Source organism: Corvus moneduloides, chromosome W (assembly GCF_009650955.1).
Source record: "Corvus moneduloides isolate bCorMon1 chromosome W, bCorMon1.pri, whole genome shotgun sequence".
Classification (NCBI taxonomy): Eukaryota; Metazoa; Chordata; class Aves; order Passeriformes; family Corvidae; genus Corvus; species Corvus moneduloides.
The window spans coordinates 13,013,649-13,085,737 of NC_045510.1; the positions used below are offsets into that span (position 1 = coordinate 13,013,649).

General features: G+C 47.1%; 1 long non-coding RNA gene across 1 annotated transcript; it reads left to right on the forward strand.

The window, feature by feature from the left end:
• The first annotated feature begins 11,188 nt into the window (after positions 1–11,188).
• Positions 11,189–37,565, forward strand: LOC116437467. The gene is made up of 3 exons (XR_004237314.1): positions 11,189–11,270; positions 30,460–30,464; positions 37,553–37,565. It is a non-coding gene; the product is annotated as an uncharacterized LOC116437467 (long non-coding RNA).
• Positions 37,566–72,089: the final 34,524 nt, after the last annotated feature.

The following is a 72,089-nucleotide window of genomic DNA, read 5'->3' on the forward strand; positions in this document are numbered from 1 at the left end:
CTTTTTGGACATAAACCTCTGGTGTTTGTGGATTAATTTTCCTGACACCCATAATGGGCGAAAAGTCCTTCAAAACAATGTTTAAGCTTGTGATAAATGAGTGAATGATAAATGTTGTCTTTCGCATATAGGATTTTAACATTTATAAGTGATAATGTGCCATGTAGAAATAGTGTTAAGGTAAAATGTAGTTAAGTAAATACGAGATTTAGGTAAATTGTAATTGGTAAATTGTAATATGTTCGGAAATGTAGTTATAAACACATGGTAATAAATGTCTTTTGAGTTGAGAAACTACAGTCAGAAACCAAGACTTCTTAAAGAAACAAAGAAGATAAACCGCATGCATCCCAGGAAGACTGTTATCTCATCAAAACTCACACCTCCCAAGGAAACTGTCAGCTACAAATTAGGTTGGAAACTTAGGAGGCACTGGAGAGAGAATGCCTGTCTTCAATTCTGAAGCTATGCAGAGGACCGGGCCAGCGGCAGTGCTGGCGGAAGGGGGCAGGGATCAGAGAGGGGGGAAGGTTGAGTGAAGTGTAAATTACTTTCTGGGCTTAATGAATATGTAACAGTTTAAGAGAGTACTTAAGTCCACAGTAAAATGAATGGAGGGTGCCTCTGGCAATATTGCCAAGCACCCCAGAGCTGTGATATGCCTTTGCTCTACTAATAAATGTTCAATATTATAGTGCTAAAAATTCAGCTCCTGAATTCATTTTTCTCGAGCCATTAACCATAACATTTCACTCTCACAAAACCACAGCAACTACACTAAATACTCCAGTAGTGAAAAAGAAAAAATGGAAAAGGCGAGTTACAGGTCCATATTATCGATTAGTAAGGGATGGAGGAGGAGGAGGAGGAGGGGTTAGATCAAGAGGCAGGCCCTTCAACAAAGATATAGAAAGGACTGAGGCAAATCAAACAGGAAACCGAAGTTACCCGGTCCCTGACCTCATGAGAACTTTGAGACTTGCAAAAAGATTACAGCCACCAGCCAGGTGAGCAGATTTCTGCCTGGCTGCTTTGATGCTGGGATAAGGGGGCCAACAGTCAGCAGTCAGAAGGTCATGAAGTCAAACAGCTGGGATCCCTTGCTAAAGATTGGGAAATTGAAAGAGGAATTGGAAAAGAAAGAGCAATTTGCAGCCTTTGGAGGCGGCTTCTCTGAAGCATGAGGGCAAGATATCCATTTAAGGAAGATCTTGTGAACTCCCCAGGAAAGTGGACCACTGCATATGAAGGTATCCTGTACTTGAGAGAATTAGCAGTGCTGGAAGTCGTCTATAGTGATCTAAAAAATGACAGAATCTCTAAAGATCCAGAGGAAGACCCTTGCACACTGGTCATGTGGAGGAAGGTGCTTCAAAGCGCCCCTGCATCATATTCCAGCAGCTTGGTAGCACTGTTTTACTCGCAAATGGATACACCAACTGTAGAGATGGCATCATCCTGGCTCAAAAATGTAGAGAAAACTCTGGGTACTTCCTCATCCCTACAAGCCGGCACCCCAGCTTTTAGGGGCAGCCCAAGAGATCACTCCTCTCCTACCCCGGTCAGAGGGAAGGGAAGCCCCAAGCGCAGGCCACATAATGAACTCTGGTTCTTTCTGCATGACCGGGGGAGGACATGAGGAAGCGGGATGGTGAACCCACCTCTAAGATGGAAGCCAGTGTCCATGAACTGAGAGGGAAGAGAGCTGTTAAGGAGGGGTCACCCAAGAAGACTGTCAGTGTAGTTGCCACAGAGAGACAAGAAGACAATCAGCGATCTCCCAGACATAAAACAACTAAAATAATTTCCTTCAACCCCGGAGAGGGAACTTCTGATCTGGCATCACAAAGATCAGATAGTGAATAGTCTGACCAGGAAAAGGAATAGAGGGTCCCTGCCTTCAGCCAGGAGGAGGAAAGGAATGACCAGGTATATTGGACTATGTGGATTCGATGGCCTGGTATTACAGCTGGTGAAGGGGTCAGTGGCTCTGACCCAGGAAGAGGTGACTGGTCCGGGGAGATGGTCCCAAAAGGAATCGCCTTCCTGAGGCCCGGTGTCTTCCCTCAGCTGCTGGCTAGGAGGGCCCTTGCAGAGACTGTCAGCTCTTTAGTGATTATCAGCTTGTGATTCCAGCTCAGCTCTGCAGGGCAGCCTCCAGGCCAAGCCAGACCAGAGAGAGAGACGAGAGGCTCGTGTGGCTGGTTCCACACGGAAGGTAGCTTTATTGTTGGTCCGTACTCTGGCGAAGGGGAAAGCCAGGGACGAGAGCTCTTCATCTCACAGGGGCAGAGGGCTTGCTTTTATAGGGATACAGGGGATGGGTAAAGGCCAATGGGTTACAAAGGATCTGCATAGGGTCTCCTAAAGGATTCTGAGTCTGACTTTTCTCGAAGTGACTAAAGAAGTGGTTGCCTTTCCAGGGAGTCCTGCTGGGCGATTACCCAATCTCCTTATCTCAGCAGGCATCCCTCCAGGGCAGGGGCTGGGCATACCCCACAACTCCCCCTTCTGTATTTATTAAAAAGGCATTCTCAGCAGCCTTTCTGCAGCAACGTAGGAGGCAAGAGAACATAAGTAACACAGTAATAATTACAATGAATACCCACAAAGCTCCCTTAAGCAAAGATGGAATCCATCCCATTATTCCCCATCGTCCAAAAAGGTCATTGACCCAGTCTAGGCTCTTATCTACTTTTAGGTCATCGAGGAAGCGGTGAGGACAGCATCAAGGTAGATAAATTTCATCTTTGGACAGGGATGGGGCTTCTGAGAGGGAATATAAGCGAGATTTGTTAGCTTTGTGGTGAGAGGGGAAGTTTTGGGGTTTAGGGAGGTTTGACAAGGGTTGAGGGAAGGGGATATTTTGGGGTAAAAGAGGTGATAACATATAAACTAAGGATCAGTTTTCTAGGCTGTGTCTGGCCTATGGCTTGACTTTTGCCATAGCTTCTTGTTCAGCTTTCTGTTTTGTCTGCTGCCGTGTGGTGGGACGATCTTTTTCTTGGTTGGTGGGCATTCGGCGACGTCTTCGTCTCCATGCAGAGCTGGTCTCGTTTTGGGGAGGTCCTGTGTAGGAACCCAGAGTGCCGAGAATATTTCTCTGCCTGTTTTTAAGGGTTCTAACCCCTCTGAACAACACTGTTTTAGCTTCAAACCTTGGAAAAAATTACCAACAGTCAGACAACAACTAGAAAATACAGTGGTGTGAATTAGGTGATAGACTACTATGTAAGATTGTCATAGGGTGAAAAATTTAGAGGTTTTAGGCTTCTCTTTATAGTAAATGGATAAGAGTAAAAAATATCAAAATGGAGGATTGTTGTTGTTCTCTAGACCTTCTTCTCCTTCTTCTACTACTCCATATTCTGCAGTAAAAGTAGTTTGGATTGATTGGATAGAAAATTCCGCAGTTCCTAGTCGTGTTACTGAATAATTGGTAAGAAAGTGAAAATAATGTATGTTTTTAGTAACTATTGGTTAAAATATCTTTAAAAGGCTGTGTAAATCTTGATAATTGCTCTCACTCCTACATTTCCTCCTTCTGTGCTGTACCTGGGTCACGCTAGTGGCTCAGTTCCTCTGATAAGACTTAATAAACAACTATCTGGAAGCATTGAAACTACAGAAGACGTCTCGCTTTATCTTTTAAACACCTTGCAAGGACTTTCAGAAAATTCTCTCCCATCAGGAGAGACTCGATTTATGGCACGGTAAAGTGTGAAATGGTGCCCCGTGTTCGGCCTCGTCGGAACGGAACGACCCAGACCCTTTTGGACACCAGCGCACAACCAAGACCAGACGAAAAGAAAACCCCGCGGGGTCGGCCTTGAAATTCCAGGATCTCCGAACCTCGGTGCACAGGGGGGAGGAGGAGCCGTGAACTGCTGGACGGAACTCGGACTGGGATTTCCCGAGCCCATAACATCTATCAAAAACAAGGTAAGCTGTCCAAAACTAGACCACGAAACAAAATATGGGTGCAGTTCCTTCTCAACTGGAGGCAAACTTAGTTCGAAACCACCCCTTACCAGCATTTCTACAAGAAATACGATGCTTGGTATCCTGGATAAAGAGAGAGTTTCCTGATACAGTGATTGGAGATTTGTATTTACCATCCTTTTGGGAGAATATTAGTTCTATTCTATCTCATTACGCCAGTCTCAGAGATGAAACGGCTCAGAAATTAATACCATTAGCTACAATAATTTCTGAAACGCTTTTGGAGGTGGCACCTCCTGCTTCTGACGAAGAGGGGATGTTTAACACTCCCGCGGAAACTTTGCTGACACCCGTAAGTGCAGCGGGAGATTTTAAACCCCCGCTCGAACCCTTCCCTCCCTCAGAGACGGGCGAAAAACGCGATGTTCGTGCAGAAGTCCCCGAGGCTCTTGGCACAAGCGGTTATGACTCCCTTCAGGCACCGCAGGCGGGGGGGGGGGGGGGAGCGCGGCCATTCCAAAGGCGGAACGGGAATTTTTGCCGGAACCGAAGTTAAACCTTCTGATCGGTCCGACGGAGGAGCATGATACTGCAATTTTAGAGTTCCCTTCGCGCGCGCATGCCCGGGGGGGAAACGGGGGGTCCCCGACCACCTCCCTAAAAATGGAGCCTGCCTCGGAGGGCGTGGTTTCCATCTCGCCCGAATCACCCGTTACGGCGCAACGCAGGGGCAGGTCCGTACCTCCCGGGTTTGGGGTCCTCCCATCAGATGAACCATGCGCGTGGCCAGGGGCGGTCCCGGAGCTTCCATCCCGCCCTCCCACTACCCCCACGCGGCATGGATTCGCGGCCGCTTTCGCGTTTGAACGGCCCGCCGGGGCGGTGCCTGCTCCTGACGTCATCAGTCCCACCGCTGCCGACCCAGCTTTACTTCCGCGTTCAGGAGACCTCTCTTCCACGCCTGCGCGGCGCGGCATTAGCCACCCGTCCTCAGACACCGCGGTTCCCCCGGCAACGCCGCTTGTGACTCGAGCCGCTCCTGGCCCCACCCCCAGCCCTGGCCAGGCCGTCAGCCACGTCTCCGGCTCCAGCCAAGCCACGCCCCCACTGCCCGGCACCAGCGCTTCTCGGACCAGCCCCGCCCCATTCCCGGTCCCGGCCGCCCGCCTCGCACGCCAGCCAGGCACGGACGCAGCAGCTGCTACGCCGATACAGCCGGTACGCACAGTACCTCCAGCCAGCACTGCAATTCTTTCGGCTACTGCAGTTCCATCCTACAAGCTTTCGGCAGCTACACCTCCTACCAGCTCTGTGTCAACACAGCCCCCGTCTGCACCGCAGCCACAGCCGTGGATACACAGCAGAGACATTTCAACAACTACCGTGTCACCATCACATGTGCCCCCTATCATCACTCTGACAACACCATTCACAGGATTATCACAACAATCACACGATGTTGAATCACATCTCCCATACAATTTCAATGAAACAAAGACGATTTTATCTCCAGAAGGGACATTGGACTTTCTCAACTATATGTGGACACCTCTTCCATCACAACAGGACCAAGCACGTGTTATTCAAAAGCTGCAAGAACTTGGAAAACTGCTTAGAGAGCAAATAGCAATGCTTCACTCAGATCTGCAATGAAATAACTCCACAGAAGTAATGGCAGCTTCCAAATTAGTATGTTTTATGAATGAAAATCATGCAATGATACCCTCAGGGATCACTGGAACATCTTGGAAGAGACAAGATTTTTTAATAGTAGGCAAGGAAAGATCTAGCATCATAGGGCTCATTGCTTTTTTATCAATTGTTTCAGCAGATCACAATGAAGAGCTAACAGTTTTGATTCAGCCTTTACATCCTCCACTAGTTATTCCAGAAAATACTCCAATAGCCAAAGCTATTGCATTACCATCTCATGCCACAGAACAGATCATGCCAGTGACTGATCAACAAGCTTCAGTTGACATTGAAGACGTGGACATTCATGCCAGTTGAATGAAGCAGATAGGCCGTGATCGACCTGTGCTCGTTTGCAGCTTAACATGTGGAGACAAGACAATTTCAATCAAGGGAATATTGGACACTGGTGCAGATGTTACAGTCATCTCTTTTCTCTTTTGGCCCAAAGAATGGCGCTTGAAAGCACCTCTGAACTTGCTTTCAGGTATAGGAGGAAATACCCTATGCTTGCAGAGTGAGTATGCAATTGTTGCTACAGGACCCGGAGGAAAAACAGCAATCATTCGTCCTTTCATTGTGCAGAAGCCCATCACAGTATGGAGAAGAGACATCTTATCACAATGGGGAACAAAGATAGAAGTGAATTTTTAATAGAGGTCACCGCAGCGCTCCATCTCTCTCGATGATTCCGAGAGATTGGCCACTTGTAATCATTGATCTCAAAGATTGTTTCTTCAACATCCCACTTCATCCAGAGGATGCTCCTCGATTTGCATTTTCTGCTCCAAGCATCAACAGACAAGAACCTCTGCAAAGATATCTTTGGGTTGTTCTTCCACAAGGTCTCAAAAATTCTCCAACCATTTGTCAATGGTTTGTGGCATGAGCCTTATATCCAGCGCGAAAGAAACATCCAAAAGCAATGATCATTCATTATATGGATGATCTGCTCATTGCAGCCTCTACACAACAAGAGCTACAAGAAGCTCATGAGAGTGTGATTACAGAAGTCCAAAATACCGGATTAGGAATCTCTACTTCAAAAATTCAAGAAAATTCACCGTGGAGATATTTAGGATGGAGACTTACAGAGCAAGCAATAAGACCACAGAAGATACAACTCAAAAATCTGCGAGATCTAAAACGACTTTTAGAAGAAATCAACTGGATCAGACCAATTTTGGGAATCACAAATTATGAACTTGCACCACTTTTCAACCTCTTGAGGGGAGACTGTAATATCAATTCGTCTAGAACCCTCTCACCTGAAGCTCAAGAAGCTCTTAGAAAGATTACCGAAGCTCTTCAACAGAGACAAGCACATTGTTTTATACTGAGCCAACCGTTTTTCCTTGCAGTGTTAGGAGAAAAGATGCAACTGTATGGTCTCATATTTCAATGGGACTCGTCACAGCAAGATCCTCTATTGATATTAGAGTGGATTTTTCTGCCTTACAGATCCCCTAAAACGATTTTCTCAATTTTAGAAATGGCAGCTCAAATTATAATCAGAGCTAGAGCGAGGTTGCTAACAATGGCAGGCAAGGATTTCACGACAATCTATCTGCCTTTGAAAAAGAAATATTTTGATTGGGCAATGCAAAAATCAGATGATTTGCAGGTTGCATTGTTAGATTACTCAGGCGTTTGCTCAATTCATTTTACAAGCCACAAACTGCTACAAGCGAAAATAAGTTTCAGAGGAAAACCTATGATAAGTGAAATACCATTAGACGCAATAACGTTAATTACATTGTGGTTCAGGGAAAACACATAGGTTAGTGATAGCATGGCAGAATGCAACTACAAAAGAATGGGAATCAGATATTCAGATAGTACAAGGCTCACCTCAGATAGTGGAATTAGCAGCAGTTGTTCGCGCATTTCATTTGTTTCAAGAACCATTCAATCTAATTACAGATTCAGCTTACGTAGTAAATATAATTAAATGAATAGAAGGATCATTTTTGAAAGAAGTTGATAATAAGAATCTGTGTTCTTATCTTTTGTGTTTGAAAAAATTAGTAGAACAGAGAGAACACAAATATTTTATCTCTCACACCAGAGCACACTCTTCTCTCCCGGGATTTTTAGTAGAGGGAAATGCGCAAGCAGACAAATTGACCATGGTCATTTCAAACACTTTGCCAAACATTTTTGAACAAGCAAAACTTAGTCATGCATTTTTTCATCAGAACGCACAAGCACTAACGTGGACATTTCGCATTTCTAAAGATCAAGCCAAGTCCATTATAAGTGCCTGTCTGGACTGTCACTTGTGCAACCCCCTGTATCCACAGGAGCAGTCAATCCAAGAGGATTGCAGAGCCTGCAATTATGGCCGACAGATGTTACAAAATACCCATCTTTTTGGAGATTTAAAAATATTCATATATCTGTGGACACCTTCTCAGGTGCAGTCTTTGCTCCCCTACATATAGCCGAAATAGCGAAACATGCACGTTGACATTTTTTGCAAGCATTTGTAACATTGGGTGTTCCTCAGGAAATTAAAACACACAATGATCCAGCTTACAGAGGGCGAACCCTTGAAACGTTTTGAAAAATTGGGGTGTTCGTTATACATTTGGCATTCCTAATTCTTCTACAGGCCAAGCCATCATTGAGAGAACACACCATATCTTAAAATCCCTTTTAGATAAACAGAGAAGGGGGGAGGCAGAGGCTACGCCTCAGATGTGATCGAACAAAGCTTTGTATGTTTTAAACTTCTTGAATAGCTCCTTTTCAGAACCTACTCCACCAATTATCAGGCATTTTTCAAATAGTACTCTGGCAAAATTGAGAGACAATCCTTTACCCTTGATCAAAGGCTTAGAGACGGGAAAGATCGAGGGTCCATTTCAACTAATAACTTGGGGCAAAGGGTATGCTTGTGTCTCAACAGGTGCAGGACCGAAGTTGATTCCAGCAAAAAATGTGAAACCTTATCAAGTCCAGAAACAAGCAGGAATCGACTCCGGGAACAAGGAGGCGAGCACGCAGACGTGAATCAGTGTCAACACTACTGTCGATGCCGCAGACATCAGATGTCTTTCTGTACAAGAACTGTGGACTGAATCTTATGCAAAAAGTGGGAAAGTTAATGGTGTAAATTTTGTATGTAAGAGTGTGTTAGAAGTTGTGTTACAGATCAGAGATTCCTATGTGGGATAAAGCTGTTGAGAATGAAGTTCAATCAGGTATTACATTTGTGCCTTATCATCTCACTGATTGCCTTAAGCAATGCAGCTTTCCCAGTAAAACAACCAAAAGAAAATGTCTGGGAGACTCTGGCCAATGCATCGGGCCTAGATACCATCTGTCTAACTCATTTAAGGCCAAAGAAGCCATTTTCAACGTTTAGTCGGGCTACCAGCAGACAAATGGCCACCTTCCAAACATGCTAATCTAAAACTTTCACGATTCGGTTCAAATTCAGTGGAAAGTTGGGATGTTTGGACCAAATCCCTTCCGGAGGCTCCTTATGAACCTCAGGAATTGGAAATTCTTGGTTCAATAAAGATCGAGTTTTGTGTAGTATTCAGTTCTCCAGGGTTGAAACAAAATAAAGACAAGATAACAGATGTCACTCCAAATTACGAAATATATAGAAATGCAACATCTTGGTGCAATTCAACAGTAAAGATGAGCATATCGTTCAACCAGGATCCATTGCAATTGCCACGAGGGATGTTTCTCATTTGTGGAGACAGAATTTGGCTTGCAATTCCCTCAAATGTCAAGGGTGGTCCATGCAGCTTTGGAAAGCTTTCTTTGCTAAAGCCTAATGCAAAAATGATAAAAGAACATAAGACAAGGGAGAAAAGATTTATTGAGCAATATAAATCTGATTGTAATGACAAATTTGTAGCTTGGAATATTGGACAAAGATTTTCTGCATCTCTCCTTTTACCTGGTGCTGCTGCAGGAGCAGCCTTGAGACAACTGGATCAATTTGGCTGTTGGCTAAGTAAGAACACTCATGCTGTCTCTCTCGCACTGAGCGGTATGTTAACTGATGTTCAGAGTGTGAGGGACAAGCGACTCTGCAAAATACAGCAGCAATTGATTATCTTCTATTAGTGCATGGACACGGATGTGAAGAATTTGAAGGTATGTCTTTGTACTAGTTTGAAAACAAACCAGTGGGAGGCACCAAGTCAGAATAACAATTTAATGGGGAAAATTAAAGAAAAGGGAAAAAAGTAAAAGAAAACACTGGTTCAAACGGACAGAGTCAAGGTACAACCTGAGTCCCTGTTAGGCAGGGTGGTGGTAGCAGTCTGGTAGAATGGTGGCTGCAGTCCTCTGAAGCGGTGATCCTGCAGTAAAGGGGTCTGTTCTTCCTCGGAAAGTCCAGTGGTGACTATGTAGCTCCTGTCCTCTGGAAATCCAGTGGAAAGGGGTGTCTCTGGTGTTCAGAGTCCCAGATTATATCCACAATGGGATGCTTGGTTACTCCCTCTGGGTGGAGCATCTCACAATGGGGTAATGAGTCATGAGGCAAAGTGTTGATTAGGCTCAGTAACAGAAGATAGTCCGGAGGGAGTTATCTCTGAGTCATGTGGCAGGACAATGATGGGCCATTAACAGAAAGATAGTCTGGGGGGAGGAGGCAAGGAAACACTGCCCCTCCTGATTTCGACAGCTCATGAGGATGGTAATAGAATACACTGCAACCCAGGACAGTGTTGTATGAATTTGTTGGATCATTCAAAATCCATCCATGAAAGTATATGGCAATTAGAGGATGGAATAGCTAAACTTTGAGAAGAAAGTGCATCATTGTTGAATGATTTGTTCAATTGGTTTGACCTTACACCCTTATGGAGAAAAAATTTGTAGACAGGTTTGTATGTTTTAATTATTGTTGTAATTCTTTTAGTATTTGTACCTTGTATACTCCACGGTGCTAGACGAGCCACTGAGAAAGCTGCCAAGGAAGTGTTTTTGGTTCAAACAGGAGGGGGAGATGTAGGAACCCAGAGTGCCGAGAATATTTCTCTGCCTGTTTTTAAGGGTTCTTACCCCCCTGAACAACACTGTTTTAGCTTCAAACCTTGGAAAAAATTACCAACAGTCAGACAACAACTAGAAAATACAGTGGTGTGAATTAGGTGATAGACTACTATGTAAGATTGTCATAGGGTGAAAAATTTAGAGGTTTTAGGCTTCTCTTTATAGTAAATGGATAAGAGTAAAAAATATCAAAATGGAGGATTGTTGTTGTTCTCTAGACCTTCTTCTCCTTCTTCTACTACTCCATATTCTGCAGTAAAAGTAGTTTGGATTGATTGGATAGAAAATTCCACAGTTCCTATTCGTGTTGCTGAATAATTGGTAAGAAAGTGAAAATAATGTACGTTTTTAGTAACTACTGGTTAAAATATCTTTAAAAGGCTGTGTAAATCTTGATAATTGCTCTCACTCCTATTTTTCCTCCTTCTATGCTGTACCTGGGTCAAGCTAGTGGCTCTGTTCCTCTGATAAGACTTAATAAACAACTATCTGGAAGCATTGAAACTAAAAGAGACGTCTCGGTTTATCTCTCAAACTCCTCGCAAGGACTTTCAGAAAATTCTCTCCCATCAGGAGAGACTCGATTTATGGCACGGTAAAGTGTCAGTCCTGTATTTGACTCAGGAGAGTTCTTGTTGGTGTTTGTGGAAGCAGTGTTTGCAGGGCCTAGGTATGGTTTTATACTTTTTCCTGGGAACCACTTTGGGCTAGATTGTAGCTGGACACAGGCGTAGCCTCTCCCCCAGGTAATCAATTGGAAAGGCCCAGAGACCTGGTGTGATTCTGGGTCCTTCACCAGCACTGGTGGCTTCTCTGTGAGCTTAGCTTGAGTTGAATTTGAGAAGTGGCGGAGTACTGGGGGGTCAGGCTCTGATGATGTGCCATTTAGTAAGTTAATAACAGAGAGAGCCTTACAGAGTCTTTCAACAGGAGACAAAATTTCTGTTTCTGTTGCTGATTGCGCACTCTTTTGAGGGTTTGGTGGGTCCTTTCTACGATGGATTGCCCTGTGGGATTGCTAGGTATGCCTGTCTTGTGTTTTATTCCCCATTGGTTGAAGAAATCTTTTAACTTACGAGAGGTGTAGGCAGGCCCATTATCTGTTTTGATTTCTTCAGGGACTCCCAGGGTGGCGAAGGCAAGGAGAAAATGCTTGATGACGTGGACGGCATTTTCCCCTCCATGGGCTGATGCAAACACTGCCCCAGAAAACATGTCGACTGACACATGCACATATTTGGATCTCCCAAAGGATGGGAAGTGGGTTACATCGATTTGCCACAATTGGCAGCTGTTCAGACCGTGGGGGTTGACTCCGGTACCCATAGATGGTATTTGGTAGTTCTGGCAGTTCGGGCACGTTGCAATGATAGCTTTTGCTTGATCTTTTGAAAGCTTGAACATTCTGATGAGGGCAGGAATGTTTTGGTGAAAAAATGCATGTGACAACTTCGCCTGGGCAAAGATGTCAGGGACGTTTGCAGTCTCTGCTGGCATGGGCAGTGCGTCTGCTCTTCTGTTCCCTTCGGCAATGGGACCAGGGAGGTCAGTGTGTGACCTCACATGCATAATATAGGAAGGCTGTTTTCTGTGGGAGATTAAATGAATTAATGTAGAAACTAATTGGTGTAACTTTTGGCTGGAGACCTCCTTTAGAAAAGCATGTTCAGCCCTCATAGCTATGTCAGCGACATAAGCCGAATCTGTAACCAAATTAAAAGGTTCATCTTTAAGCTTCTCAAAGGCTCTGACAACAGCTGCTAACTCGGCAATCTGTGGAGATCCCTCTACTATTCGGATATCAGATTCCCATTTTTGGGTATTGGGTTGCCTCCATGTCAGACCAATGTGACGAACCAGACCCATCGGTAAAGACAGTCAGAGCTTTGAGAGGTGTGGGAGTGTGTCTTGTTTGGTTCAGTCCGGGTCTCCCCTTTGGGTTTTGTATTACTGTACCATCCCAGTTTATACCCTCCTGGTTTCGTGTTCATAACCCTGCTTTCTCTATTTGTCTCCTCCCAGACCCCTGCCAATCTCTCCGGCACCCCTCCCAAGCTTCTAGAAAGTTCTGGCAGGGGCGTCGAGTGATTGGTCTTGGGGGGAGGATCCCTCCCTTCCTTTCCCAAGATAGGTTCCCTTGTGTGTCCCTCATCCCGCAGACCCGTCCTTCTCCTTCCCTGATTCGATGCCTTTGTCATCCCTCCCCTGTCGCCACCCCCCCATAAAACCCCTGGCAGGCACGTTCAGGGTTGCTCATTGCTGGACACCCCCGGGGGGCGAGGTCCCCTGTTCGGAGACACAATAAACCTTCCGGATTTCATCCACAATTGAGCCTGCCTCCTTCTTCCACCACCTGCCTCTATTGCCGCGGTCCTGTGGAAGGACCCACGAGCCAGACCTCTGGTCTCCCGGATTCCGGAGGCTGGTCCCCGCAGCCTGCTGCGTCCAGAGCTGACCAGGCAAAGTGGGAGCTGCTCCAAAAAGGACGCAGAGGCAGCTTGGCGCCCATCGCGGGGCCCCTGCTTCCACCGGACCCCACGGAAGGGACTGATTGGACTTCCAAGTGCGTCCTTGGGACGTCAAGTTACCCCAGTTGCAGCAGGCTCTGTTTTAGTGAGCTGCGCTCCTGGGGAGGAGGATGGTAGCTCCGCCCGCGCCAGCAGAGTCGTCCTCGGTGGAAATCGGGATGCCTGGAGCTTGCCTGGACACCAGCAGGTAAGTATTTCCCCGGGGGGGGAACTTACCGTAAAGCCTTTCGAGGCAGTTCCCGCGTGCGGGCGGAGCCACGCGAGCCGCAGTGCCGGCGACGGAGCGAGGCGCGGCGGGAGCAGCGGGAGCCGGTGGTGCCCGCCCGGCCGCGCGCAGCGCGTGGTGGACGGCTTCGCACGGTCCGTGGCTCGTAGGAGCCCAGGGTAGGCTGCGCAGCCCCGGGGCGACTGTGGTCCGGTCGCCTCCGGTTTCTGGTGGGAGCTAGTGTCCAAGGGTTGGTTTATTTTTAAAGCTCCAGACGTCATGCTGTGGATTATGGGCGCAAAATTGTCCACAGCACAAAAGGGGGTATTTTTCCAAGTTGCGGGACTCCTGGAGGGGGGGGGGGAAACGTTTTTCTAAAGGGTGTTCAAAACGGTTTGTGCGGTGTCTGTTCCACCACTTCCCTCAGTGCTCCCACAGTTCGGTTTTAAGCGATCCCTTTTGGAACGCCGTGGGAGCAAAATTGGCGCAATCTCAATTGGCAAAAGAAAAGGATTTAGATAAGTTTTCTTTGTTATACCTACAAATTCGGTCTGCTTTAAATCAAAAAAGGGAGAGGGAAGCACAGCCTGCCCCCGGTTCCCCAGTTGCTACCCCTAAGCCTTCTCCTAAACCCGTGTCCCCTAAACCGGGCGTCCTGAAGGAAGCAAACCGCGATGCTGCCAGAGAGGAGGTCATCACAGAGATGGCAATGGTCAACGCCAACCCACAGTGCAAGGCGGCCATCCTGAGCCTCCCCCTGGACCCTCCGCCGACGATACAGGCGATGTTAGAGGTTTGCGCTGCGAAGGCGCCGCACCTACAACCTGCCGGCTCGGATAAGCAGCGATCCCGGGGAACGATTTCGGTGGGAACAGCAACACACCATACTGCTGCGGACCAGAAGAGGACCGCGGGCCGAAGCAACAGACCACCTCCGGCAAAGAACAGCCAGAAGCGGCCTCAACAGCAGACCAAGAACACCTGCTTCCTCTGCGACCAGCCCGGGCATTGGACCAAAGATTGTCCACTCAAGAGACAGTTTTATCAATTTAAAAGAGGACAAGGGTCGGGGGGGCTTGAGGGCCAGGAACAAAAAAACTGAATGAGGAGTGCGCGCCCGCCTCGCGTGAAGACAAAAAAGGGACGGGACGTGAGGGGGAGGAGGGACAGGGGAGGGCAGGTAGCGATGACACAAAATCACCGGATATGACACTTCAGCCAAACTTGACTTCCTTTTCCGACGGTTCTTTCAGGTTGCAGCTGTTGACACCGCTCCTCCTGAGGAATAGCGAGTGGCACGCCACACCAGTGAGCACCGGTGGTGAGCTGGAGGCGGGAGATCAGAGCCCTGACAGGTATGTCCTCGTCGGAGATGTTAACTGCACACCACCCGAGATCAAAGTCGCTCCGGGGCTAATGACATCTAGTCCCGAAGGACCCGTTCTCTGGCTGCGCTGTGTCCGTCCACCTCTGTTTCTGCCCAGAGGCCAGATGGTCGCCCAGGCTATCCGTGCAGGAGGGCCACACCCAATGGTGTGTGCCACTCATGTAATAGGGACAGGGAAGCCGAAGGTAGACTGTAAAATCAGCAGAGGGGAAGAAGTCCTTCACCTCAAGGGACTTCTGGACACAGGGGCAGATGTGACGATCATTCCCACACAGGAATGGCCGACACATTGGGAACTGCAAAACGTGGCAGGGCACGTACAAGGTGTTGGGGGCATCCAATTGGCTAAACAGTCTAAAAGCGTCGTACAAATTACGGGGCCGAGCGGACAATTGGCCAATATACGTCTGTTCGTATTGGATTACAAGGAACCCCTCTTGGGGAGAGACCTCATGCAGCAGTGGGGAGTCACCATTGACATTCCTGACCCCCCGAAGAATTTTTGCGCAGCAGTCACTGAGGAGCGCCCTACCCAGAAATTGACATGGAAAACGGACCGCCCAGTGTGGGTAGAACAGTGGCCGCTCTACGGTGAGAAATTAGAGGTGCTCGAGAAGCTCGTGGAGGAGCAGCTCAGGAAGGGGAATATCGTGGAAACCAACAGCCCCTGGAATTCCCCTGTCTTTGTAATTAAAAAACCCAACAAAGACAGATGGCGGCTCCTCCAGGACCTTGGCCAAATTAATGATGAAATTGAGGACATGGGCTCTCTCCAACCAGGGATGCCGTCCCCGACAATGCTTCCCCAAAATTGGAATTTGGCCGTGATTGACATTAAAGATTGTTTTTTCCAAATTCCTCTACACCCTGACAATGCCCCACGTTTCGCCTTCTCGGTTCCGGTCATCAACCGAGGAGCCCCAAGAAAGAGATATCATTGGAAGGTGTTGCCACAGGGCATGAAGAACAGCCCGACCATCTGCCAATGGTATGTCTCTTCCTTGCTTGCCCCAGTTCGCGCAGCCGCAAAGGAGGCCATCATCCTTCATTATATGGATGATGTCCTCGTGTGTGCCCCCGATGATGACATGCTTGCGAGTGTGCTTGACCTGACAATCGGAGCATTGGTTGCTGCAGGGTTCGAGCTCCAAAGTGAAAAAATTCAAAGGATGCCACCTTAGAAATATCTGGGCCTTGAAATTACAAAGCGGACCATTGTGCCGCAAAAATTGGCAATTCAAACGGATATTAAGACATTGGCGGATGTCCACCAACTGTGTGGGTCCTTAAACTGGGTAAGGCCGTGGCTGGGTCTGTCCACTGAAGACCTAGCCCCCCTTTTCGATTTGTTGAAAGGGGGAGAGGAGCTTAGTTCTCCCCGGACATTTACCCCAGAGGCACGGACAGCCTTGGAGAAGGTGCAACACCTGATGTCCACCAGGCAGGCAAGCAGGTACAGGCCTGACTTGCCATTCAGGTTTATCATCCTGGGTAATCTGCCACACCTGCACGGGGTTGTCTTCCAATGGGAGGACAAGAGGAAGAGTAAGGAAGACCAGGACCAGAGGGACCCCTTCTTGATCATAGAGTGGGTCTTTCTCAGTCATCATAGGTCCAAAAGAATGACACGGCCACAAGAGCTGATGGCTGAACTGATCCGGAAGGCTAGAGTCCAGATCAGGGAGTTATCAGGATGTGACTTCGACTGCATCCACATACCAATCAGGACACAAATGGGCCAAATTACCAAGGCAATGTTGGAGAGCCTGCTTCATGATTGTGAAGCTTTGCAGTTCGCTCTGGAGGGCTACACAGGCCAAATTTCCTTACACAGGCCAGCCCACAAAATTTTTAATTCGGAAATCCAATTTGAATTAAATACAAAGAGTGTTAGGAGCAAGGAACCTTTAAAGGCCTTGACCGTTTTCACTGACGCACCTGGGGCGTCCCACAAGTCAGTCATGACTTGGAAAGACCCCCAAACTCAGCGGTGGGAGGCTGATATTAAGGAGGTGGAAGGATCACCTCAAGTTGCTGAGTTAGACGCAGTCGTCAGGGCTTTTGAAAGATTCCCCAAACCCTTTAATTTGATAACTGACTCTGCATATGTAGCAGGGGTAATCTCCAGAGCTGAACATGCCATATTGCGAGAGGTCTCCAACACAGCCTTGTATGAATTGCTCTCAAAATTGGTTAGCCTAGTCTCCCACCGAGAGCAACCATTTTACGTGATGCACGTCAGGTCACACATGGACCTGCCCGGGTTCATCGCGGAAGGCAACAGGAAGGCGGATGCCTTCGCTGCGCCAGCCGTGATGGCCCCGATTCCAAATGTATTTGAGCAGGCCAAAATCAGCCATCAGTTGTTCCATCAGAATGCGCCTGCCCTGGTTCGGCAGTTCAATTTGAAGCACGACCAGGCCAGAGCGATCGTGGCAGCGTGTCCTGAATGTCACCAATTAGCTCTTCCTGCCATTGGCACCGGCGCAAACCCCCGTGGCCTTAATAGTTGTGAGGTGTGGCAGATAGACGTGACACATGTCGCTTCTTTCAGCAGAATGAAGTATGTACATGTGTCAGTAGATACCTTCTCTGGAGCCGTCTTTGCCTCTGCCCACACAGGGGAAAGGGCTAGCGATGTCATAAGGCACCTAGTGCAGGCATTTGCTACCCTGGGCATCCCCAAGGTTATTAAAACCGATAACGGCCCAGCCTACACCTCCAAGGAGTTCAGGAGCTTCCTACAGCAATGGGGAATAGAGCACAAGACAGGCATCCCCTATTCCCCGACAGGTCAAGCGATAGTTGAGAGGGCTCACCAAAATATCAAGAGGATGCTACAAAGGCAAAGGTCCTCAAAGAAATTAGAATCCCCAGCTGTCAGGCTCTCAAGGGCACTGTTCACGCTAAACTTCCTCAACTGTGCCTTTGAGAACCTGAATCCACCGATCGTGCGGCACTTTGGGCGGTCTCAGCAGCTGCAAATGAAAGAAAGGCCTCTGGTGTTGGTTAAAGACCCGGAGACTCGGGAAATACAGGGCCCTCATGAACTAGTTACATGGGGGAAGGGATATGCATGCATATCCACCCCCGAGGGCCCCAGGTGGATCCCATCAAAATGGGTGAAACTGTGTATTTCCCAGCCCACCGGAGGAAGGAGTCAAGCACCCCCTAAAACCGGGGTGGGTTAATCCTATGCCCCTTTGGACCCTAAGTTCGCCCCCAGGTATTCTTCCCAATTTTGATATTCTTCCTTTTGAGTTTCTTTCTAGTTTAGAGACTACAGAAATGGATCCTGCACCGTCCATCCGAGCCGTCGCCAGAAGCCTGCAGCTTGTTGTCATCCTGCTGCTGCTCCCATGGCCTGCGTCGCCGTGGATAGTTCCCCAACCGGCAGCAAACGTGCGGTCAGTCCTGGCGCAAACCATGGGCCAAGACCACATATGTTTACATCAAGGGCGGAGAACATCCACAGACAAGATGCAGGCCATGGTGATGCAAATTCGGAAAGAAACTGGTGACTGGCTTGGCGACATCTTCAGCAAATGGGGACTATCCGGATGGGCAGGATCTGTTTTCCGATCTGGACTGATTTTTCTTTTTGTTTTGTTGGTTGCCCTAATTTTGTTTGGACTCCTCAAGAGAATGTTAGTAAAGTTGATTACAAGCTCCCCCTCCCCTACAGATATTGACCGAGCCGAGGTACTCCCGGATGCAGAGACCCTGCAAGAACCGGAGCTCGAACCTACGGCTCCTGAGTTGCAAGAGTTCGAGGTCTTTTATCCGGACTCTGAATATTACCCCCAGCCGAACTTTAAACCATCTTAAAAAACAAAAAAGGGGGAGATGTGGGAGTGTGTCTTGTTTGGTTCAGTCCGGGTCTCCCCTTTGGGTTTCGTGTTACTGTACCATCCCAGTTTATACCCTCCTGGTTTCGTGTTCATAACCCTGCTTTCTCTATTTGTCTCCTCCCAGACCCCTGCCAATCTCTCCGGCACCCCTCCCAAGCTTCTAGAAAGTTCTGGCAGGGGCGTCGAGTGATTGGTCTTGGGGGGAGGATCCCTCCCTTCCTTTCCCAAGATAGGTTCCCTTGTGTGTCCCTCATCCCGCAGACCCGTCCTTCTCCTTCCCTGATTCGATGCCGTTGTCATCCCTCCCCTGTCGCCACCCCCCATAAAACCCCTGGCAGGCGCGTTCAGGGTGGCTCATTGCTGGACACCCCCGGGGGGCGAGGTCCCCTGTTCGGAGACACAATAAACCTTCCGGATTTCATCCACAATTGAGCCTGCCTCCTTCTTCCACCACCTGCCTCTATTGCCACGGTCCTGTGGAAGGACCCACGAGCCAGACCTCTGGTCTCCCGGATTCCGGAGGCTGGTCCCCGCAGCCTGCTGCGTCCAGAGCTGACCGGGCAAAGTGGGGACTGCTCCAAAAAGGACGCAGAGGCAGAGAGGTTTTCTACTTTGGATTAATTTTGGAATCAATTTAAAGGCTGCATCACGGTAGAAAAATCTATGTTTTGGCATATGAATGGAAATTTGCCCTGTGTAGCTATCTAGGGCTAACTGGAGGCTCTCATTGGTCTGGAGCAACTGCTTCAGATCTTCAGTGGTCAGTGGCAAGTATATGCATGTGAACTCACACCCTGCAAGAGAACGGAGACGAGTTCTGGCCTTTTTTATTAAATATGCCATTACTTCTTGGAAGGTGGTTATTGTCTCTGTAGGTTGATGGCTTGTGAAAACCCATTCAAGAATCAGCAAAGAGTCTCTGAGTTGAGGGTCCCATTGGAAATCAGTTCGTGCAAATGGGGAGCCTTACCCAGGACTGCAAACTGGAGAGGCAGGCTGGGTTCAACACGATGGGCTTGGCGTGGAGACAGGGCTTCCTGGACTTTGGTGATGGTATCTCGGGCTTCTGGCGTGAGGGCATGTGGAGAGTCCAAGTCTCCGCTGCTGCTGCGGAGGTTGAAGAGGGGAGTGAGGTCTTCTGTTGTGACTCCCAGTAGGGGGCGTATCCAGTTTATGGATCCGCACAAGCTGTGTAAGTCCCTTAGGGTTTTGGGATCTTCTTTGATGGTGAATTGCTGGGGTACGATGGTTCTCTCACGGATCTGGAGGCCGAGGTAAGTCCATGGGCTGGAGTGCTGCACTTTGTCCTCACAAATCTCGAACCCTTTTTCTTCTATGGCTTCAATTGTCTTTTTAAGAGTTCTGTCCAAGTAAGTTTTTTCTGATGCACAGATTAGGATGTCATCCATATAGTGGTAAATGATTGCTTCTGGGAACAGGCTCCTGATGTGGGACAGAATGTGGGCGATGTACCACTGGCAGATGGTCGGGCTGTTCTTCATGCCTTGTGGGAGGACAAGCCAGTGGTATCTTCTGAGTGGGGCTTGTTCGTTAAGAGAGGGGATGGAAAAGGCAAACCGTGGTGCATCCTGAGGATGGAGCGGGATGTTAAAGAAACAGTCTTTAATGTCTATGATGGCAAGCAACCAGTCTCATGGCAGCATCGATGGTGATGGCAGGCCGGGTTGGAGAGGCCCCATGTCTTCAATGACCTCATTGATCTTTCGTAGGTCATGGAGTAGTCTCCATTTGTCCTTGCCGGGCTTTTTCAGCACAAAGACAGGGGAATTCCAAGGGCTTGTGGTCCCGGTGATGTGACCTTTGGCGAGTTGCTCTTCCACCAGGGCTTCCAGCGCGCTTTTTTCTTCTTCAAGGGGCCACTGCCTTGTCCATTTTGGGTATCAGTCTTCCAGGTGAGTGGGGGAGTAGATGGCAGCGCGCGTTTCTCAGTGGCCCTAGTCAGAAATCCTGGCTGGGAATGGTGAGGGTGGCACTCCACTGGGATAGAAGGTCTCTGCCCCATAGGGTGATGGGGGCTCTTACCACGAATGGTTGGGTGGTGGCTATCTTGCCCTTGGGTCCTTCGATGATGACATTTTGTTTGCTTCTCATGGATACTGCAACTCCACCAATCCCGGAGATCATACCTGCCACTAGCTCCAGTTCCCAATTCCCTGGTGTCTTGGTTTTGAAAGACAGGTGTCTGCTAAGGAAGGCAGAAGCCTCCCTTGAAGTGGCAGATGTAACCCCTTTCCCTCCGAGTTATTATAATTTTGAAATCAAGGGCTTTTAGGCAAAGATGTGGGAAATAGGAATAACAGTTCTTTACTATTATATATATAACCAATCAAACAAACAACAATAACTATGGCAGTAACAGGAAACAATCACAAACCCAGTCCCAGCCTTCTCGGCCGTCAGGCCCTTTCCCCTTTGGTGCAGTTCTGCTCGCAGCCGGCAGGGGCGCTGGCAGCTCCCAGTGAGCAGGGCAGGTGCAATGGTTTCCCTGCGGCTGCAGGGGGCGCTCCGGAGCGAGCTCGGGGAGCACGCGGCACCGGTGGCCTGGGGTTTTGGGGAAGGTTGGAACAAAGGCTTCACAAACGCCCGGACAGCCGGCCCCAGCATCCGGCTGGACCCTCGGGAACAGCAGGCTGGAACGGCAGGCCGGAGCAGCAGGCCAGAGTGGCAGGGATGAGCACAAATCCCAGAGGACAGACGATATGTATCCAAACGGAGAACCCCCCCGGAGGTCTAGGCAGGGCGAGCATGGCCACAACGCAGCGAAGGCTCGAAGCGGGGCAGGGAAGGTGGGCCGGGGATCCCGGGATCTTTCTCTGCAGAAAGAAAAGCGGCCAAAAAAGAAGCCGCAGCGTCTCTCTCCGAATGCCGAGAGCGTACTGCCAACACCCCCAGGTGAAACAAAAAGAGCGACCAGGTCCTTTGTCTTCCTTAAGCACAGCAATTTGTCGCCTAGCAACATGCATATGGGAAAAAATTCCTTTAACAGGAAAAAAAACTAGGACTAAACTAAAACCCCAACACCTGGCCACTCGGAGCAGGCGATGATGGTCACGTCTGCTCCGGTGTCCAGCATCCCTGGGCGGTAGATCCTCTCTCCTTTACAGAAGAAGCTGCACTCGATGGTCGGTTTGTTTGAGCCCACAGTCTCCATCCACATTGCTGTTGGATTGAGAGAAAGCTGTTCTGGGCAGTTCTGTGGAAGTAAAAAAGCTTGTGCAATCAGTGTTCCCTGTGGGAGAAAGAAAGGTGTGTCCGTGCAGCAAAGCTGGACAAGAATCTCTTGTCCAGGGTGCACTGTTTGTATCTCAGGTAATACAAAGAGTTGTTCTGGACCATGGATGGTGTCACTTAGGGTAAAAATGTCCCATCGGCTGTTCTGCGGTCCATACTTTCCTGTGGGGATATGATAAAAACGCTTGTCAACAAAGTTAAATGGCAGTGATGTTACCAGTTGGCGTCTGGTTCCCATCGGTAGCGCTCCGTCTGTTGGATCCTTCTCATGTGTTCTGGGATCGCCTGGGATGATGGTGCTGGGTGAGGTCCAGTTGTCTGCTCTCAGTGGTCTGATGTGGAGTTTGCAGCCAGGGCGGGGTAGTATGGCCTTTGATTTGTTGTCTGAGCACGGGGCCTTGACACCTTTGACACCGCGCTCTGATAGAAGTTTTTTGGACGCTGCTGGTGCTGTTGCTGTCTCTGGTGCCTTTAGTAGGTGGCACGATGGTCCTGGGTGGGTGACTTTTGTGGGCAGTCCTTTATAAAGTGTCCAAGTTCACCACAATAGAAAAAGCGGGCATTCTCCTTGGAGACTGCTGCAGCGAATGCACCGGAAACTCCCTCTGTGATGCCTTTTACAACTGCTTGGGTCCCACCAGTTATGACTTGCATCTTGTTTTACTCTTTGAAAGATTCTGCTTATTTCTTGTGTGTCATAATGGATGGTGACTAAGGTCTTTTTCCCGTTTTTTCGAATTTCTTCTAGAATCTCAATTAGGTCCTGATGTTTCACTAATTGCTTTACTAATGTGAGGTCCATCCCAATAGGTGTGGGTAGCAATTTATGGTATATGGTGTAGTTAGACCTTATTAATTGATGAGACACAGCCAGTGCTAAATACGAAAAGTCACACCCAACAATCTTGGTAAAATTACAAATACAAAAATTAGAGTGATTCCTGGCAGCTACATTTATATTACTGTCATCTATCATCATAAAAGTGCAGATAGTTCTTAACCACACACAGCCTTGACCAATATATACAAGTACAGTTTTTGGTGTAGTGTCTGGGTGGACCTCGAAGTGACAAATGCCTTGTTCTACGTCAAGACATATGTCTTTGGCATCAAGTGTATTACTTTCACAGATAAATCCTTGTTGGTCCTGTGTGATGCAAGATTCTAAATTTACTGTTTGCCATTTTTCTTCTACCGTCCGAGCTCATACTCTGTGTTCAGAGGGGTAAAAAACTGTTCCTTCATAGTTTAGTCCCAATGCAACAATAGGATGAATTGCATAAACTGTGGCATTACGTATAGTAAGCACAAAGGCAGTACCTATGTTAGTCATTGGGTCATAAGTGAAATTTACCAAGGTCCACCAGGATTGGAGCTTTCTTTCTAACTTAGTAGCATTATTCCAAACAGCTTCTCGGATTTCAATAGGGGAAACGCCTTCATTTCCTTCTCTTATAATTATGGAAGCTATTGACTGCATCCATAATTGGGCTTGTATGCAGCTAAGGGCTAATGATACATTGTCTTGAGCTACACCAAGTGTGTTTAATATCAGTTCGTGGTCCAGGTTGCTGGTCTTTGCGAAGTCTGGGAGTATTTTTGAGACTTGCCACTGGCTCTTTCCTAATGCTAATAGGGAGGATTGTAGGGGCTGTCTTAATTTGGTCAGGTCACTGGTTGCTGTGGCAAATTTATTCATCAGTATCTCTGAATCAATTCTGTTTAGGACACCCAGTCCTGTTCCCAGCATGCCAGTCAGGTCTCTCTGCATTCTGCCTTAGAGGGGTGTTTGCTTCTGCAGCCAGGCTGTCCACCCTTCAAAGGATGTTTGTATTAAAGGGGAGCAGGCTGGTTGGATGTCAGAAATATTAATTTGCATTAGTAGTTCTACACGCTTAAGAGACCACTCTGGATTAAAAAGCAGTAATTGCTGGCCTGTATTCCTCACTACATAGGAGCCAATCTCATAAATCTTTGGTTCAGGCTTAAGTGGTGTGACTTGGGTTTGGATTCGATTCCCAGCAGTGGCTGTAGCAGGCCTAGCCATGGTATTTATCTGGAATTTGAATGAGAGCCCATTACTGTCCTGGGCCCAAAGACAAACTACTTCAACAGTCTGTACTAATGTAAAATTATACCAACAGTCTACTTCACTTGAATGACTACAGATTTAATTATGTTTGTCTGTAGGAGTAGTTGAAACACTAATTTGGGTTGCTTTTTTATGAGTAGTTCCATTAATCATTCAGCATCCTATTTTGATTTCTTTTCTTACAGTTCCCTGAAGTTGCCAAGTTTTTTGGTTTTCCCATTCTTGCTTTGTATACACTTGGTTTCCGTGCATGACCACAGTCAGCAGGTTTAAATCCTTTAAATCAGAATATTTCCTCATGAGTCCAGTGAACTGCATAAAGGCTTGGGACCATATGTCTTCTCTCTTATGAATAACTTCCCAACTTAAGGCTATAATTATGACTGAAAAAACCTAATTTTCTGGGATATACTTGCGTGCCTCCATAAAATTTTCATTTTGTTCGGGTAAACTTCAATTTCAGTTCATCATCACCCGGGGTCACTTTCCAAGGGGCCTCTGGAGCCTTCTTTACCCGAGTATGGTGAATCCAGGCACTCTGTTCTTGGATCTTAATTGTGGTCTAAGCGGTGAGAAGTATCTGGAATGGTCCTTCCCACTGTGGTTCCAGAATTCTTTCTGTAAGAGACTTAACATATACATAATGTCCAGACTGAATGTGTCTTGGGATGACCTTATGATGTGTATCCCATATCGCTGCCTATGCCCAGAAATTAATTTCTGTTCCTTTCTATGCCTCTAAACTGAGCCTGAGAGGGGGAAGGAAAAAACTGAGCAAAACTTTTTCAAAGCAGTTTGCAGCTTTTTCAAGGTCACACACAGATAGCAATTTGTTTCCCAGCTGCGGCAGGGGAAGGAGGAAGCACCCGGCTGGCTGCGCCCAGGACTGGTTTTTTTTTGGGCCGGTGGTTCAGCTGCTTGGTTCTCCGGAGTGTTGCTGCCTGTTCTGAGTTTCCCCTCCCCCTCCCAAAGACACTTCCTTCTGCCACGTGCTCTGAGCTCCTTTGTTCTAAGCGCGGGCAAAACCAAATGTAACTCAAACTCTTTAGCAGTGTCTGATTGGCCGCTCACCCCGGTTCCGCCCCCAGTCCTCCCCTTTCCCCTTCTCCTAATAAAAGAGACGATCGAGGGAGGCCCCGCCCTCTCTTGGCTCAGCTACCTTCCTGTGAACATCTCTTGTTGTCTGTCTCATTTGAAAGCTTCTAACTGCGGGAAATTGAGCGAGCAGGGAGCTATATTTCTCCCTCTTTGCTTCTGCTGATGGTATTTGCTTTGCAGCTGATACAGGTACCGATTTTAGAGCTACTAAAATACTAGTTCGCCCGTGCTACCTCTCTAGGCTGCTCGAGGCTTTCTAAGGCATTAAACCATTAGCCTAGCCGGTAAAAAGCTGAAAAGATACCTTCCACACCGGAGAGAGACTGAGACTTGAATTTTTCCTTCCCTGGAATTTCAGATTTTCCCCCTTTTCTATTGGACTGCTTGATTGCTTTAACATCAGAGCACATCGGGAGGACTTTCCACCGGGCACAGAGGGCCTGGCCCTGGGCCAAGCCCCAGCTCTGAGGACACCAAAGGGAGGACTCTAATGCTTTCCCAGGTTTTTCCTCCACAGCGAAAGATTTTATTATTTAGCATTATTTTCCTTTCCCGTGTGTTTGTTAAATAAATAGTTTTATCTCCTTCACTTTCCTTCGAGGAAAATTTATTTTTCCCGAACCTGGTGGAGGAGGGGTGGTTGTGCCTTCTCTCAGAGGATATATTTCTAAATTTGGCCAAACCGGAACAGAATGTCATGTACAGGAACCTCCAAGCCTTGACTTCCGGTTCCAGCCATGTTTTACAATTTCTCTAAGCTGTTTGTGTAAAGCAATCATATAGGTGGTTAACATCTCCTCCCCAATTTGGGTAGATATTCCTTTCTGTACCCCATATGGTCTCCCATAGAGTATTTCGAAGGGACTTAGCTTTTCTTTAATTCTGGGCTTGGTCCGAATTCATAACAATGCAAGTGGAAGAGATTGGGGCCATGGTAGGTTAGCTTCTTGCCCTAGTCTCACAATTTGCTGTTTAATCAAATGATTCATTTTCTCTACTTGACCACTCGACTGGGGATGGTATGGAGTGTGGCGTTCCCGATCTATGCCTAAATGTCGGCCAATTTGTTGTACTACCCTTGAAATAAAATGTGGTCCCCTGTCTGAAGATATTGTGGCTGGAACTCCGAAGTGTGGTATTATTTCTTGTAGTAATGCTTTGGTTACTTCTCGAGCTTTAGCGGTTCTAGTAGGAAAAGCTTCCGGCCATCCTGAAAAAGTATCTTTCAATAGTAGAAAATATCGATACCCCCCTTTTCTTGGAAGTTCTGTAAAATCAATTTGCCACTGCTGTCCAGGCCCATGGCTCCTTCCAATTTGACCCATTTTTGGTTTGAGGGTATTTTTGGGATTAGTTTGGAGGCAAAGGTTGCACTGTCGGGTTACCTGCACAACGGTTTTGTATAAACTTTTTGCAATAATTTTCCCAATTAAGTAGTTATATAAGGCATTTGTTCTTCAATGTGTTTTCTGGTGCTCCTCTCTTACTGGAGACCATAGCGAATGGGAGGGAATAACCAATTTTCCTTCTGCAGTGATAGCCCATCCCTCTTGGTTAAATGTTCCCCCTTCATCTTTAATCAATTTCTTGTCTTTTTTGTTATATGTTGGCTTACCCTCTAGGGAAAGTTGTCCATCTGGGATCAAGGCTCCAGTTGTTGTTACCTCACTTTTTGCTGCTTCTTTTGCCTCTCTGTCTGCCAGTTAATTTCCTTCTTCCCATTCTGAGCTCACTTTTTGATGTGCCCTTATGTGCATGATTGCTACCTTCTCAGGTAGCTGGACTGCTTCCAACAGTCGTGTTATTTCTTGTGCATGTTTGATGTTCTTTCCCTGTGAATTTAACAGTCCTCTTTCTTCCCAAATGGCCCCGTGTGCGTGTACAACTCCAAACGCATACCTTGAGTCTGTATAGATGTTTATTTTCTTTCCTTTTGTTATCTCTAAGTCACGGGTTAGGGCGATTATTTCAGCTTTTTGTGCAGAGGTATTTGTTGGTAGGGGTCCGGATTCTATCACCTCTCAGCAGGTGGTAACTGCATACCCAGCATGCCGCTTTCCACTGATGACATAACTGCTCCCATCAGTAAACCAGGTCTCTGCATCTTCTAAAGGAGTATCCTTCAGGTCCGGGTGGCTGGAGCAGGTAGCTTCGATAGTCTCCAGGCAATCATGGCGTACCGGTTCCCCTTGATTTCCACTGAGAAAGGAAGCTGGCTTGACAATGTTAGTTACCACTATTTCTACATCATCTTCTTCCACCATGATGGCTTGATATTTCAGGAACCTTTGTGGGGAGAGCCAGTGCCCGCCTTTCACTTCCAGCACCACGGACACTGTGTGGGACACCAGCACAGTCATTTTCTGACCCAAGGTGAATTTGCGTGCTTCTTGGATGTTTAGCACGACTGCTGCAATGGCTCTGAGGCACCCAGGCCATCCTTTGGCTGCTACATCTAGCTGCTTAGAGAAATAAGCAACTTCCCGTCGGTATTGTAGGAACCCAGAGTCCCGACAATATTTCTCTGCCTGTTTTGAAGGGTGCTTTACCCCCCTGAACAACACTGTTTTAGCTTCCAACCTTGGAAAAAACGGCCTACAATCAGAAAAGAGCTAGAAAATACAGTGGTGTGAATTAGGTGATAGACTACTATGTAAGATTGTCACAGGGTGAAAAATTTAGAGGTTTTGGGCTTCTCTTTGTAGTACATAGATAAGAGTAAAAAATATCAAAATGGAGGATTGTTGTTGTTCTCTAAACCTTCTTCTCCTTCTTCTACTACTCCATATTCTGCAGTAAAAGTAATTTGGGATGATTGGACAAAAAATTCCACAGTTCCTGGCCGTGTTACTGAATAATTGGTAGGAAAGTAAAAATAATATGCGTTTCTAGTGACCATTGGTTAAAATATCTTTTAAAGGGTGTGTAAATCTTGTTAAACACACACTTCTGTCTTTCTTTCGCTGCTCTATGTTATGCCTGGGTCACACTAGTGGCTCTGTTCCTCTGATAAGACTTAATAAACAACTATCTGGCAGCAGTGAAACTCGAGGAAGAGTCTCTGTTTGTTTTTGCGATCTCCTTGCAAGGACTTTTAAAACTCCCTCTCCCATCAGAAGAGATTTGATTTACGGCACGGTTCCGTGTCAGGTATGGGCCCAGGTCCTGTGCTAGTATTCCCAAGGCAATCCCTTATTTCTCATGGGAAAATAGAAAGAATGGTTTACTCATGTCTGGAAGTCCTAGAGCTGGAGCTGACATGAGGGCATTCTTCAGCTGGCTGCAGGCCCGCATGGCCTCCTTTGTCCACTGGAGATCTCTGCTTTCCTTTGTAATGAGCTCATATAGTGGTTTCACGAGCAGCCCGTAATTGTAAATCCACAGTCTGCACCATCCTCTCATCCCCAGAAAAGTCCGTAACTCTTTCACTGTCTGGGGTTTCGGGGTTTGGCATATCGCTTCTTTGCGATCTTGCCCCAAAGTTCGTTGCCCGGCACTGATTTCATAGCCCAGGTAGATCACTTTCTGTTTCACTACCTGAGCCATTTTCTTAGATACCCTGTACCCTTGGACCCTCAGAAAGTTTAAGAGGCTTACTGTCCAAGCTGCGCAAGCTTCCTTTGTTCGGGTAGCTATTAAAAGGTCTTCTACATACTGCAATAGCTTCCCTTCTCCTGGTGGGCCTTCCCAGGACTCTATGTCTTTTGCAAGTTGTTCTCCAAACAGGGTGGGACTGTTCTTAAATCCTTGAGGCAACACCGTCCATATGAGCTGAGTTTTGCGCCCACTCTTAGGGCTTTCCCATTAGAATGCAAAAATGTTCTGGCTGACTTCATGGAGAGGGAGGCAAAAGAAGGCATCCTTTAGATCTAAAACAGTAAACCAAGTGAGCTCTGGTGTTAAGCATGTTAACAGAGTGTAAGGATTTGCCACCACAGGATAGAGATGTTCAGTTATCTTGTTAACAGCCCGTAAATCCTGTACCACCCAATACGACCCATCAGGTTTATGGACAGGCAGATAGGAGTGTTTAAATCAGACTGGCACTCTTTTAACAGTCCTAACTGTAAGAATGTTTCAATTATTGGGCTAATTCCTTCTCTGTCTTCCTTTTTGAGGGGGTACTGTTTAATTCTAACTGGTTGTTTTCTCTCTTTGAGTTTGATCTGTATTGGGGTTGCATTTTTGGCTCTGCCAGGTACATCTGTGGCCCAGACTCCTGGGAACACTTGACTCGTTATCTCTTCTCTAATTTCCTCTGCAGAGCCTTTAGTTGTTAATATTAGGCTCGGTATTTCCACATACTGTTGGTCATTTACCTCCAGAATAACTTCCCCATTCCTAAAAGTAATGGTTGCTTGTAATTGTTCCAATAGATCTCTTCCTAAAAGTGCTTTTGGAGAATTGGATAAATATAAAAACTTGTGAATACCCCCTTGTTTCCCAAATTTATATTTCAATGGCTTGCAAAAATATGCTTTTTTAGATTGACCAGGTGCTCCTTGTACCACAATGTAGTCACCTCCCACAAGCATTAAAGCTTTATTTAAAACCGAATATGCTGCCCCTGTATCAACCAAAAATTCTATTTCTTTTTCCTTTTCCCCTAGCTTCATTATAACCAGTGGATCTGCTAGGGTAGAATCCCCTGGGGCTCTTCAATCTTCTTTCACATGTGCAACCACCCTCCCTCTTTCTTGGTCTCCTCTGTTCTGGCGGTCTTCTTGTCTTCTTTCTGGGCACTGGTTCTTCCAATGACCGAACTTTCTACAAATCACTCATTAGTCTTTACCTAGCCGGGGTGAGCCCTGGCTGGGAGGTCCTTGTCTGGGGGGTCCTTGTCTAGGTTTTTCCCTATTTCCTTCCCTTACTACTGCTACTAATTTCTTCATCCCTTGCTTGTAACTTTCTTCTCGATTACTGAATACCCTCCAAGCTACATCTAATAGAGTTTCCAGGTTCTTCCCCTCTGGTCCCTGAAGTTTTTGCAATTTACCTCTGATATCTCCTGTGGATTGTCCTGGAAACAATGATACCAGCTGTTGTACCCCTACCTCGGTCTCAGAATCCAGCGATGTGTTGCGGCGCATTGCGTCCCTCAGACGATCCAGGAATTCAGAAGGTGACTCGGAAGGACCCTGTCTCACTGCATACAAAGCTGACCAATTTAGGATTTTGGGAATGGCCTTTTCCACCCCTTTTGCTATCCATTCTTGATAACTTTTTAATTTCTCTAATTCGGCTGTTCTATTTGGACTCCAGTGTGGTTCCTTGAGTGGGAAGTAATCTTTTACATCTAATTGTTGCGTTTTGTAATAAGCCTCTGCCAAATCTCTTGCTGTTTTCAAAACTAACTGCTTCTCCACGTCTGTTAGTCCACCCAATAGTAATTGTATATCATCCCAATCTGGATTATGCTGTTTTATTATGCGTCGCAAGCGTTCAGCGGTACCCACTGGATCACTTCAGTAATTTTTGGCAACTTTATACCATGCATCCAGGTCAGCAGTAGAGAAAGGTACTCTAATCAACACTGTATTCCCATCAGGTGCCACTGCCTCTCGCAGGGGCGCCATCAATACCTGCTTCCTGGTTTGGGATGAGACAGGACTGCCCGGGGGAGTGGGGGTTGGCGTTGGTGTTCCTTCTGAGTCTGCATCCTCTTCCCGTCTCCTAAGGGGAGGCTTAAGCAAATCGGTTAGTTCATCATCGTCTTGTCCCTGAGCTGCTGCCTGATAGACTTTGTCTGACCTTGTATATCTCTGACCTATACTGCATGACAAACAACACCGCTTAATTCTTCCTCGGCCTTTTTTATTTTCTTTTTCCAGAGCTAACACCATAGGATCACTGGGGGGTTTAATTCCACAATCTCTCTGCCGTTCAGGATGATTTCAGAGAGAGAAAAATGTGTCCGTGTAGGAAACTTCTTCCCACTTGCCTTCCCATCTCAAAAACAGCATTAACTGTAGCAAGGTATTATAATCTAAAGTTCCATTAGGTGGCCACTTTGCTCCATCTTCTAACTTATACAGTGGCCACCATTGGGTGCAATATTTTACAAGTGTTCTTTTATTTTCTGTGCCTCCAGTTCCTACTATCTCTTTCCAATGTGCCAAAACACAGCCAAGTGGGCTCACTCTAGAGATTTCCTTACTCTGTCCGGTTCCCATCCTGTTCAGAGTTAGTGTTCACTCAAATACTGTGCCACCCACTCCAGGTCACCCATATAGTGTATAAGCCACTCTTTATAAATTCTCTTATGCTTTCTGCCAGGCCTGATTTGCTGCCACTTAAAATCTTCTTCGAAAGCCTTTACTACTTCCTCCCAATCCTTTTCTAGCACACTACTATTTTCAGGAACGTGATGCTCTTTGCCACACAAAAGTTTTAAAACAAAATGGTCCTTGCTTTCCCAGCACTCCTGGCACGGATCTCTGTCTGCTAAATAAATAGAATCGTAATATCTCCGACTTCCACAAAATCCGCACTGAGCTAAAAACCACAGCCGGTGTGGGGCTGAAGTCTTCTTATACCCACACACAAAGCAAGGAATTCCTTCTATCACTCATGCAGGTAGGACAAATGAACGGAAAGAGGCGGGGACTATACTCCTACCATATAACTGTTGAGGGATAGAGGGGGGCAATGACCTCCCTCCCTGCTTAGCCACTGTTGTTTCTATCTCCTTCTCCTAGTTTTATCTCGCTTCCACCCAAACCTTTCTTCACACTCTCTCATAGTTCTTTCCCAGTTTTCTTCCCAAACCTCCCAAACCTCAGGTACCAAATGTGACTTCCTACACACAAACTTTAAAATCTCAGTCTCAAAATCAACTTTGTTGCAGAATGATTAGAGGATCAGGGACATGGATTATTGATAAAGGGAGCAAATTAATAACAGAACTGTACAAAGCAAAGGCCTGCAAGCAAAGGCCTGCATGAGAAAAAGCCTCCATGAGAAATGCCTGCGTGAGAAACAGGCCTGGGAACAAAAAGGGAGTTTTTAAGGAGGTACAGTCCTGTGCTGATAAGATATACTGACCATGAGAAGGGAGGAAGATTTTTGATCTCTCAAGACAAAACATAAATAATAGAAGCTTGCCAAATGTAGTCTTTTATCTAACCCAATTATGTAGAAGTAAGAATGCGCTTTTGTAAGTTTAAACTAATTAAAGAACTGATAAGCTTGTATTCAATACTATATAAGTGCCTCTGTATTGCTAATAAACGAAGCTTGCTTACCAATCACATTGATTGTCTGCATGGCTTCCCCCACCCAAAAGTCGGCACAACTTCACTAGAGTCCCTCCGATAACACTGAGAGCATAAGCTCTGCCGCCTGGCAGAAGAGCAGTACCACCTCTTCTTACAAATTTTACCCTGTATTAGTACCCACGCAACATGCCACCCTCTCACTGAACGAGAAGTTTTAAGGAATCCACAAAAACAAGTTATTCCATGTATTCTTTCAAAACCTAAACCTCTGCCGCTGGTTGTTCCCAATCTAAAGCTACTAATCTTCCTGCAGAGGTTCTATATATTCCCTCTTGTAGCGGGTTGGGTTTGTAACCGGGTGGAAACACCAATTTAGTGTAGTGGTTTGGTCCAAGATACTCATTACTGTTTATCTTCTGTGAGATAAGAATTAGGAGAAATGCAAAGCAGGCACCAAACTTGAAAGAATATAAAGAAGTTTATTAACAGACCTAAAAGAGGAAAAAAAAATTATACCACACCTTTAGAACTCTCCTCCTCCCCCCACCGTCCTCCCTTCTCCCACTGACAATGTAAAAAGACAACCCTTGAGATGTTCAGTCTGTTTATCACTTCCATAACAACCTTGTTCAGTCCATTTAGGAAGAGGAGTCTCTCTGCTCATGCTATGAACACATTATCACAACGAGACAGCCGCTGTGAGAAATGAGGCAACTCTTAATTAAATAAAAATTAAAATAATTTATTGAAAGCAGAAAAATTGAAAAATTACAGAAATTAGAAAAATATAAAAATTTGGGATCCTACAGCTCGATAGATGGTATGCCCCAGGAGCGCAGGGATTTGAGATCTTCTGGCTGAGACAGCACTAGACCTCAGGTAGAGAAAAAAAGGACTTGCAGTGCTGGGCTGGCTTTTGGCTGGTCCAAAAGTAAAAAAGTTACTAAAGGCTCCTTAATAGGAGTAAGGCTTTTAATGCCCAGCACTGATGCCCACCACAGCTAGCCTGCAGGGGACACTCTCTCTGTCTGATTCTTTGAAGCCTGTCTCATTGTTTTATAGTGCCTTTGCTCCGCCCCAGTCCGCCCACAGCCCGCCCCTTCGGTTTAAAGTGATTGGTGCCTTCCCTTTGACAGATCATCTCCGTCCACCAATGGCTCATCGTTGTCAGAGGGGTGGTATTAGTTGAGATAAGGGTGCTAAAATGCCTTCATTAAAATTCAGGTTGCCATGGAGTTTGCCTACAGGGTAACGGCTATGGGGCTAAAAATAGCTGCTGGCTGTTAGAACTGGGGTTTTTGGAGTTAGCCTTGGAACCAAAGTGCAAGTAAAAACACCTAAAAAAGTATTAAAATACATCCAACACATCTTAAAACACTTGTAAAAGTATACAGTAAACACAGGAAAGATAACTCTTATGGTGTACAGGTGGATTGAAGTTTGAAAAGGGAGCATAAGTTGGGGATTTTTAACTGGGGAATTTTTAACTGGGAAGGGTGCAACTCTTTTAATAAACTACTTTGAACAATTGAAAACACTGATAATGGAACTTGATTTTTGTACCTGGGCTGATGGGTTAATTTTAACATTTAAAATATTTAACTCAGAATTAATTAATTAAAGCACTTAATATGCAAAGACCAAGCACAATTAGGGATTTCATGTATGACAGCCGCCCACTTGCAAATAACTTTGTTCAGTCCATTTAGAAAGAGGAATATCTCTGCTCGCATGTGAGTTCCTTCTCCTGACTTGCAGCTTCTCCCACAACTGCTTTTGAGGGTCCACTCTTGATGTTTTTGGGGTACAATTTTAAGGTTGAGCTGTTCAGAAACAAAAGTTCTCTTCACCCATCTCTGGGAGCATTTCATCTCTAAGAACAGAGGCCCTTCTCCTTCCCTGGGAGCAAAGGGTCTTCCTCATCTTCATCTTTAGGACTATCTCTGGGAGCATCTCTAGGAACTAAGGTTTTCTCCTTTCCCATTTGGAGCAAAAGTCCTCATCTGGTCCATCTCTCCCTGTCCAAACTTCTCATGAAATTACAGCTGCGTCAGCATCTGCCTATCTCAGCGCAGCTGCTTTTGCTTGCGAGTTGAACACTCCACCCCCCATATCTTCATGAAATTACAATGGGATACTCTGATATATCATAGCTTCACAACAGAATTTCAGCTTTAAGCATGTCCTCTTTCTCTTCCCTCAGGTTTTCAGCTCTTCACAGCAATAAAAGGGTTAATCTCACCTCGGCCTTGTGGCTGGAATGTGGCTTATCGCAGTGGGGGGGGAGCTGAGCCGCTCTGGCTGCCCACAGCAGCGCTGTGGGGGGTTTCCGTGGGTGGAACAGGGCCCATCGACTCCAGGATGGCCATGGTGCGGCCCGGGCCAGGCCCACTGGCCCCCACACGGGGCCCGCAGCCACCTGTCCCAGCACCGCAAACCAGAGAGAGAGAGCTGTGGGGGGGGTTTCTCTATTCTTAAGTGTGTATCACAGAGGCGGTCACAATTTTAAGTGGCTTAAAGAATTGTCCATATTCAAACTGGCCAGCTGATAGGTTCTGTCAGGTGATGGGGGAAGCTGTAAGCACTCCTTTGCGAGAACATCACTTCCGAGACTATGCTAGCTAACCCATGACACCTCTAAAGGAACTCGTTCGCCTCTTCTCTCTATCCAATATTCTATCGGGTTTACAAATTCCCAAGAATCAAGACCAAACCACTGAGGGGGAGGAGTTCTTCTAACCTCTTGCCTAGCCACAGTTCTAATTCTATTAGCACAAAAATCAATAATCTAGCATCACTCCAAACAAATGCTTCAATACAAAACACTCAAACAACACACGGCAACATACACATCTCTGATCTACAAACAAACAGGCGAGTTAATATACAGGCAGATACACATAAAAGTAGTCCAACAACAACCAATACCCACACAGACATATAAGCAGCACAACAACACTCAAACCAGCTACTAGTAGCCAAAATATTCATAACACTCACTTTTAATAACTTCAGGGTCCCTCTTCTATATTTTCCCCAATACAGTCATGAACAAGTTCTGGCAGAAATCCCCCCAGAATCACTCAATCCACTCTCAGGATCTCTAGCAGCTGCTCTATTGGTCGGCGATTCCCCTTGCTGGCTCCCATAGCCGGCTGCCCTTCCCGGCTCCTGTAGCTGGCTGCTCTGCTTGCAAGCTCCAACTTTACCCACGTAGGGACTATGCTGTGCACCCGACATCTCCGCGTGTCTTACCAGCAGCCCTGGCCACGTGTATGACTTACAGGCACCCTAAATCCAGAACATACCGTTTTATCTGCAGTCCCAGCAGGTCGCTGTCTGCCCCTGCAGTGAGCGAGCCAAGGGGCGGAGGTCCTCCAGGAAAGCCCCAGGGCGCCTAGGATGTCCGCTCCTGAGCCGATCCTGCAGCCGGACAGAGTTTCTCCTGCCTAGCTTGCCAAAATGATGTGCGGAAAAGACTCCACTACCAGAATATTTAGTAAAGTTGGTATGTTTATTCCAGCGCTGGGACGCATGGGGGATAATTCCTCCAAAGTCATGCGTGCCGACAGCTGCATTCAGCTTGGTATATATCGGGTTACAAGCTCCATATTCATTAAGTTTCCCAATACGCCTATACATATTCATTACCTAGCCCCGCCTAGCCTCGCCTCGTATTACAATGAGCCCAAAAGTCATTTACATCCGCGTTGTGCTTGTGCAGTGTTGTCTGGTGGTCGTGGGCAGGGGTCTCTAGGATGAAGTAAGGGTCTTCCTCAGCTGAAGTAAAGGGTCTTCCTCATTCTGAACTTTTCACCTTGCTTCCCTGAGCATGCTCTTTATGTCCCTGGCCCAAGTCCAAACTTTAAGGCTGGTTTAAGTTAGTTTTAGGTTTGAAAACAGGATCTTTGGTCAAGATTCCTTCCCTTTTTCAATAGTCTTATATCTTCTCATCCTGCTTTGGTAGTGTGCCGGTTTGGCCAAATTTAGAGGAAAAATATCCTCTAATAGAAGGCAGGTTAAAACCACCCTCCCCCACCAGGTTCGGGAAAAAATTAATTTTCCTCGAAGGAAAGTGAAAGATAAAAGCTATTTATTTAACAAACACACAGGAAAAGGATAATAATGCTAAATAATAAAACCTCTCTCTGTAGAGAGAAAACCTGGGAAAATTTCAGAGTCCTTCCATAGGTAGCCTCTCTCCTCCTCCTCAGAGCTGGGACGAGGTGAGCCCTCATCCAGGGCCTCCACCTTGGTGGAAAGTCCTCCTGATGTATTCTGATGTTGAAACAGTCCAGCAGAGAAAAAAGGAAAAAAAACGAAGTCCCAGGAAAACAAAAGTTCAACTCTCTGTTGATGCCTTAGATCTTGACCTTTGTGTTTTTCAAATCCTGTACTGCTTAGAGTGTAACTCTGAAGTTTCTTGTGGCCTGTTGGTTTCTGCTCTCTCAGGCTGGGTAGACATAACAAAAGCCTCTCCGGGCCTGCACTCCAAGGTCACCCAGACCGTCCTAGGCCCAAAAAGTATAATCCAAAGAGCTTCTAAGGGGGGCAAGCGAAGGGGAAATTACATCATTGAACTGAAGCTTTAATTGGAGAATTAACCCTGATATGCAAATGAACCAAACCTATAAAAGTGTGAAGAACTCATGACCTGTCGTCCATCTTTGGGTCCATTTTGGCAATAGCCTGTGGCTCCCAGGGTGTACCTTTGAAGGCCTTTCAAATAAATACCTATTTTATTCTTTTACTCCTGTCCAGTCTCTGTGTCTAGGAGGCCTCTTAAGGCATCACCGTTTCCCTCCAGAGAAAAAGAAAGCCGAAAGCTGGCTGAAAAGCAGTGTTCTGCCTCCTCCCGCTCCTGCCACCGCAGAAGCAGAGGAGTGTGTGCGTCCTTGAAACAAACTGCAAACTGCTTTGAAAGTTTTGCTCCGTTTTTTTTCCTCTTCCCAGGTTCAGTTTAAAGGCATAGAAAGGCACAAAGTTAATTTCTGGGCATAGGGCAGTGATATGGGATACACATCATAAAGTCACCCCAAGACAGGTAGGCACAATAAATGTTGAGCAAGCTGTATGCATTGTTTTTAACAAACAGCTTCTGAGCAAATCATTTAACCTCTGCTGCCCCCTCCTCCCCCTGATTCAGGGGGAGTGGGTCAAGGTCATGGGTTTTTCCCCTGAGGCACCCACGTAGATGATGAGGGTCCTTTCTAGTGAGATCGGATATTTGAAAAGGTCCCAGTTCAACCGCCACTCTTACGAGCAAAGCCTCACTCATGGTAGAAGCAGTAAAAGATGGAACTCTGTGGTGGCAGCCAATTCTTCTCACATCAACTGCAGACCGGCCATCTCCCTTCTGATCCCAGAGTGAGAGAGAGCGGGGAGCTGAGCCCAGCCCCTCACCTCCCAGCCAAAATATCGTGGTATTTCTGCGCTTCCCAAGGGGAAGCCCCCTGGCTAAGAGACTGCAGCCAGCTGCACTCTTCCCCCCACCCTGGCCACTTCTTTTGTCTCTCTTAAGTATCAGTCGTTCCCATCTCTTAGGCAACAAATGGGACAAAATTCCCTGAGAGAAAGAAAGGAAAAGGAAATTGAAAAAGAAAAAATATGACCTGCAACATTATCCACCCTGCATTTTTTCCCATACCAACACATTACATCAAACTTAAGCTTTTAAACAATATACATACACACATCATCCTAATTATATAAATATATATATATATGTACACATCTAGATCTAGACACAGGCACAGTGTGACAGGTGGTTCACCCCAAAACAAGGTCCCCTTGAAGTATGCATCGTATCTCTCCATCCCTCTGCATCACCCACCAGGTGCAACCTGGTCCCTGAGCAAAGACAACACCATGGATGGGATTGTCTTTACTCAAGGCAGAATTAATCCAAACAGTCATCCCTAACAGACCTCTGACAGGCACTACTGGGACCTTATCTCCATCTACTGTATGCAGGGATTCAGATTGGGCAGGGCCTGCTTGGTGAGTGGAGCCTTAGGTGTTGATTAACCAGGTGGACTTTGCTAAATGCAGCTCCCCATTTTTGAAAGTCCCCCCCACCGAGTGCCTTCAAGGGGGTTTTTAACAATCCATTGCACCGTTCCACTTTGCCTGCAGCTGGTGCATGGTAAGGGAATATGGTACACCCACTCAATGCCATGTTCCCTACCCAGGTGTTAATAAGGCTGTTCTTGAAATGAGTCCCGTTGTCAGACTCAATTCTCTCGGGGTACCGTGCCTCCAAAGGACTTGCTTTTCAAGGCCCAGGATGGTGTTCCAGGCAGTGGCATGAGGCACAGGGCAGGTCTCCAACCATCCAGTGGTGACGTCTACCATTGTGAGCACGTAGAGCTTGCCTTGGAGGATTTGAGGCAGTGTGATGTAATCAATCTGCCAGGCCTCCCCATACTTATATTTGGACCACCGCCCATCATACCACAGGGGTTTCACCCGCTTGGCCTGACTGAACACAGTGCATGTCTCACAATCATGGATAACCTGGGAGATACGGTTCATGGTTAAATCCACCCCTCGGTCTCATGCCCATTTATGGGTGGCATCTCTGTCCTGATGGCCTGAGGCATCACGGGCCCATACAGCTAGGAAAAACTCTCCTTTATGTTGCCAATCCAAATCTATCTGGGACACCTCTATTTTCGCAGCCTGATCTACCTGTTAATTGTTTCGGTGTTCCTCATTAGCCCAACTCTTGGGGACATGGGCATCCACATGGCGGACTTTCACAGGTAGCTTCTCTACCTGAGTGGCAATGTCTTTCCACTCTTCCACAGCCCAGATTGGTCTTGCTCTACACTGCCAGTTGGCCTTTTTCCACCTTTCCAGCCAACTCCACAGAGCATTGGCTACCATCCGCAAGTCAGTGTAAAGCTAGAGCTTTGGCCACTTCTCTCACTCAACTGTGTCCATGGCCAACTGGATGGCTTTGAGTTCAGCAAGTTGTCTCGATCCACCTTCTCCTTCAGTAGCTTCTTCGACCTGTCATTTGGGGCTCCATACGGCTGCTTTCCATTTTCCATTTGTCCCTATAATGAGACAGGAACTGTCAGTGAAAAGAGCGTAGTGTGTTCCTTGTTGTGGCAGTTGGTTGTATGGTGGAGCTTCCCCAACTGTTGGGGTTTTAGGAGTTCTCCTTTTGTTTTGTTTCTCTTAAGGAATTTTCCCCCATACATGTTGCTAGGAGACAATAACAGCCGGATACTTAAGAGAGACAAAAGAAGTGGTCACAGCTCAGGGGAGGGGTCCAGCTGGCTATTCTCTCTTTTACCTGGGGATTTCTCGTGGAGGGCAGAGATACTGTGAGATTTGATCTGGCAAAATAGGGTTGGGTGCAGCCCCTATCTCTCTTGCTCTATCTGCAGTCAGAGGGGAGAGAGGCTGTGGTCGCTGTGGGGAGAATTTGTCACCACTGCAGGGTTCTGTGTCCTGCTGCCTTTCTTCTACAGTAAGTGGAGCTCTGCTCGTAAGACCTTATTAACACCCTTCCTCACTAAAAAAAGGGACTCTGCTCAGGTGCCCCACAGGTAAACCCAGGGATCCTGAGGCCTCTTCCCCCCCAGGGAGCCTTTCCCTGCTCTGCTCGGAGTCAGGCTGCCGCTGCCCCTCCCCTGCTGTTTTTTTTTTTACCACTGCTCCGAGTTTTTGCTACACTGTAGCTCTGCACCCCCTGCCCTGCTGGGACACCCTGCAGTTCCAGCCCTGCCTCCCCTCAGTTCCAGCTACAGCTGCGGAGTTTCTGCCACCTCTTGCTTGCTACCCTGGGCAAGCCGGCCCTGCTGTACCAGCCGCTGCTCCGAAGTTCCTGCTGCAGCCCATTGTCACCATCCAGCCTGTCTGCCATTGACTGCACGGTCCCTGAGCTCGCACCGGAGCGCCCCCTGCAGCCGCGGAAGGATCATTGCATCTGCCCTGCCCACCGAGAGCCTGCCAGTGCCCCTGCCGGCTGTGACCATCACTACACCAAAGGGGAAATTGCTCAAAGAGAGGGAAGAGATTATTTATTGGGATTTTCTGGTTTATTCTTTCTTTTGTTTGTTGTTGTTGCCACTGTTGTTGTTTGTTTGCCTTATACATACTGGTAAAGACTATTATTACTTTTCTCATATCTCAGCCTGAAAGCCCCTTAATTTCAAAATTATAATAATTTGGAGGGGAGGGGGTCATATTTTCCATTCCAAGGGAGGTTTTTGCCTTCCTTAGCAGACACCTGTCTTTCAAACCAAGACACTCAGCACATGCCACCTGTTCCAGCTCCTCTTCATCAGTCAGACCAAAATTTTCACCTTATGGCCAATTTGTAATCATTTCCAAGATCCCAGGGCAATTTGGGTTTCCAATATGGGCACGCTGTGTGATGAGGGTGATCAACTTAGTCCATGTGGTGTCGGTGGCATGGTGGGTAGAGGGAACCTTTGCTTTGAACATCCGCCCAGCACCATTTGACACTTTATTGTGCCATAAATTGTGTCTCTCCTGATGGGAGAGGATTTGCTGAAAGTCCTTGCAAGGAGTTTGAGAGATAAACCGAGACGTCTCTTTTAGTTTCAATGCTTCCAGATAGTTGTTTATTAAGTCTTATCAGAGGAACTGAGCCACTAGCGTGACCCAGGTACAGCATGGAAAGAGGAAAAGTAGGAGTGAGAGCAAGACAGCCTGATTATCAAGATTTACACAGCCTTTTAAAGACATTTTAACCAATAGTTACTAAAAACGTACATTATTTTTACTTTCTTACCAATTATTCAGTAACACAGGTCTAGCATGAGGTTCATCACCAGCCAATTGCTCTAATGTGAGAGCTGCATGTGGTCCTCCTGCATATTTTTCTTTCAGCTCACGAAATGCTCTTCTCCATCTTGCATCCCATAGCAGGAGTTGTGCATCTGTAAATATTATTGAGGCAATGCTTCTACAGTCAAAAGGTACCAAATCGTAATTGTTAAATGTGCCTCTCAAGAGTTGTTTGAAGTATGGACTTCCCAGTCCATCATTCTTTACTGCATCCATTAAATCTTTGATAACTTGATGATCCATAGGTTGCCATACAGGAGGATATAGATTGTCTGGTATACATAACCGGCATTACAATACTATCTGTTTCAGCTATATTAAAATCTCTGAGACCTTTTTTTCTAATACTTGACCAGTCTGTTGTAGCAGACGTATCTATTGAAACATATTTGTTAGGTGAAACCATGTCCATACCAGTATCTCGTGTACTTGCAGCTTGATTGGACTGCAAGGATGCAGGTTCTTCTTCACCAAAGAATCCATGCATACCATTTTCTTCTCCCCCTCCTGGATGAGGAATAGGTGTCAGTATTTGCGGCTGTGCACTGTAAGGAAATAAACGAGGAGTGGCTGAACCTGCCATCGCAGGTGGCTGTGATCTGGATACTGAAGGAAAGGGTACAGTGGATCTGGGTAGGGTACTGGCACCATGCGGGATGGGTGAAGGGTGGGGACCCAGTGCTGCAACCTTTTGAGGTAGATAATCTGCACATTCTCTGAGTCGGAGATAAAGATGACGAACAAAGTCAGCCGAAAGCTGAAAGCGACGGTGGAAAAATGAGGGATCAGATGCCTGTTGTCGTGGAATTCGAAGCTGTGAAGAAGGTAAATGAGAAGTTGGAGTTGTATTGGTCGTTGTAAAAAAATGAGATGAAGCTTGGGAAGATAGAGGAATGCTTTCTGAAGCTGGGCTGGTCACTATATCCTTCTCACTGAAGTGTTGAGCAGGCAATTGAGGATGAAAAAGTCCCATAAAATCAGCTGAATATCCCTGAGAAATTCGAGAAGAATGTGCATGAAGTGGAATGTCTCGATGTGAGACGTCACTATTAATAACACGTGCTTGGTCCTGTTGTGATGGAAGAGGTGTCCACATATAGTTGAGAAAGTCCAATGTCCCTTCTGGAGATAAAATCGTCTTTGTTTCATTGAAATTGTATGGGAGATGTGATTCAACATCGTGTGATTGTTGTGATAATCCTGTGAGTGGTGTTGTCAGAGTGATGATAGGGGGCACATGTGATGGTGACACGATAGTTGTTGAAATGTCTCTGCTGCGTGTCCACGGCTGTGGCTGTGGCTGCGGTGCAGACGGGGGCTGTGTTGACACAGGGCTGGTAGGAGGTGTAGCTGCCGAAAGCTTGTAGGATGTAACTGCAGTAGCGGAAAGAATTGCAGTGCTGGCTGGAGGTGCTGTGCTTATCGGTCGTATCGGCGTAGCAGCTGCTGCGTCCGTGTGTGAGGGCGTGCGGGGCAGGCAGCCGGGATCGTGGGCGGGGCCGGGCTGGCCTGAGAAGCGCTGGTGCCGGGCGGCGGTGGCGTGGCTGGGCTGGAATCGGGGGTGTGGCTGACGCCCCGGCCAGGGCTGGGGGCGGGGCCAGGAGCGGCTCGAGTCACAAGCGGCGTTGCCGGGGTAACCGCGGTTTCTGTAGATGGGTGGCTAATGCCGCGCCGCGCAGGCGTGGAAACGAGGTCTCCCGAACGCGGAAGTAAGGCTGGGTCTGCAGCGGCGGGAGTGATGACGTCAGAAGCAGGCGCCGTCGCCGCCGCGGGCCGTTCAAACGCGGAAGCAGCCGCGAATCCGTGCAGTGTGGGGGTAGCGGGAGGGACAGATGGAAGCTCCGGGACCGCCCCTGCCCGTGCGCATGGTTCATCTGATGGGAGGACCCCAGGCTCGGGAGGTAGGGACTTGCCTCTGCCTTGCGCCGTAACGGGTGATTCGGGCGAGATGGAAACCACGCCCTCCGAGGCAGGCTCCATTTTTAGGGAGGTGGTCGGGGGCCCCCCATCTCCCCCCCGGGCATGCGCGCGTGAAGGAAATTTTAAAACTGCCGTATCATACTCCTTTGGCGGACCGATTAAAAGTTTTAACTTCGATTCCGGCAAAAATTCACGTTCCGCCTTTGGAATGGCCGCGCACCCCCCCCCCCCCCCCCCCCCCCCCCCGCCTGCGGTGCCTGAAGGGAGTCATAACCGCTTGTGCCAAGAGCCTCGGGGACTTCCGCACGAACATCGCGTTCTCCGCCCGCGTCTGAGGGTGGGGAGGGTTCGAGCGGGGGTTTAAAATCTCCCGCTGCACTTACGGGTGTCAGCAAAGTTTCCGCGGGAGTGTAAAACATCTCCTCTTCATCAGAAGCAGGAGGTGACACCTCCAAAAGCGTTTCAGAAATTATTGTAGCTAATGGTATTAATTTTTGAGCTGTTTCGTCTTTTAGGCTGGCATAATGATATAAAATAGAATTAATATTCTCCCAAAAAGATGGTAAACATAAATCTCCAATCACTGCATCAGGAAACTCTCTCGTTATTAGAGGAACTGAGCCACTAGCGTGACCCAGGTACAGCATGGAAAGAGGCAAAGTAGGAGTGAGAGCGAGACAGCCTGATTATCAAGATTTACACAGCCTTTTAAAGACATTTTAACCAATAGTTACTAAAAACGTACATTATTTTTACTTTCTTACCAATTATTCAGTAACACGACTAGGAACTGTGGAATTTTCTATCCAATCAATCCAAACTACTTTTACTGCATAATATGGAGTAGGAGAAGAAGGTCTAGAGAACAACAACAATCCTCCATTTTGATATTTTTTACTCTTATCCATTTACTATAAAGAGAAGCCTAAAACCTCTAAATTTTTCACCCTATGACAGTCTTACATAGTAGTCTATCACCTAATTCACACCACTGTATTTTCTAGTTGTTGTCTGACTGTTGGGAATTTTTTCCAAGGTTTAAAGCTATACCAGTGTTGTCTAGGGGGGTAAAAACCCTTAAAAACAGGCAGAGAAATATTCTCGACACTCTGGGTTCCTACAGCAGTGGTAGTCGGGGTGCCAGGAAGAGTTGTGCTTCAGTGCCGATTACCTCTGAGGCAGCTTGGACTCCTTCATAGGCTGCCAGGATTTCCTTGTCTGTGGAAGTGTAGCTGGCTTTCGACTCTCTGTAACTTCAGCTTCAGAATCTCAGTGGTTGACCCTGAGTCTCACCAGGCACCTTCTGTCAAAGGCTCCAGGAAAGACCATTGCTCCGAGCTGCAGAGTAAAGCACGTTCTTCACTTCTGGTCCCATCCTGACTGGGCCAAGGGCTACCGCATGAGCAATCTCCTGCTTGATCTGGGCGAAGGCTTGTTGCTGTTCAGTACCACAGTGGAAAGTGTTCTTCTTACAGGTTACCAAGTAGAGAGGGCTCATAATCTGTCTGTACTCAGGAATATGCATTCTCCAGAACCTTATGGCACGTAGAAAAGCTCCTTCTTGCTGGTCAGTGGAGACATTGCTGTGATCTTATTGATGACCTCGGTGGGTATCTGATGCCAGCTGTCTTGCCACTTCACTCCCGGGAACTGGATCTCTCAGGCAGGTCCCTTGACTTAACTCTTTTTGATGGTGTTGGGGTTTTAGGAGTTCTCCTGGGTTTTTTTCTGTTAAAGGAATTTTCCCCATATGTGTTGCTAGGGGGACAAATTGCTGGGTACTTAAGAAAAACAAAAGAGGTGGCTATGGGGGTGAAGTCCATCTGGCTACTCTTTTGTTTCACCTGGGTGTGCGGACAGTTGGGCGTTTGGATGGAGAGGGAGGCTGCTTTCTTTGGCTGCTTTTTTCCTTCTGCCAGAGAAACCCCGGGATCCCAAGCCCGCCTTCCCTGCCCCGCTGGGAGCCGGGTCATGGCCACCCTGCCCCCGCCGTTGCTTTGAGCCTTCACTACATTGTAGCCGTGCTCACCTTGCCTGTCCAGACCTCCGGGGGGTTCCCACCGCAGCTCCGCAGTTTGGATACATCTCGTCTGCCACCTGGGATTTGTGCTCTAGCCTGCCGTTCCAGCCTGCCGTTCCAGCCTGCTGTTCCTGAGGGTCCAGCTGGACACCGGGATTGGCTGCCCAGGGCTTTGTGAAGCCTTTGTTCCATCCCTTCCCGGGATCCCAGGCCACCAGTGCCGTGTGCTCCCCAAGCTCGCTCCAGAGCGCCCCCTGCAGCCGCGGGGGAACCATCGCACCTGCCCTGATCACCGGGAGCCGCCAGCGCCCCTGCCGGCTGCGAGCAGAACTGCACCCAAGGAGAAGGGGCCTGACAGCCGAGAAGGCTGGGACTGGGTTTGTGATTGTTTGCTGTTACTGCCATAGTTATTGTTGTTTGTTTGACTTGTTATACACATATAGATCTATAATAGTAAAGAACTGTTATTCCTATTTCCCACATCTTTGCCTAAAAGCCCCTTGATTTCAAAATTATAACTCGGAGGGAAGGGGATCACATCTGCCATTCCAAGGGAGGCTCCTGCCTTCCTTAGCAGACACCTGTCTTTCAAACCAAGACAGATGGTGAAACCAGCTTCCAAGAGAATCTGGATGATCTTCTCTCCTTTCTCAAATACCTCCGTTGCTGTGTTCCTCTACACAATGATGTCATCGATGTACTGCAGATGTTCCAGAGCCTCACCCTTTTCCAGTGCAGTCTGGATCAGTCCATGGCAGATGGTGGGACTGTGCTTCCACCCCTGGGGCAGTTGGTTCCAGGTGTACTGCACACCCCTCCAGGTGAAGGCAAACTGAGGCCTGCACTCTGCTGCCAGAGGAATGGAGAAAAATGCATTGGCAATGTCAGTAGTGGCATACCACTTAGCTGCCTTGGACTCCAGCTCGTACTGGAGCTCCAACATGTCCGGCACAGCAATGCTCAGTGGTGGAGTCACTTCATTCAAGCCACAATAGCCCACTGTCAATCTCCATTCCCCGTCAGATTTGCACACAGGCCAAATGGGGCTGTTGAAGGGTGAGTGGGTCTTGCTGACCACCCCTTGGCTCTCCAGCTCACGGATCATCTTGTGGATGAGGATCACAGCATCTCAATTTTTCTGATACTGCTGGTGGTACACTGTCGAGGTGGCAAATGGTACTCTTTGTTCCTCCACCTTCAGGAGTCCTACTGCAGAAGGATTTTCTGACAGTCCAGGCAAGGTGTTCAATTGCCTAATGCCCTCTCTCTCCGCAGCAGCTATCCCAAAAGCCCACTTGAGTCCCTTTGGGTCTTTGAAATACCCACTCCGGAGGAAATCTATGCCCAGTATACACGGGGCCTCTGGACCAGTCGCAATAGGATGTTTCCTCCACTCCTTCCCAGTAAAGCTCACCTCAGCTTCCAACAGAATCAACTGCTGAGATCCCCCTGTCACCTCAGCAATATAAAGAGGTTGTGCCCCCACATGTCCCTATGGTATCAAAGTACATTGTGCGCCAGCGTCAACCAAAGCTTTGTATTTTTGTGGTTCTGATGTGCCAGGCCATCAGATCCACACAGTCCAAAAAACCCCATTTTCCCTGGCCTCTACCTGGCTAGAGGCAGGGCCCCTCTTATCCTGGCTAGTGTTCCCTCCCTGGGCAGATATTCTGGAGTTCCCTTCAAGGGGATCAGACATGTCATCCTCCCTTCTGTTATGCCTAGCAGCTTGGGCACAGGAAAGTGGAGCTGCATTAATTCTTGTAGAATTCCCCCTCTTAGTAGTTTCCTCTTTTATATTATGCACCCATGCTGCTATGACAGAAGTGAGTTTTCCATCCCATCTTCTCATGTCTTCCCCATGCTCATGCAGGAAGAATCACAGGTCGCTTTGATGCCTTAACAAACCTAGAAATGAAACAACACACTTTTGAGATAATATTAGTATAGGCTGGTCTTTATTGGAGGCCTCCAGGGGCATATATGGAAAATGTCCACAAAATGCGCACCCCCCCACAGGGTGAATACAGTTTTTTAATTTTAGCAAATTAGCATATTTGACAAAAATCACCATTTAGGAGCACAAGTGGTGATGCAATTCCCCCCCAGTTCAAGCCCCTTCTAAATCCTCCTCCCTTAGATAGGCCTAAACTTTGTTGATGAAAATGTGTCTCGAGAGCTGTTTTTTGGCCTTGGTTCCCAGAAAGAACCAAGATAGGATAGGGGCTTTGGAATATGTTTTGTCTTTCTGCCTATCAGGGCAGGGAAAAGTACTGGGAAAACTAGCCATGGATACAACAGTAGGCTACAGAGCTACAAATATATGTGTAAAGAATACAGGGAATATATAAAAGAAAATGGCAAAAAATCTTTCGGCATTGGCTTCATGGGATGCATGGTCTCTCCCTCGCCAGGGGACATCTGCTTCCGACAGCAGGGGTTCTGGTCTGTACTGATGAGACTTGGAGAAGGTTTCTGATGGCTCTCTTCAATCCTTTCTTCCAGTTTCCACATACGCTTGGTCAAGCCTGTTTCCACAGCTGAAACTTGGGCTCATATTGGGGTATGGACAGTATCTTCATATATGCGGAGCCTTCTTATCATAGCACCCACTATCTCGTTTTCTTCATTCCATTGCTGCATCGCTAGGGAGTACACTTGTGTCCCGAGTTGTGCGAGTTTGAGCCACATCAGTGTTGTACATTTTACCATGTCTGGACTCTTAGTGGTTTGGCTGTCATTTGAGAAAAGGATCTCTATGACAGCCAGTTCTTGCAAGCATTGGATTCCTTGCTCAATTTTCTTCCAAGGGCCTTGCTGCAGCTGAAGATCTTCTTGGAAAAGTTATTACTCCTTCACACTTGCTAAGAGTCGCATCCAGAGGCTGAGAGGTTTGGGCCTCCTTATGATCCCCTGGTCAATACCCACATCATGCAACAGAGATCCCAAGTGCCTCGCTTCAGTACTGTCCAAAATTGTACCATCACCTGCAATGTCCCAGACTCGGATCAATGAGCTCAATATAGACTTGTCAGGTTGTTGGTGAGGTGTTTTTTCAGATTTCAGAGACTTTTTAAGGATAAAGATTCAGTGATTATTTCTGGTTCTGATTGCTCTGCTGTCTGTGAGGGTCCTGCCTCTCCATCATCATCCACTGGGTGAATGGATTTGGTCTTGTATTTCCTCTTCTGGACAAGGGTGACTAGTATTGGCTTAAGCTGCCCTTGTGGTTCAGCTGCAGCCTGAGTGACTGTGGTGTCTAGATTTGTTCTTCTTCCCTCTGGCTGTAGCTGCTGCTGTACAGTAATGAGCAGCATGACATAAGCATTAGCCAGGGCCCAGCACAGTGCAATGAGCTGCCCCTTTTTGGAGCTGCCATTGCAATTTTCTTTCAGATATTCTTCCACCTTAGCTGGATTCTGAATTTGTTCGGGGGAGGGGAGACTTCCAAACTGTTGGGGCAGAGTATCTCTTCAGAACCTGGCCTATATCCTTCCACATCCCATGCCACTCAGGATTTTCCACCCCTGGGGCATATCTCTGGGCAACCTCCCTGGAAATTTCAGACGTGATTCTAAATGTGTTGTAGACTGTGTAGAAGAGACATAGCAGAATTAGCAACAAAAATATGGTGTCTTTAACATTCAGAGGGAAATGAACATTCTCAAAAGGTGGTGTGTTAGACCTGAAGTGGGAGAAGGAGGTGAAAGGCTGGGAAAATCATTCCCTCCTATTCCCTCAACTAGCTAGGTGCAATTATTAATAAACCCCCAGAAGTAGCAGTCAAGATCAGGACAGGCAAACAGCAAGGAATACACATACCAAATAATTCTCATTGCCTCTGATGTTATCTTTACATAAACTGATATCACAGAGTATATCAACAAAGCAATATTGTTTTGTGTCCCTGATCTGAAAAAGATCCATATCTTGGGCAAATTGTCCCACATATATGGAGAAGTATACAAGCTTAGGTGCCAAGCCCCCATGATTAGACTGGGCAGCATGGTGACCAGTAAGTTCTGTACCCAATACACAAATATTTTGGACAAAATTTTTCTTTTTTCACTTTCTCTTTTGTGACCCTTTAGTTTGGCATCAAAATTTGTCTTAGATTAAAACACTTTAGGAGGTGGACACTCTAAAATGAGTTACTCCCCCTTACAGCTTTAACCAATCCCTTTCCATCAATAAGGAGAAGTGAATACGAGTAGATATAAGTGAAAAAATAACAGTTTCCTAAAAAAAAAAAAAAAATTAAACAGCAAAAGGCAAAATATAACAATAATAGAAACTAGTTACAAAGTTGCTGAAATCTCATGGACTCCCCGGGAACAGAGAGAAACTCAAAATGGTGGAGTACCCCCCCCAGGCTGGCGCTCTCCATGGACAACTGTGTTATGAATAGATGTGAGGGGTTAGATAAATCCCTGCCTTTTGCCCAGGACTCCAGCATCAAGCAGTAGCTTTATAGGGGTGGTCAGCACCCCAAAACCCACTCTCGTTTGCAAGTTCTTTAATAATGGCTGATTCGGTCTATTATAGAATGAACTATTTATTTAATAGATACAAAAGTAACAGACTTAAGACTTTAAACAGACTATTTACTACACAGGACTAAGACAAAAAGAGACTACTAGTAAATACATCTTGAAGTTAAAGGTACCATTAATTTTTTAGCTAACAAAGAAATAATATAACTTAGGATCCAATGTTTCTTACCATCCAATTTGTGATGGAGCACACATTGAAATCCTTTCCCTCAATTCCCAGGAAAGTAACTGCAGAATCTGTGTCCAAACTCTGGAGAGAAGTCTTGCACGCTTTCAGGGCGTGTGTGTAGAAGGCTTCTGCCTCTGTGATAATTCGTATGTGCTTTTATAGACATAAGAACCGTGTCTTTTAGTCACCGATGTTTATTTTCTTTCGTGTCTTCCCATGTCTGCTCTCATACCAAGATGTGTACTCTGGGCTGGGGCTCAGACTCTTGGGCGCCTAGAGGTTACCCCTTGCTGGGCTACTGATCTGGCCTGAGTTATCTCTTCCAGGTGCCCCAGCCATGAGAGAGAGAGAGGAGGATGTCCTGCCACAGACTGTGTGTAGGGAGACAAAGGGAAAATGGAAGCAGTCCCATCGTTGTCCCAAAGGAGGCTGGCACACTCCAGCAGCTGGTACTCGGTCAAGGGCTAGAACTCGTGGAGGGACTTAGCCTTCCTCTCAGCAGGAGACAGCAGGGCAGTTGGCTGGGGCGACTCAGTCATCGTGCCTTCTCACCTCAGCTGGTGGGCTGGAGTGACCACATGGAGGAGGGCTGCTCAGCTCTTCTCGGCATGATGCCTCAGCTGCAGACAGGCACTCACAGAATTTGCCCTGAGACTGTCCAAGACTGTGAAATGCAGCCTCTTGGAAAAAAAAAAAACAAACATCCGGAGCAACCCCCTCAGAAAAGAAACAAAAGAAACAAAAGAAAACTCAAAAGGGTAGCCTCTGTCCATGCTGCCTCAGCTCTATGGCAAAAACCAAGAGGCAAGAAGCAAAAGAGGCAAGAAACGAGAGAGACGAGGTGAGCCAAGAGGCAAGAGAGCTCTGCTTGGGCAACTCTGACTTTTAAAAGGAACTGGCAGCCCCTTGCCCCACAGTTCCATTTCTGGCTGCAGGGTCTTAAAGAGGCAGCAACAATTTTGGGCATAGATAGATATGGACTACAAGAACATTTTGGGTTACCCAGAACAATGACCTATCTGAACTTTTAAGATGAAGACATGTTTAATCTCAAATTCTCCAGTCATCTTTTCTACCCTAAACCCATTTCTCAGGAGATGAAGTACAAAAAGCAGTAGGTAGTTTCTGTAAATGTCTGGAACTGGTCTGAGGAAATTGGTAAAATATGGGGGATTTGAATATAAAGGGTACAGTGTTTTTTCTGCTTTTGATTTTTCTGCCTCTGCATTCATCTATAATTTGTGGAATCACAGTTGTTATGTTATGCCACTGACATTTTTTTGTATTGTGTAATAATTCTTGATTGATGTCTCTGCCCTTTGTTAGCTGGTTTCTGTCTGCAGTACAGCTTTCTTGAAGGACCGGAATAAAAAAAAAGAGAAGAGTACCAGGAAGGACACTTAATTTTTATCTCTGAATGTTTGAGTAAAGCAGGTCTGCCATGGAAAATGAAACAAAATGATATGCTGAGGTAAGTTAATATATCACCTTGTCATCTTTCTCACCAATTTCTTCCAAAGCAATGGACACTTGCTCTCATCAGAGAGTCTTGAGAATCACTGGCTGCTCGAAAATAAGCAGTCCACATCCTAGTAAGACGTGTGCCTCACCATGAAGGGAAATAAAGACATTATTGACATGAAATCTGTCCCGTTTCTGCATTGTACCATGTGAACCTCTCTTGATGTCTTGGCAGGCCTTAGCATGTGTGCCTTGCTGTTTCTAGTTATTCTCTGTGCCTGGGTAGACAGGTAGTGAAGGAGCCTTTCATACATACATAGAGTGCATTCTGCCAATTGTGTGCTATGCTGGCCTCAAACAGTGCCAGGAAACTGTTCTCTGAACAAACTGTTGCTCATAGTGTGAATAAAAGGAAATGCTGTGGCCTGGGACTGGAAATGTCAATTGAGGCTATCTGTCTGGGAAACACTGAGAAGCTTCCTCCACTTTGGCCATATTCCTGCAGTCTCCACTACCCAGATGCCTGTATCTTCGGGTCAGGACATCTGTGGACAATACCATCCTAAATACAAAAGAGTTTGTTACCTTGTAGGCATTGCTTAGAACATATAAACAGTATTGCAGTAGGATTTCTACAAAAACATCCACTTTTGTACCACTGGCATATTGTCTCAGGTAGCATTTAATCCCAGATGGGTTTTAAACATTACTACAGCACATCTGGCTCTGAGAGGACAAAACAGTGTCTGAAGTATTTTTCATTCAGATTCTACAAAGTGGTGAGCAGTGTACAAAGCCTTTTCAAATATACTTTTAAAGAAACACATTCCAGGCAGTCATCCTGGTCATACTAACTTCAGCTGAATACCTACTGAGGGTAACCATCTCTTCAGTCTCTGCTGATTTAATCTGATAAGTCATTAGCTGGTGCATTTTTGAGACAGGACTGTGAGCTCTGAGCAGAGAGGATTCACTGACAGCTTACTGTCAGCAGTTTACAGGCACTGGCTATACTTATGATCTTATGTAACTCATTAATACAGAAAGAAGGAGCCAAAGGTGCTGGAGTTCACTATCGCAGAGCAAAATGGAAGAAAATGAAGTAATAAATGAACATTCAAAGTGTAGGCTAATTTTCATATGTTTATAAATCTGAACCATTATGACAGCTCTTCCCTATATGCCATTTGGATAATTTGTTTAATCATAAAAGCTGTCTTCTCATCTCTTATTTCAAATTTTTTTAAATATGAATGTTCTATATACTTTAAATTTAGCCTTTTGGACATTTTTAGCCACTTCAAAGTTCTTGGTAATTATAATATCTTGCATCCATGCCCAACTTCATAATCTGTATAAGAAGGCAGTATGAATAGAGTCTTTCAAAGAATGTTTTATGTAAATCAACCCCATGAAATTTTCATATACAGTCAATATTTTCTGTATGCTACTGCCTATTACTGTGGGAGACAGAGGAGTAGAAACTCCTGCAATTAAAGGAGGCTTTGATTTACAACCCTGGAAGAGACTAGGTCTGGCTTAATTGACAGAGATTTGTGGACTTTAAGCAAAAGGATTACAAACTTGTGTTCCTATCATTATAAGTAAAATTGTACACTGGGTGTTTTGGTGAAGGGTTTTAAAATATAATAGTGTGATTTTATATAGTTTAAGTTAAGAATGTAGATGGTATAAGAGAGACATCTGTGTGTACGTGACATGAGAAGTTATTGGTCAAGACACAGCTGCATTGCAGTGAGAAGTGCCACAGGTGATAGGTCATTAATCTAAAACAAAGTGTCGTTTTAAGTGCCTATTGGATTAGAAAGTTATAAATTATGATGTAACTCTAAATCTTGTGACTAGTCGCCATTATTTGGAGGTATTGTAAAATCTCACGCCTTGACTGATGCGTTTTGTCATTTTAAACAATAAATTTGTGTAATCACGTAGTCCCATCCCTGAAAGTTATTTCTTCTGACAAGTGAACGCAAGGGAAATTTGACATATTAGCACACACAAATTCTAGGGTTAGGCAAACATCTTACCAGCAATGTAGGTCCTTACATTTGAGAATCTTATCTTTAATATCTCTGTGCATTAGGTCCCATTTGTAGAAATTATGATATCTAATTGACCTTTGCAATTTTTTTTTTTAAATTAATAGAATTCAAGTCTGTATGGGACCATGGTAATTATTTAATCTGATATTTTGCAGAAGACTAATTGATACAACTTATTTTGCTTTGTACAGTGTCCTGGGTTGCAGTGTATTCTATTACCATCCTCATGAGCTGTTGAAATCAGGTGGGGCAGTGTTTCCTTGCCTCCTCCCTCCGGACTATCTTCTGATTAATGGCCCATCATTGTCCTGTCGCATGACTCAGAGATAACTCCCTCCAGACTATCTTCTGTTAATGAGCCTAATCAACACTTGGCCTCATGACTCATTATCCCATTGTGAGATGCTCCACCCAGAGGGAGGAACCAAGCATCCCATTGTGGATATAATCTGAGATGCTGAACACCAGAGACACCCCTTTCCACTGGATTTCCAGAGGACAGGAGCTACACAGCCACCACTGGACCTCCTGAGGAAGAGCAGACCCTTTTCTACAGGATCACCGCTTCAGAGGACTGCAGCCAACATTCTACCAGACTGCTACAACAGGGACTCAGGTTATATCTTGACTCTGTCAGTTTGAACCAGTGTTTTCTTTTTTTTTTTTTTTCCTTTTCTTTAATTTCCCCATTAAATTGTTATTCTGACTTGGTGCCTCCCACTGGTTTGTTTTCAAACTAGTACATACAATTAAAGAACAAATACTCTTCCTTGCAGTTGAACTATACCCTTGTGGATGCTAGCAAGGGCTAGCAGAGGAATTTTCCTGTGAAACTTTTCTTTCTCATGAGAGAGCAGTTAGAGAAATCCAGCTTCTCACAGATTCTCTGTGAAAGCTTTCGTTCTCATGCGAACTGGATAGACAACGGTTTGAGAGAATGTAAACCATTTCTACACGTGCAGGCTGTTGTGAGAACAGTGGAATTGTTTTCAGTCTTGTGAGAATAATATTTGGAAATGGGTGTCTTACTGCTCAACCTATCACCTTCAGAGGTGGTGGGTGAATAGGCCCATCATATAATTTCTTTATTGCGAACCACACTATAAAAGATGAGCTATTCATTAAATGGCGCTCAGCTCTGCTTTGGCCATATCATCTGACCTGGATTCATGTCGTGATTTCACTGTTCTCTGGGGATAACAGCGACATACCCTATTTTTCAGAAAGCAAATCAATTTAAAGACTTCAAGAGTGAAATTTGTCTCACATGATTTCAGCTCTAGCCTCTCGTGACTTTTCAGGTTTCCTCTCTAGTTGACACAGAGAAACTGGCATTGCAGACTGGCAGGTCTAAGAGTGATAGGCTCTATCACCTCTAAGAGCCATCTGTCTCTCTCCACTGACTATAGAGAGGACCTAGACAATTAGCTGAGGACAGATTTTCATAAACAATAATGGTGAAGTAAATCCCACCCCAAGTGCTAGTATGGAGATATGCCATCAATTCTCTAATGACTAATGCTCAAATATCACATTTTATTCTTAATTCTTTCTAAATATCACTTCCCACCACCAACACTTACCTGGACCCTTGATAATTAAATTGACAGATAAATGAAAATGCTTCTCCTTGTGGTATATAATAAAAGACAGTGACCTGATGGAGTTTCTAATTTCTTTCACAAACATAGTAGATCAATCTCTTTACAATTTCCATTAATAAACCAGATTTTCCAAGCCATGAATCATCTCTGGCGAAATACAAAGAATCAGAAAATCATCCTGCAAACAGACCTTTAGAAGTTGTTCAGTCCCTCTCCTTTCCCCAGGGCAGGATCATCTCCTTCCTCCAGACATATATAGAACAGTAGTGGTTTTCTCAACAACAGCATATACAGGAAAACCTTCACTTTGCTCCCCTCCATTTGTTTTATAGAAATGCAAAGTGTGAGTATTTGAAGTATTTGCTCTTTTTTTTTAACCTCTATGTGAAGTATATGTGTTATCTGACAATCTGTCTATGTACCACTAACATAATTTCTTGTTAATTTTATACTGATGAGAATCTGAGGTATACATAGGTGAAACCCTTATCCTGACTTTGGGATACTAAGCTTGGATGAAGCATGACTAACAGTTATTAATGAGAAAGGCCATGCTCCAAGTGTAATCATCAGACTAACTATAGAAATAAAAGGCACAGCTATGGGAAAAGCATTCTGCTGGTGGGTTAGAGTCTAATTTATCCAGATTAGGAAAAAGTGTCAGACTGTAGCAGCTGACAGGGTATTGTTCTTTCCAGAACAGAATCTGCAGAGCCAGGAAGGTGAGGACATGGGTACCTAACTCTTAACTTGCATGCAAGCGCTGTCAGAATAAATAAGCTTTCCGAATCATTTCATGCCAAGAAATTTGGGATATCATTTTACTTCAGGGATGTATGACCAACAGAAGGTTCTGGAACTAATGAAGTTAATATCACTGTGTGTAGTGGGTTGGGTTTGTAACCGGGCGGAAACACCAATTTAGTGTAGTGGTTTGGTCCAAAATACTCATTACTGTTTATCTTCTGTGAGATAAGAATTAGGAGAAACGCAAAGCAGGCACCAAACTTGAAAGAATATAAAGAAGTTTATTAACAGACCTAAAAGAAGAAAAAAATTATACCACACCTTTAGAACTCTCCTCCTCCCCCCACCTTCCTCCCTTCTCCCACTGACAATGTAAAAAAATAACCCTTAAGATGTTCAGTCTGTTTACCACTTCCATAATAACCTTGTTCAGTCCATTTAGAAAGAGAAGTCTCTTCTTGCTTGTGCTATGAAAACAGTATCACGAGACAGCCACCCACTTCCAAATATTGTTCAGTCCATTTAGGAAGAGGAGTCTCTCTGCCTGCATGTGAGTCCCTTCCCCCGACTTGCAGCTTTTCCCGCAACTGCTTTCGAGGGTCCACTCTTGAAGTTTTGGGGGTACAATTTTAAGGTTGAGCCGTTCAGAAACAAAAAACAGAGGCCCTTCTCCTTCCCTGGGAGCAAAGGGTCTTCCTCATCTTCATCTTTAGGACTATCTCTGGGAGCATCTCTAGGAACTGAGGTTTCTCCTTTCCCATTTGGAGCAAAAGTCCTCATCTGGTCCATCTCTCCCTGTCCAAACTTCTCATGAAATTACAGCTGCGTCAGCATCTGCCTATCTCAGCACAGGTGCTTTTGCTTACGAGTTGAACACTCCACCCCCCATAACTTCATGAAATTACAACGGGATACTCTGATATATCATAGCTTCACAACAGACTTTCAGCTTTAAGCATCTCCTCTTTCTCTTCCCTCAGGTTTTCAGCTCTTCACAGCAATAAAAAGGGTTAATCTCACCTCGGCCTTGCAGCTTTGCAGCTGGAATGTTGAATGTTGCTTATCGAAGTGGAGAGGGGGGAGAGCCGAGCCGCTCTGGCTGCCCACGGCAAGGCAGTGGGGGGTGTTCCACGGATGGAACAGGTCCATCGACTCCAGGATGGCCGTGGCCCGGCCCGGCCCGGCCCGAGCAGGGCTTGGGCCGGGCCCGCTGGCCCCTACACGGGGCCCGCAGCCACCTGTCCCAGCACCGGAAACGAGAGAGAGAGCTGTGGGGGGTTTGTTTATTCTTACGTGTGTATCACAGAGGCGGTCACAATTTTAAGTGGCTTAGAGAATTGTCCATATTCAAACTGGCCAGCTGAGAGGTTCTATCAGGTCCCAGAGGAAGCTGTAAGCATCCCTTAGCAAGGACATCCCTTTCGGGACTATGCTTGCTAACCTATGACACTGGGTCATACAAAACAGCACAAGTTTCTAGAATTAAAAATATCCAGTGAAAATGATGGTCATATCAGCAGGGAAAATGCTTGACTATAGCCAACCAAGGTGCACTTATACTATTTGTCTTATCTTTCTCCAGCTGTGTGTGTTATAAATGGACATCAACACTGCTTTATAGGGATTTAGGTCAGCATCCTTTCCACTGTGCCCCTTTTGAATGGTTTAGTAGCTGCAAGCGCATACAGAAGAATATAGTAGCTCCTCAAGTCCACCATTTACCTTGTGAAAAAAAAAATCTTCTTATGGTTATAAACTTGCAAGTTCTCTCATTCCTTACAGATTTAATCTTCAGCATATATGCATGCTGGCCAGACACAGACCAGCATGCCAGACACCTAGTGTATGCATCATAGAAACACATGACCTATAAAAAGACAGTGCTTGGTATAATCGGAAGTATCTTGGAGTGCACCAGCATGTTAATAAATACGGGATCTTTGTAGCAATTCCAAAGTAGGATTCTGTATAGTTGTCTCGGTTTTGAAAGACAGGTGTCTGCTAAGGAAGGCAGAAGCCCCCCTTGAAGTGGCAGATATAACCCCTTTTCCCTCTGAGTTATTATATTTTGAAATCAAGGGCCTTTAGGCAAAGATGTGGGAAATAGGAATAACAGTTCTTTACTATATATATATATGTATATGTATATAACCAGTCAAGCAAAACAACAACAACTATGGCAGTAACAGCAAACACAAACCCAGTCCCAGCCTTCTTGGCTGTCAGGCTATTTCCCCTCGGGGGCAGTTCCGCTCGCAGCCGGCAGGGGCGCTGGCGGCTCCCGGTGAGCAGGGCAGGTGCGATGGTTCCCCCGCGGCTGCAGGGGGCGCTCCGGAGCGAGCTCGGGGAGCACGCGGCACTGGTGGTCTGGGGATCCCGGGGAAGGATGGAACAAAGCCTTCACAACCCGCTGGGCAGCTGATCCTGGACTCTCGGGAACAGCAGGCTGGAACGGCAGGCTGGAGTGGCAGGCTAGAGCGGCAGGCTGGAGCGGCAGGCACAAACACAAATCCCGGGTGGCAGACGAGATGTATCCAAAAGGGGAATCCCCCGGAGGTCCACGCAGGCAGGGAGAGCACGGCTACAACGCAGCGAAAGCTCGAAGCAGCAGCGGGGCAGGGCGGCCACAGCCTGGCCTCCAGCAGGGCAGGGAAAGCGGCTTTTGGGGGTCCCGGCGTTGTTTCCAGCAGAAAGAAAGAACGGCCGAAAAAAAAGAATCAGCAGCTCCTTTCTTTGCAGCTTCTCTCTCCGGACGCTCAGAGCGAACTGACCCCACACCCAGGTGTAGACAAAGGAGTAGCCAGGCCCACCCCACCCCCCTTTTTTTCTTTCTTAAGTACAGCTATTTGTCCCCTAGCAACATGCATATGGGAGAAAATTCCTTTAACAGGAAAAAAACTAAAACTAAACTAAAACCCCAACATTATCCACCCCGAATTTTTTCCCATACTAACATGTTACATGAAACTTAACTTTTTTAACCATATAAATCCATGCATCACCCGAATTATATACATATATACATGCTGATACTGATACAAGTACAGAGCCATGGGTAGTTCACCCTAAAACAAGGTCCCCTTGAGGTAAGCATCGGGTCTCTCCATCCTTTTGCATCACCCACCAGGTGCAACCTGGTCCCTGAGCAAAAACGACCCCATAGATGGGTTTGTCTTTGCTCAAGGCAGACTTTACCCAAACAGTTTTTCCAAGCATACCTCTCATGTGCACCACTGCAACCTTCTCCCCGTCTGTTGTTTGTAGGGGTTCGGATTGGGCAGGGCCTGCTCGGCTGGTGGAGCCTCGAGTGTTAACTAACCAGGTGGCTCTTGCTAAATGCACCTCCCAGTTTTTGAAAGTCCCCCCACCCAGTGCCTTCAAGGTGGTTTTAAGCAGTCCATTACACCGCTCAACCTTCCCAGCTGCTGGTGCATGGTAAGGGATGTGGTACACCCACTCAATGCCATGTTCTCTAGCCCAGGTGTTTATAAGGCTGTTCTTGAAATGAGTCCCATTGTCAGACTCGATTCTCTCAGGGGTGCCATGCCTCCAAAGGACTTGCTTTTCCAGGCCCAGGATGGTGTTCCGGGCAGTAGCATGAGGCACAGGGTAGGTCTCCAGCCATCCAGTGGTGGCTTCTACCATTGTGAGCACATAGCGCTTGCCTTAGCGGGTTTGAGGCAGTGTGATGTAATCAATCTGCCAGGCCTCCCCATACTTGTATTTGGACCATCGCCTGCCATACCACAGAGGCTTCACCCGCTTGGCCTGCTTGATCACAGTGCATGTCTCACAATTATGGATCACCTGGGATATACTGTCCATGGTTAGATCCACCCCTCGATCTCGTGCCCACTTATAGGTGGCATCTCTGCCCTGATGACCTGAGGCATCATGGGCCCATTGAGCTAGGAACAGCTCTCCTTTATGTTGCCAATCTAAGTCTATCTGGGACACCTCTATTTTCGCAGCCTGATCTACCTGTTTGTTGTTACGATGTTCTTCATTAGCCCGGCTCTTGGGGATGTGAGCATCTACATGACGGACCTTCACGGATAGCTTCTCTACCCGAGTGGCAATGTCTTTCCACTCCTCAGCAGCCCAGATTGGTTTTCCTCTGCGCTGCCAGTTTGCCTTATTCCACCTTTCCAGCCAACCCCACAGAGCACTGGCTACCATCCATGAATCAGTGTAGAGATAGAGCTTTGGCTACTTCTCTCTTTCAGCTATGTCCAGAGCTAATTGGACAGCTTTGAGCTCAGCAAATTGGCTCGATCCACCTTCTCCTTCAGTAGCCTGTGCAACTTGTCGTGTGGGGCTCCATACAGCGGCTTTCCATTTCCGGCTAGCGCCTAAACTTCGGCAGGAACCATCAGTGAAGAGGGCGTATTGTCTTTCACTCTCTGGTAGCTCGTTATATGGTGGGGCTTCTTCGGCACGTGTCACCTGCTCCTCTTCTTCTTCAGAAGATAACCCAAAAGTCTCACCTTCCGGCCAGTTCGTAATTATTTCCAAGATCCCAGGGCGACTTGGGTTTCCAATTCGGGCGCGCTGCGTGATGAGGGCAATCCATTTGCTCCAAGTAGCGTCGGTGGCGTGATGCGTGGGAGGAACCTTTCCTTTGAACATCCACCCCAGCACCGGTAGTCGGGGTGCCAGGAGGAGTTGTGCCTCGGTGCCAATATCTTCTGAGGCAGCCTGGACTCCTTCATAAGCTGCCAGGATTTCCTTCTCTGTGGGAGTGTAGTTGCCTTCAGACCCTCTGTAGCTTCGGCTCCAGAATCCCAGTGGTCGGCCCCGAATCTCACCAGGCACCTTCTGCCAGAGGCTCCAGGACAGACCGTTGTTCCCGGCTGCAGAGTAGAGCACGTTCTTCACCTCTGGTCCTGTCCTGACTGGGCCAAGGGCTACAGCATGAGCGATTTCCTGCTTGATCTGGGCAAAGGCTTGCTGCTGTTCAGGGCCCCAGTGGAAATCGTTCTTCTTGCGGGTAACCAGGTAGAGAGGACTCACGATCTGGCTGTACTCGGGAATGTGCATCCTCCAGAAACCTATGGCACCTAGGAAAGCTTGTGTTTCCTTCTTGTTGGTCGGTGGAGACATTGCTGTGATCTTATTGATGACCTCAGTGGGAATCTGACGCCGTCCATCTTGCCACTTTACTCCCAGGAACTGGATCTCTCGGGCAGGTCCCTTGACTTTGCTCTTCTTGATGGCAAAACCAGCTTGCAGGAGAATTTGAATTATTCTCTCTCCTTTCTCAAACACTTCTGTTGCGGTGTTCCCCCCCCACACAATCATGTCATCAATGTACTGCAGATGTTCTGGAGCCTCACCCTTTTCTAGTGCAGTCTGAATCAGCCCATGACAGATGGTGGGACTGTGCTTCCACCCCTGGGGCAGTCGGTTCCAGGTGTACTGCACGCCCCTCCAGGTGAAGGCAAACTGAGGCCTGCACTCTGCTGCCAGAGGAATGGAGAAAAATGCATTGGCAATGTCAATAGTGGCGTACCACTTTGCTGCTTTGGACTCCAGCTCATACTGGAGCTCCAACATGCCCGGCACAGCAGCGCTCAGCGGTGGAGTCACTTCATTCAGGGCACGATAGTCCACAGTCAATCTCCATTCCCCGTCAGACTTGCGCACAGGCCAGATGGGGCTGTTGAAGGGTGAGTGGGTCTTACTGACCACCCCTTGGCTCTCCAGCTCGCGGATCATCTTGTGGATGGGGATCACAGCATCTCGATTTGTCCGATACTGCCGGCGGTGCACTGTCAAGGTGGCAATTGGCACTCGTTGCTCTTCCACTTTCAGGAGCCCAACTGCTGAAGGATTCTCAGATAGTCCAGGCAGAGTGTTCAATTGCCTAATGCCCTCTGCCTCCACAGCAGCAATCCCAAACGCCCACCTGAGTCCTTTTGGGTCTTTGTAATAGCCATTCCAGAGGAAGTCTATGCCCGGAATACACGGGGCCTCTGGGCCAGTCACAATCGGATGCTTTTGCCACTCCTTCCCAGTCAGGCTCAATTCAGCTTCCAAAAGGGTCAACTGCTGTGATCCCCCGGTCACCCCAGCGATGGATACAGGTTCTGCCCCCACATGTCCCGATGGCATTAAAGTACACTGTGCCCCAGTATCAACCTATGCATCATATTTTTGTTGCTCTGATGTGCCAGGCCATCGAATCCACACTGTCCAGAAAACCCGGTTCTCCTCTGCCTCTTCCTGGCTAGAGGCAGGGCCCCCCTAGCCCTGGTTATCATTCTTTCCCTGGGCGTACATGCTCGAGGTACCTTCAAGGGGATCCGACATATCATCCTCCCTTCTGTAATACCTGGCAGCTCGGTCATGAGAGGCTGAGGCTACCTTCACCTTAGCGGAACCCCCTCGGTTAGTGCCTCCCTCCTTGAGTTCACGCACCCGCGCTGCCAGGACAGAGGTGGGTTTCCCATCCCACCTTCTCATGTCTTCCCCATGCTCACACAGGAAAAACCACAGCTCAGCTCGTGGGGTGTACCCTCTCTCTCTAGCAGGGGGACAACGGGCTCTGACTTGGGGGCCTGTGACTCGCACTGGTGCCACACTGACCTTCCTCATCTCCTCCCTCATCTCCTTCCTCATCTCCTCCCTCATTTCCTTCCTCATCTCCTCCCTCATTTCCTTCCTCATCTCCTTCATCTCCTCTTTGAGGTCCTGGACCACAGCAGAGACATGAGCTTTCAGCGGGCCATTGACCATACTGTCATAATTCCTGAGCTTGTTGGCAACAGAGCCCACTGTTTCTCGGGTATTGTCAGCATCAATCGTTGCAATGAAGGCGGTGTATTGCGATGGCCCTAGCTTTGCCAGGTTCCACATCATCTGTCCTGTGCACCTGACCTTATCGGGGTCATTATCATGCTGTCCATCCTTCCCAAAGAGTACCTCTAATACTGCCACCTCTCTTAGCTGTTGGATCCCCTCCTCGAGTGTCTTCCACTGCATTCTATGATGGTACTCCTGCATTCTTTCTTTGTGAATGAACCTTTCTCTCACACTCGTTAAGAGCCGCTCCCAGAGAGAGAGAGGCCCTGGCTCCCTCACAAATATCTGGTCCACACCTGGGTCCTGGGTCAACGATCCCAGATACCTTGCCTCACCACTATCCAGTTGCACACCTGTGCCGATAAGGTCCCAAACCCAAAGCAACCAGGTTGTATAAGGCTCACGCCCCCTTCGCACAATGTCATTTCGCATAGCACGGAGGCTGTCGTACGACAGGGACTCAGTGATGATTTCTGGCTCTGGCTCTCCTGCTGGTTGTGAGGGCCCTGGTTCCCCATCATCATTAACTGGTCATACTGATTTGGTCTTACACTTCCTCCTTTGCACAGGGGCGACTGCTGCTGGCTGTGGTTGTCCTTGTGGTTCAGCTGAAGCCTGGACGGTTGTAACATCCATGGGTTCCACTGCTGCACCATCGGACTCACCCTCTTTGGGGCAGGGAGAGGGTTTTTCACTAGCTGAGGAGGTGTATTCCCTTAGCAATTGGCATATCTCCTTGCGCACCTGGCCCATCTCCTGGCACATCTCCTGGCGCACCTGGCCCATCTCCTGGCACATCTCCTGGCGCACCTGGCCCATCTCCTGGCATATCCCCTGGCGCGCCTGACCCATCTCTTGGCACATCTCCTGCATCCCTTTTGCCTGTACCCCCACCCAGTTTGGGTAGTCCATTTCTGAGGTGGACTGTTGGGTGGTATCAGTCTGTGGGGCGGGGTCTCTAGTGTCTGGGGCTGTGTCAGGCTCTGGGGTAGGATCTCTAGTGTCTGGGGCCGTGTCAGGTTCTGGGGCAGGATCTCTAGTGTCTGGGGCCATGTCAGGTTCTGGGGCAGAATCAGGCTCTGAGGTAGGAACTCTACTCTCTGGGGCCATGTCAGGTTCTGGGGCAGGATCAGGCTCTGGAGTAGGATCTCTAGTCTCTGGGGCTGGTGTCTGGGTAGATATCCAAGCCAATCTCAACTTATCCTTGAGTGCTAAATAGAGTAGGCCTACCAGCAGCAGATGGTTAGTATTCAGAGGGAATTTAAACCCTTCAAGAATTGATGGGGTGGGCCCAAAGAACTGGTTGAGGGGTGGGGGAAAACTTCCCCTGGTGTCATTTCCTCACAGAAGGTACCATTGTTAACATAACCCCAAAAACATGTGCTCAGTGTGTGATAGCCATTTATCCATGTGCCCACATTCCGGAGGAAGTTAAAAACCCATGAATTCCTCACCTTCTCGACCCATAACGCAAGCTGGATAACAGCAATGGTAGCCTTAGTCAGAGGACCCATATTCAAGTAAGGAGCTGCAAAGGGGAAGAATATAGCCACGGCCACATGCCACCCGAACCAGGGTAAACTAGACCACATAGTGCTGCCTAACAAGGTTCCTATATCTGGCACACAAAATAAAGTTATCCAGGAACTGTTATTCCTTTTTCACCTCTCTCTCTTAATGCCCTCAGGCCCCAGGTTGGGCGCCAAGATCTGTCTCGGTTTTGAAAGACAGGTGTCTGCTAAGGAAGGCAGAAGCCTCCCTTGAAGTGGCAGATATAACCCCTTTTCCCTCTGAGTTATTATATTTTGAAATCAAGGGCCTTTAGGCAAAGATGTGGGAAATAGGAATAACAGTTCTTTACTATATATATATATATGTATATGTATATAACCAGTCAAGCAAAACAACAACAACTATGGCAGTAACAGCAAACACAAACCCAGTCCCAGCCTTCTTGGCTGTCAGGCTATTTCCCCTCGGGGGCAGTTCCGCTCGCAGCCGGCAGGGGCGCTGGCGGCTCCCGGTGAGCAGGGCAGGCGCGATGGTTCCCCCGCGGCTGCAGGGGGCGCTCCGGAGCGAGCTCGGGGGGCACGCGGCTCCAGTGCCCTGGGATCCCAGGGAAGGATGGAACAAAGGCTTCACAAACCGCTGGGCAGCTGATCCCGGACTCTCGGGAACAGCAGGCTGGAACGGCAGGCTGGAACGGCAGGCTAGAGCAGCAGGCTGGAGCGGCAGGCACAAACACAAATCCCGGGTGGCAGATGAGATGTATCCAAAAGGGGAACCCCCCGGAGGTCCACGCAGGCAGGGGGAGCACGGCTACAACGCAGCGAAAGCTCGAAGCAGCAGCGGGGCAGGGCGGCCACAGCCTGGCCTCCAGCAGGGCAGGGAAAGCGGCTTTTGGGGGTCCTGGCGTTTTTTCCAGCAGAAAGAAAGAACGGCCGAAAAAAAAGAATCAGCAGCTCCTTTCTTTGCAGCTTCTCTCTCCAGACGCTCAGAGCGAACTGACCCCACACCCAGGTGTAGACAAAGGAGTAGCCAGGCCCGCCCCATCCCCCTTTTTGTCTTTCTTAAGTACAGCTATTTGTCCCCTAGCAACATGCCTATGGGAGAAAATTCCTTTAACAGGAAAAAAACTAAAACTAAACTAAAACCCCAACAACAGTTTAAATCTGAATGGGAGCCTGAAATTAGAATGCTAACTTAAACTGCTACTGTGAACTATCAGGTTGCTTGATTATTTGGAGAGTCAAAAAAAAGAGACATTCTAGAAAGAACAGAGGACTAAGGGTTACAAAGGTGCACACATGCAAAATCTGCTCTCAAATACTATGAAATTTAGAGAGAGAGAGAAAATAGCCTTTCATAGCATATTTTTTTCCTTTTGAGCCCTCATTCTCTGTTTCTCCATACTGCAGTCTTACCTGTGGTGCTTCTGTCAAGGAGGGTCTGTTTCATTATCAGGCTGTACTGTCCCACCCCTAAGGGAAAAGGGAGCATCCACGATCTGTAAATGCCCATGGTTGAAAAGGAAGGACAAGAGTCAGAGGGTCCGCAACAGCTTACAAAGTTTTATTAGTAAATGCCGTGGTTTCACCCCAGCCAGCAGCCAAGCCCCATGCAGCTGCTCACCCACTCCCCCACCAGGGAGATCAGGGAAAGAATAATAAGAGTAAAAGGTAGAAAACTTTTGGGTTGTTGTAGTGGTTTGGTCTAAGATACTCATTACTGTTTATCTTCTGTGAGATAAGAATTAGGAGAAATGCAAAGCAGGCACCAAACAGACCTAAAAGAAGAAAAAAAATCATACCACACCTTCAGAACTCTTCTCCTCCCCCCTCCTTCCTCCCTTCTCCCACTGACAATGTAAAAAGACAACCCTTCAGATGTTCAGTCTGTTTATCACTTCAATAATAACCTTGTTCAGTCCATTTAGGAAGAGGAGTCTCTCTGATCGCATGCGAGTCCCTTCCCCCAACTTGCAGCTTTTCCCACAACTGCTTTTGAGGGTCCACTCTTGAAGTTTTTTGGGGTACAATTTTAAGGTTGAGCCGTTCAGAAACAAAAGTTCTCCTCACTCATCTCTGGGAGCATTTCATCTCTAAGAACAGAAGCCCTTCTCCTTCCCTGGGAGCAAAGGGTCTTCCTCATCTTCATCTTTAGGACTATCTCTGGGAGCATCTCTAGGAACTGAGGTTTTCTCCTTTCCCATTTGGAGCAAAAGTCCTCATCTGGTCCATCTCTCCCTGTCCAAACTTCTCATGAAATTACAGCTGCGTCAGCATCTGCCTATCTCAGCGCAGGTGCTTTTGCTAACAAGTTGAACTGAACACTCCACCCCCCATGCCTTCATGAAATTACAACGGGTACTCTGATATATCATAGCTTCACAACAGACTTTCAGCTTTAAGCATCTCCTCTTTTTCTTCCCTCAGGTTTTCAGCTCTTCACAGCAATAACAGGGTTAATCTCACCTAGGCCTTGCAGCTGGAATGTGGCTTATCACAGTGGAGGGGGGAGGAGCCGAGCCGCTCCAGCTGCCCACAGCAAGGCTGTGGGGGGTTTCCATGGGTGGAACAGGGCCCATCGGCTCCAGGATGGCCATGGCCCAGCCTGGCCTGGCCCGAGCAGGGCTTGGGCCGGGCCCACTGGCCCCCACACGGGGCCCGCAGCCACCTGTCCCAGCACCGGAAACTAGAGAGAACCTCTGCCTCAAAGTTTCCTATTCTTAAGTGTGCATTACAGAGGCGGTCCGAACTCTAAGTGGCTTAAAGAATGGTCCATATTCAAACTGGTCAGCTGATAGGTTCTATCAGGTCACAGAGGAAGCTGTAAGAAGAGCATCACTTCCGAGACTCAGCTTGCTAACCTATGACAGTTGTGTAGCGGGTTCGGTTTGTAACCGGGCAGAAACACCAATTTAGTGTAGTGGCTGGGCCCAAAATACTCATTACTCTTTACCTTCTGTGAGATAAGAATTAGGAGAAAAGCAAAGCAGGCACCAAACTTGAAAGAATATAAAGAAGTTTATTAACAGACCTAAAAGAGGGAAAAAAGGAAAAAAAAAAACATACCACATCTTCGGAACATTTCTCCTCCCCCCCACCTTTCTCCCTTCCCCCACTGACAATGTGAAAAGACAACCCTTGAGATGTTCAGTCTGTTTACCACTTCCATAATAACCTTGTTCAGTCCATATAGGAAGAGGAGTCTCTCTTGCCCATGCTATGAAAACATTATCACAACGAGACAGCTGCCCGGGTTGGTTCTCTGCTCGCATGCGAGTCCCTTCCCCCAACTTGCAGCTTTTCCCACAACTGCTTTCGAGGGTCCACTCTTGATGATTTTGGGGTACAATTTTAAGGTTGAGCCTTTCAGAAACAAAAGTTCTCTTCACCCATCTCTGGGAGCATTTCATCTCTAAGAACAGAGGCCCTCCTCCTTCCCTGGGAGCAAAGGGTCCTCCTCATCTTCATCTCTAGGACTGTCTCTGGGAGCATTTCTAGGAACAGAGGTCTTCCCCTTTCCATGTGGAGTAAGAGTCCTCATTGCTTCCATCTCTTCCTGTTCAAACTTCTCATGAAATTACAGCTGCTTCAGCATCTGCCTATCTCAGCGCAGGTGCTTTTGCCCACAAGTTCAACGCTCCACCCCCCATGCCTTCATGAAATTACAACGGGTACTCTGATATATCATAGCTTTACAACAGGATTTCAGCTTTAAGCATCTCTTCTTTCTCTTCCCTCAGGTTTTCAGCTCTTCACAGCACTAAAAGGGTTAATCTCACCCAGGCTGTGCAGCTTGAATGTCGCTTATCGCTGTTGGTCACATGATCTTTGCCAGGCAGCGGTGGGCAGCTTTCGGCTGAATCTTGGCTGCACTGGAGAGGGGGAGCTGGGCCGCTCCGTCTGCACGTAGCAGAGCTGGGGGGGGGGGGGGGGGGGGGGGGGGGGGGGGGGGGGGCTGTGAGTGGAACAGGGCCCATCGGCTCCTGGATGGCTGTGGCCTGGCCCAGCCTGGCCGAAGCAGGGCCTGGGCCGGGCCCGCCGGCCCACGCATGGGGCCCGCAGCCACCTGTCCCAGCACAGGAAATGAGAGAGAGCTCTGCCTGGGGTTTGTCTATTCTTAAGTGTGGACCACAGAGGCGGTCACAGTTTTAAGTGGCTTAAAAAATTGTCCATATTCAAACTAGCCAGCTGATCAGTTCTGTCAGGTCATAGAGGAGCTGTAAGAACCCATTTGCAAGAACATCAATTCCGGGACTATGCTTTGCTAACCCATGACAGGTTGAGATAAAGAGAGTTTAACAGGGAATGAAAAAGTTGCACACAGAAGCAAAACAACACAAGGAATTCATTCACCCATGGGCAGGCAGGTGTTGAGCCTTATCCAGAAGAGCGGGGACCCATCCTGTGGAATGGTGACTTGGGAAGACAAATGCAATCACTCGAAATGTCCCCCTGGAAAGGAATGAGAGGGATTTGTCTTTACAAACAAACTGTGAGTCTGCTGATAAATAAAGCCAGATACTGAAAGATGAAAGAAACAATGGGAGAAACCATAAATTCCATAGGAATTCCACTGATTGACAAACTGTTACTCACCCAAGGCTGTTCTAAATCCCTGGATTTAGAGAAAAAGAACAGAGACACAAGGAAAAGGGGGAGGTATATATTAGAAGGGGGTCTCTATTAGGCGATTCGGGAAGTCTGTACCTCTCAAGTACCTCAGCCAATGGGGAAAGAGAGAGGGAAATGCAGCTGGGAAATTAGGATAGAAAGGAGGCTGCATCCTCCAACAACTTGAGAGACCCCCATGGGAAATGCCCCTGACCTCTCCCTTTATTTGAATAAATTAACAGGACTCCTCTGTCTCCTTTTTGGGCATAAACCTCTGGTGTTTGTGGAATAATTTTCCTGACAATTTGGGGGCTCTTGTTCGGGATACTTTTTTCATCTGGGGATGGTGGGCAGTGAGAGGAGCTGAAGGCGTGCCTCACCCAGTTTTGGTGATCAGCTCCCCTTGGTGGTGGCCGGCACCAGGCAATTGATTGGGTTCCCAAGACTGTCCAGGGGACACACGAGTGGAGGACCAGAGGGGTCTGTGAAGAGTCCACAGGGAAGGACCACTGAAAATCTCACCGGCGAGTACAATGGGATCTTCGGGGAGTAAACCTGGAAGGGCACCCATGGAGGGTAGCAAAGGTGTGCCGGTTTGGACAAATTTGGAGGAAAACTATCCTTTGATAGAAGGCAAGTTACAACCATCCCTCCCCCACAAGGTTAGGGAAAAAAATAAATTTTCCTTGGAGGAAAGTGAAAGAGATAAAAACTATTTATTTAACAAACACACAGGAAAAGGATAATAAATACTAAATAATAAAACCTCTCGCTGTGGAGAGAAACCTGGGAACATTTCAGTCCTTTTGTGTCTGATGGAGTCTTTCTCCTCCTCCTTGGAGCTGGGTCGTGGGCCCACCTCCAGGGCCTCGGTGGAGAACCCTCCCAAGGTGTTCTGATGTTGAAACAGTCCAAAAAAGAAGAAGGGAAAAAACCAAAGTCCCAGGAAAACAAAGTTCAACTCACTGTCTCCCTTCGGAGAAAAAAGGAGATGGAAAACTGGATGAAAAGCAAGCAGGGCGCTTCCTCCCCTCTTGCTGCTGTTAGGAGCAGAGGAGTCTGTATGTCTGTCCTTGAACAAAGTACTTTGAGAAGTTTGCTCGGTTTTTTTCCTCTCCCCCCTCTCAGGCTCAGTTTAAAGGCACAGAAAAGGCAAAAAATTAATTTCTGGGCATAAAGCACCGATAGGGGATACACATCATAAAGTCACCCCAAGACAAAAGGTAAAGCCAGGAAGGGGCCCCAGCAAAAGGGATGACAATCCCAAAATGTCTCTGAAGAATCCCTTGGAAGAATGTTGAGTTAGTTCACACATTCTCCCAGAGGTAATTAAGGACATGGATGCCCAAAGGGGGCGGTAAGGGAAAGTCGAGAAAGGGTCTCGACAATCCATGCCCAGGGGGGCAATAAGGGGAGTCGAGAAGGAGTCTTGAAAACAAGAGATGGACAAATAGTGTTAATATGCTGAGAAAAAAAATTAGTTGGAGTGTAGAGAAATATGGTTGAAGCAAGGAGCAGCAGGACCAGGCATGGAGGTGTGGGACTGGGAGCACGGGCTGGGGGCTTGTGGGGGCTGTGGGGCAGCCGGGGCTCAGCACTGGGCAGTGCCTGACCCTGCCACCCCCGGGCAGAGGCAGCAGTGGCTGCCGGTCCCCATGAGGCTGCAGGATGCTGCAGCTGGCTGTGGTGCTGCCGGCCATGCCTGCCAGGAGTGCCGGGTGGAGGAAGAGCCATTTGGACACTGCAGCAGGACAGAGACCGGCTCTGGTATATGATGTGTGATAAAGAGAGTGAGCACAAGGAGGAGGAAGAAGGAATATCTGGGAAACCCAGATTGTACGTGGAAGGATTAGGATTTTCTTTTAAGGATTTTGTTTGGTTCACTGGAGAAACGAATGATTTTGAGCTGTGAAAAAATGAGTACCCACAGGCAGTAGTGGGGGTGACTAGAAGAAGCGCAGAATAAACCCCTGGATGAACTGGTTAGAAAGGTACAGGAAGTGTATGTAAGAAGGGATGAGGGAAAGGTGAAAGCAAAAACAAAGGTGATGGCAGAGTTTTTACAGCCCCAGAGAGAGAAACCACAGGACCCAATGGGTCCTCTGAGATAGAAATTATGGGGCCGGCCACAAGGAAGTGGCAGAAGCATTCCCTCCTCAGTAGAGGAGAGCCAACCCAAACAGTGGTTGGGAAGACATCAGTGTGCTATCTGCAGGGCAGAGGAACACTGAAAGCAGGAATGTCCGCAGAAACAGCTGGATCCTCAGGAGGAGGAAGTCCAGAGGATAATGGAGATGGATTGCTAGAGGTATCAGGGGCTCCTATTATACCAGAGGCCCACCACACTGGAGCCCTTGCTAACTTTTAAGGTGGATTCGGATCGAGAGGAGGTGTGTTTCCTGGTAGACACAGGGGCCTCTCGATCCACTTTGAATTTATCCCTAAGGGGGGAAAATTGTCAAAAAGATCTTTAATTATTCAAGGAGTGAGTGGAAAGGATGAGTGGGTGAGTTTTATTCAACCACTGTTAGTAGATGTGGGGGATAGGTTTGAAATGCATGAGTTCCTGTTTGTTCCTAATTGTGATTGTAATTTACTGAGAAAAGATTTGATGGCTAAAGTGGGAATGCAAATTAGTATTGTGAAAAATGATACAGAGGCTAACACTGTGGTAACTTTGTTTAAAATGTCTGAGAAGGCTTATGCTGAAATAAACCTGGAAGTGTGGGCAGCCCCAGGGAAATACGGAAAATTAGATATAGACCCTCTTCAAATTACTTTGAAGCAACCAGGACAAGTGGTGTCTAAAAAGCAATACCCTATTTCAAGGGAAGGAAGGAGTTACAACCTGTCATTGAGTCCCTGCTAAAGGCAGGTCTTTTGGAGCCATGTATGCCTCCCTGTCTTAGGTTACAATGTAAAATGTAATCAAAAGTATGTATTCTATCACCATCTGTTAAAACTAGGTGGGGCAGTGTTCTTTACCTCATCCATGACACATCCCTGATAATTCCCTCCAGGGGCGATATCTTCTGTTAATGGGCTATCAAGCTGTAGTGGTTTGGTCCAAAATACTCATTACTATTTACCTTCTATGAGATAAGAATTAGGAGAAAAGCAAAGCAGGCACCAAACTTGAAAGAATATAAAGAAGTTTATTAACCGACCTAAAAGAGGGAAAAAGGAAAAATAAAATCATACCACATCTTCAGAACTCTTCTCCCCCCCACCTTTCTCCCTTCCCCCACTGACAATGTGAAAAGACAACCCTTGAGATGTTCAGTCTGTTTACCACTTCCATAATAACCTTGTTCAGTCCATATAGGAAGAGGAGTCTCTCTTGCCCATGCTATGAAAACATTATCACAACGAGACAGCTGCCCGGGTTGGTTCTCTGCTCGCATGCGAGTCCCTTCCCCCAACTTGCAGCTTTTCCCACAACTGCTTTCGAGGGTCCACTCTTGATGATTTTGGGGTACAATTTTAAGGTTGAGCCATTCAGAAACAAAAGTTC